At 39.2% G+C, this 72089-nt stretch overlaps 2 pseudogenes; both read left to right on the forward strand.

Moving 5' to 3' along the window:
- Window positions 1-18070: 18070 nt before the first annotated feature.
- LOC149191633 (E3 ubiquitin-protein ligase UPL7 pseudogene) lies at window positions 18071-20613 on the forward strand (annotated as a pseudogene).
- Window positions 20614-32208: 11595 nt separating this feature from the next.
- Window positions 32209-34752, forward strand: LOC149191634 (E3 ubiquitin-protein ligase UPL7 pseudogene; annotated as a pseudogene).
- The last annotated feature ends 37337 nt before the right edge of the window (window positions 34753-72089 follow it).

Below are 72089 nucleotides of genomic sequence, written 5' to 3' on the forward strand. Positions count from 1 at the left end.
TTTTCAAGTTAAATATTGAAAGTAAACCTTCATTTCATCCAGCCGGTTGAATGCAATGAAGCCTGGGGGGCATGTACCTCATTTCGCATCATTATGCTGGGGGCATGCGAACTTTTTGAGCATAGTTCCTTGTCTTGTGTCAAGCTCGTTAAAAAATGAAACAAGGGTAGGTTAAGTAGGTAGATTGTAGAGAGTAGTCATGAGCATAGTTCCTTGTCTTGTGTCAAGCTCGTTAAAAAATGAAACAAGGATTTTAGAGCATAGTTCCTTGTCTTGTGTCAAGCTCATTAAAAAATGAATCAAGGTTTTTAGAGCATAGTTCCTTGTCTTGTGTCAAGCTCGTTAAAAAATGAATCAAGGTTTTTAGAGTAAAGTTTTTGTTAGGTAGATTGTAGAGAGTAGTTATGAGCAAAGTTCCTTGTCTTGTGTCAAGCTCGTTAAAAAATGAAACAACTCCCACAAGTCTTTCCAATATCTTGAAAGTAAAGCTTCATTCCATCCACCTCATTGAATGCAATGAAGCTTGGGGGGCATGTACCTTGATTTGCATCATTATGCCGAGGGCATGTGAACTTGTAACAAGCATAGTTTTTCGTTTCAAGCTTGTGTAAACATGAAACCGAATCCGAGCATAGTTCTTTTCCTGTGTCAAGCTCGTTAAAAAATGAAACAAATCCTCCTCTACTTGAGTCGAGAGATTGACTAGATCTCGTAAATGTTAAGTTGTATATTTAGGTTAGTTGTTTCGGTGTTTTGCATAATTTTCTTACAGTTTTAGGTCAAAGTCTTTTAAATGATCTCGTCACTAAACCTTCATTTCATCCAAATGGTTGAATGAAATGAAGCTAGGGGGGCATGCACTCTAGCAGTTATGCTTAGGGGGCATCAAGCACAGTTTTATCTCTGTTTCAAGCTTGTGTAAAAATGAAACTACGCTGAACCATAGTTTTTCTCTGTTTCAAGCTTTTGTAAAAATGAAACCTATCTCGAGTCAATTTCAGTTATTTTCAAGACTCGTTAAACTCATGAAAATACCGAGATTATTTTTCTATCTTTCATTCTCGTAAAACAAATGAAAATGCCGAGATCTTTCCGTCTTTTCCTACTCGTAAATTAAATTGAAAGTCGGCCATATGAGTACATTTTTATCATTTTTTCGAACTCATTAAAACTTACGAAAAAGTGAAAACCATGAGTACATTTTTATCATTTTTTCGAACTCGTTAAAACTTACGAAAAAGTGAAACCTTGGAGTTCTCTTTTAAGCCTTTTTCAGACTCCTAAAACATGAAAAGATTGCCGAGCGTTTCTTTTACACTCGTTAAAACGGAATTAAAAGACGGTCCCCTTATAGCTCTTTTCTGACCGTAAAATCAGGAAAAGATTGCCGGGTTTTTGTCGTTTCAAACTCGATACTGGAAATAAAACGACGTGTCCTTGATCGCTTTTTACTTTTCAGGTCAGTGGCACTAATTATGAAAGTACTCCTTGGTCGCAAGATCAAGCGGTTCCCCCAGGTATTATTTTATACTTTTTCGGGCTTGAGGGACACAAATCTACGAAAAAGTTCAACTTGGAGTCTTCTTAAGTTTTTCAGACTCTCTAAAATTGAAAAACACCGAGTTTCTCCTATACTGGGCTCGTTAAACATTTCACAGTAAAGGACCTGTTCAATTACAAACAGGAACGAACCACTCCTTCCTAGGGTTCGAATTTAAACTAGGTTGGACTCGTCCGAAGGATGAGCTTATAATCAAGCATATGTTATCCTCCTCAAGCTTGTTAAAAATAAAGAGGTACTTGCCAGAAATGGTGGGGGAAAAGAGAGAAGAATGAACCTGTTTGTTACCTTTTGTCTCAAAAGAAACTTTATTACCACTCTTGAACACGACACTTTTCATTCACCTGGGTTGGGAAATCTTTTACCTCACAGTTGATCAAACCACTTTGAAAGTCTTTAACCGGGTTCCGGGGATTAACTTTGAGTTATTCGTCACCAAGCCATCTGTCGTGTCGTTATGTGTTCAAGAGGTCTGCAAGTAAAACTTTCATCTGCAAAATACTTGTCATCCATTTGACCATCCCTGAGTCAGTCCTTACAGCAACATTTCTTCAACTTGAACAATGATTTCGTGTTACGGCCTTGCCTGCAACGGGTCGCTTTCTATCGACATCAGCACATTATCTAGAAAGATGACTTAGGAATCGACAGTACCTTGAAGTCTGCATGCATCAATGGCAGGTTTCTCGCCTTTGACGTCAGTTTACATCATTGACTTTCGATCAAAGGATTCCGTGAAGTGTTCGACATCAAAACATCTATTCACATTTCACGGGTTGTGCTTGGTACTTTGAGAACCATTGACATTACTGGTGGTCTCTCTCACGCTTGTTAACAGTTTACATCATCGACTGGTAATCAAGTGGTTTCTACCATGTTCGACATCAAATCATTTAATCACATGGCTAGAATCGTACCAATTCGGGAAGTAGAAGTGAAGACCCTGGATCTAGTTTCTACCATCCAGGCTGCAAGGAGTTTTGTATTCATTATCTATGTAGACTAATCATAAACAGATGGCTGCGTCCATACTGTGTCTACGAAAGTCTATAAAATGATGTACTGCAAGATCATTCCTGTATCAGAGTAGTTAGTCCTTTAGTTAAAGTTTTGAATCTGAGTATGGGAATGCCTACCTCAGTGATGATATAATCTTATACATGTATTTTGTGTTGAAAATTGCAGGTTCCAACCAGGTCATCCACAAGACAATCCTTGAAATGATAAAGCGCTTCACCCTTCCTAGAATTACAAACCCTAATCTATTCCAGGCTTCGCACTTTAGGGGGCAATCTGTTACACTAAAAAATGTCACCATGACTATTTACAGTTAGTATGGCTCAATCAACAGTCATGCTACCCTCTTAGGCAAGTCTTATGCCTCTGCTATCCATCTCAAACTCAAAAAAGAGAGAAAGTCTTGTAAAAAATGTGTTTATCTCTGGGGACGCAGGTTCTCTCTAGCCTTACCTGAGGGGACGCTCACAATGTTCACAAAAGCTGCGTCCTTGGACGCTCTGTATGTTAAGGGACAGGTGCGTCCTTCTGTAAAAGGCAAAATGCGCAAGTTTCATCTTAAAAAAGTTACTAGTGGTTACTTCTAGAACTTTCTAGAGGTCGGTTTGATGAAATGGATGCGCCTCCAGTTGGTTCATGTATCCCTATTAAGGAGGAACTTATCCCATCAATAAGGGAGCTATCCCACCCAAAGAGGGGGATTATCCCATTGATGGTGGACCTGAATAACCTCTTTACAGCACTATAAATAAAGACATTGAGCCAGAGGGAGGGGAGGTTGAAGCTATACATTTTCTTTGGGTAAATGCTACAGGAATTAGGACTCCCATTTAGGACCTTGTGAGGAGAGATTGTCTTTGCTTGATTCTACTTGGAAGTGGGTGAGCTTTGTCAAAGTAGAGGAAAACCCTTGATGGACCCTGGGAGGAACTTGCACAACACCAAGGCCAGGTTGTAAGAGTTTCTTTGTTTCGTTATTAATACAAACTGGTTTATTTTTCTCAATAGCTTGTGTTAATGAGTTATTTCATGTGTTCCTTGGTCTGCATGTTGAATATATGTTTTATTATATGAAATGCAAGTGCTTGGTAATTGTTTGATTGTTTGTGGTTGCAGGAATTGATGTGAAGGAGGAGCTCATCCGGATCGGCAAGGACGGACTACAACAACAGCGTTTTGGAATAAGGTAAGCCTAAACACTTGTAGTTTTCATGTTTTAAAAGGTATATTTAGAGAAATATCACTCCATTTTGTCTTGTTTGTCGCTAGAGAGTTTAGACTCCTAGGGAGGTCAGTTGTGTCCGCACAAACGACTTTTTCCGCCACGACAGTGGGTGGCCACCAACATCCACCTGAATCATTCCTCCCCCTTAGGAAGCAATGGTCCCCATTGTGTTGAGCGCCTCCATGAGATGGGGAAACTTTTGCTGAACTTGGTCCCTGGTGAGTTGTTCTGCAATCTCTAATATGTCCATTAATGGTGGGAAGCATGGCCGAAAGTGATCCACATTGAAAATTGGCTACAAGCCAAGGAATGGGGAAATTTTACGCTCCAAAGCATTGTCTCCCACATCCTTGGTAATGGTGTAAGGACCATATCGGAGTGGTATGAGCTTCCGATGGGCTTTGATAAGGCGTTCTTTCTGCAAATGCAACCAAACTTTGTCACCCACCTTAAACTTGTGTGGCACCCGATGTTTTTCATGCTAATGCTTGTACTTGGCATTTTTCATGATGGAGTGGTGATATATCGGCATGTTGGGTAGAGGTGCTCCAGGAGTTAGATCGAACAAATGTTTGACCTAACAATGTAACGATACCCTTGCGGGTGAGGAGAAGATGTCCCTATATTCTTTCATGACCGTATCCACCCACTTCTGTTGCATGGAGGAACCCTTCCTAGGGGCTGTGGATGTGGCTACAATCTTCCCCTTACTTTGAGAGTGAACCAGAAAGAAAATAAATTTCCTAGTCTAGGAGATGATCTTACTGCATTTCTTCGCAGAGATCAAAGAGGTGATAGGTGGTGCTACCTCGGGTATCCTATATAACATATTATCCAAATAAATAATTACAGAGCGAGGTCTAGAATCATATACAACATGTCACTTCCAAGAGTATGGGTGTCCTAATAATACATCACAAACGTCAAGAGGAGCAACACCACACAATGCCTCATCTATGAACGGCTTGATGTTGTAGGGAAGGCGACACTACTGGCTAACTTGGAGATCTCGTCCTTGTTGAAGCCACCCGACGTACAGATGTGGGTGTGGTGTGGTCGGTAGGCCCAGCAGCTTCATGACCTCTGCAGAAATGAGGTTCTTTTGGCTCCCACTGTCGACAATTAATTTCAGTGGCGAACCCTTCGCCCACATCTATGATTGGAAGAGACACTCCCCCTCCTCTGGATATTCGGGCTCATTTTTCTGGATTTTGGTGATGGCAATAGTGGCACTAGGCTTTGCATCAATAATCTGCTTCCCTTTAGCATTCCTCTTTTCAGGTTCTGACTCAGGGTTGGAACATGCATTTTATTCGGAAGCCTTCAACTCAGCCACCAGCTACTGCTTGGCCCGACACTCACTTGTGTCATGAGTTGGGCTCTTATGGAACTCACACCACTTTCCTTTGTCCTTCTTTGACTTTGTTGTGTTGTTATTTTCTTGTGGCTTTGGAGGGTTATCCTGGGTCGCCATGCCTTAGCTCTGCACTTTGCCCTACAGTTTAGGGGCGCCTTTCCCTTGCTTCAGATTCGCAGATCCAAATTATCGCTTATTTTATTTAAACTCCTTCTCAATCTTGACAGCGTATCGGTACCCCGTGCCGAGCGAGAATATGTCCAAGAACTCCATCTCGTCTTGGATGTACCTGTGTAGGAAGCTGCAATAGTGTACCAAATTTCGCTAAGAATCCTTGATACCCAACTTCGTGCGAAGGGTATGAAAAATATTGGTAAACTCTGGCACGTCTTGGTCCCTTCCCTGCGGCAACGTAGTCCACTTTATGTATTTATCCTCATAGCTCCCGATAGGGTAGTACTACTCCTTGATGGCATCCCGAAATGAAGTCCAAGTGGGTGTGGATGAAAATAGTGAGTGTTTACTTTCATGCTTCTGCTCACAGTATGTTTCCACCAGTCCTTGACCTGGGGGGTGGCTTTGAGAAGAGAGAAAGTAATCTTTTACCAGCTGGAAAATTCATGAACAGAAACATATCCTTCTAGCATATTCAACCATTTATTTGTGGCATATGGATCTATCTGACCCTCAAATATGGGGATGTAAAAGTTAACTTGTACCTTAATGGGTGTGGCACTTCTAGAGTAGTTGTTGGATGTAGATGCGTCACCCTAGATAGTTGTTTAAGGATCTGGGCAAAGTTTTCCATCATCGCGTTCCTTTGTCACTCAAGGGCTTCTTCGAGCAAGATTTTGATAGGATCTCCTGTCCCCTTGTCTTTATTTTCTTCCACCATGGGAGGTCATTGGGATTTACGAAATTGGTCATGCAAAGGTTCGACCAGTTCAAGCCTAACTCCTTATATCCTTACCTCATTGGGGACATGCAAAGAAAAATAGAGAAAGAGAAAACTGCTCTGATACCACTGATCCAGATTTAAACAGGAATGCAACAAATTACAGATATAACCATAAATAGAGATATGTAGCATAAATAACACTTCATTTCATTAATATCAAATAATGAAACATGCTTACTAACAGAATGGAAATAAGACTAGCTCAGGCGTTGGTAGCTTATCTCTGAGAAGAGATGTGGCAGCTGTTAGTGTCAGTCAGTTCAGCCTATCATTAGTGATCAAATATGCCCTTACAAGGAGTTGTTAGGGTGTCAAGTCAAATTTTTGTCATTTTAGTTCATCTTCAAATAAAAATTAGGTCGTTGGATGTTGATGTCTAGGTCATTGCTGCTCCCTTCACTTACTCATGGTCTTCATCACTCATCATGTTCATTGTGTTCTTCAAGGCATCATATCTTCATTTAAGTGTCTTGGGTCATGAAATGGTTAAATTCCTCATTGTAGGTCATGGTCTAGGGTTTCACTCCATGTGTCATTATGATACCATATGTTAAAACAAAAACATGTCCATCATGTTATTCAGCGGGTAAATGGAGTTAGCAGCTTGGGGAAAGCAAAATAAAGGTAAAGGTAATGTTTTATTTCAAATAAGACAATGTTGCAGTACACTACCTCGCCTCATCATTTCTCATAGGGACATGTTTGCTTCAAAATATGTTTCTTACCAAATGGAGAATAATTTTACAAAAGTGAAAGAGATTTTGTCCATTATAGTCTAAGGAACCAAAACCTCCTTCAATTTATGTACAAGTATTATGATTTGATAGAAATTCCCAAACTACACTTGCAACAAGAGAGTTGTTACAGTTCTGGACAACTTGACTTCAAGAAAGTTTTTCAAGGATTTGGAGCAGGTTTTGGTAGTGCTTAAGGACTCTATTGTGTATCAAACATCCTAAGCTTTTCAATGGTACCTTAAGATCGTGATTTGGATTAGTGGAAGGCATCCAAAAGTGTTATGCAAGTTGGCACTGCGCTTTTGTCAAAGACACCATGGGTTTTTGGAGTGACCTTGTGAAAATTAATTTTTCTCCCAGTTGGAGTGTTCAAATTACATGCTTGAGGTGTCCATTTTTTAGAAGACTTCAAGATATTTCTAACGAGCTATCAAGTTCATAATTTGGAGCAGTTTAAGGCCTCCAAAAGTGGTTTTAAATTTGACGTTGCGCTTCTGTGAGCTGTGTTGCGCTTCTAGAGGTGTCGCTGCACTTCTGTGAACTGCGCTACACTTCTGGAGAGGGGCCTACACTTCTATGAACTGCGCTACGCTTGTGCCAAAGTAGCACAAAACTCATCCAAACTCACCCAAATTTTGATTTTGAAGATTTCAAACCTATTTCTTGCTATTCTAAGCTTGTTCACAAGTAAGTATAAGTCTTTTTCTCACCTTTTTCCTTTGGCAAGATGAATGCAAATGCAAGTTCTCTTCATCTAGGGTTTAGGTGAAATTTTCATGTTGCAAGCACTAGTGTAATTGATGGTTTGGTTAGTTTTGATATTGAAAAAATGTAAATCTTCCACATCACACCTCGTTTAAAACACAGTTTGATTCGCTAAATAACTTATCAATCATCATATTGGCTCACCCTTACCTAAACCCTAGCTCATACCTAGCATTTTGAGCAGATTTCCTAGCATCTTTGTTTTTCAATTTCTCCTAATCATTTATTTCCCTCATTTCAATCCATTTAAGCTTCCTAAGTTTTCTACCACCCCTATCCATCTCCCAAAATTCCCCTATCATCATCTCCCTTCCCTAACTCCCTCATTTCATCATTTCCTTCCTTGAGCAAGAAAATAGTCAGCTTAAGACTAAACAGCTGATCATGGAGAAAGAGCAGTCCAAGATGCTACATCAAGGAGGCAAAGGTAAAGTAGTGTTGGAGCCTAGTGAACATGATGAATAGGAAAAGTAGGTTGAAAAGAAAAAGCCAAGGACAAAGGGTCTCAAAAGGCATTGAAGAAAGAAAAAGAACAAAACCTACTGAATGTAGACTTGGACATTGAAGACAGAATTGCTTTGGAAATCAGTGAAGACAAGGAGTATTGGTTAGACAAGGTGAATGACCACTTGGAGAAGCTTCTAGACAATTCCAATAGAGACAACCAGCTACTAAGGCATATCTCACATCACTACCAGGCCAAGAATATGATTTGCAATGTCAAGGTCAAACAGTTGGAAAACAAGCTCAAAGAAGCCCTAAATGACCAAAATGAGAAGGGTAACTTAGACATGCTTGCTAAAGCATCAATGAGGGCTTAATATACTTCATTTTATAGCTTGTGACCAATTTTGAAGAAATTCTTAACATTTTTTGTTTTTTGGATATTTTGGTGCCTTATGTAGAAATTTGGCCAGTGCGCTGCACTTTTTCCTCAGGCACTCAAATCAGGAATGGCTTGCATTTTTGGAAAGCCCTTCACATCCTATCAAAACTTATTTATTTATATTTTCTAGAGGGGCCCAAATTTTGAGGAAAAAAAGGGGAAAAGTGGTCAAAAATCAGCTTTATGGACCTCTTTTTGACAGGCATTGTGCTTCTAGAGCGACCTTGGGAAATTGGAATTTTTGAAGGCCTTCCCATGCGTCATTTTCAAAAATTCAAGGTGTTATGGAAAATGTACTTGAAAATATAGTTGACCGTTCTTTTAGATATTCATTTGGACCTCCGGAAGGCACCTTAAAGTGGTCTCAAAGTCGGTGCTATGCTTCTGTAATTTCATGTGTTTTTTATTTTAAATTTCACTATGTAAATTTCCTAGTTTTTAGTTTGACTTGGTCAAAGTAAAAAATATTGATGTAATTGAACTTGGTGCGAGGTTATATGATGTAGGCATGAATAAATTCACATGATAGGTTGTTTTTGATGTTTAATAGGCCTCATTAAGGAAGTATAATGCAAATCAAAGTCTACAAGAAGTGTTTGTATTTGACCTTCTCACTCTCACCTGTTGGTTGAGAGAATCTTGCAATCAATTCCACCACCTAGGAATTCAACTCCTGAAGGTGGAGAAGTGGTTCAATTGAGTCTATATGTATCATTTATCATTCAGAGAGAAGGGTTGGACTCTTGTTGAGGAGGCTTATAAGTTATGATCTTTTCAGCTAATACAGGAGCAATTGCAGCTATTTTTCAGGAACTCTAGTTCTGTGAGTCTATGGTGTATGTTTAATCTTTCTATTAGTTTCTAATGGATAAATCATCTTTCTTCGCATGATTTTCCTTCTTTCTATGAATTACCTTGCATTTAAATAGACAGGATCCTTGATTTCAATCTCTGTTTATGTGGTGTTCATAGTTGTGTTTATTTCTTCTAAAGCTAATGAACTCATACTTACATATGCTCATTAGTCTCTTCAAAACTTTATAATCTATACTAAATTTAAAAAAATTCAAGTATACCATAGCCTACTGATACACATCTCCTTTCTATACTTGTCTCTGCATTCCTAAAACCTAGACCTAATCACTTGCTCTAAAGCCCATTCCAACAAACCTTAAAATCTCAAATACACAAACAAACTTGCATATCTAGCCTAAAAACTTTATTCTTTAAAGCTATTCATTGATAAAAAACTTTGAGAGATCCCTCTCTGGCTCAGTAGGGCTAGCTACTGAGCTGAAAGTGATTCGAGGTTACCTCTTTCGATCTCCTCCTCAGCCTAGGAAATTGTAGAGGATAACATTTTTGGCGTCGTTGCTGGGGAAACAAGTGTTATATCTTCCTTGGGAAAGAACAACAAAGATCAAATCTGATTGCTTATGGGGAACAGTGATCAGACACATATGAAAGGCTGAACCATTCATCTGGAGACTCCCACTTGATCTGAAGACTCCACTGGTAGCAGGATCTAGAAATCGAAATGAGTTCTTAATCTAGAAGGTATGCCCCTATGCATCGAGATCATGTTCCAGGCTTTCCAAATTGTATGCCTCAGGAAGATTGGCAAACATACTTGCCAAAATTCAGCGATGGAAAAGGTGATGATGCTACACTTCATTTAATAAGATTTCATATGCATGTGCATAAGCTGAGGATTAATTTTCATGAAGATTGTTTAATGAAGATTTTCATGGTCACATTAGAAGAAAGAGCACGATCTTGGTATGAAATCTTGCCTCCTACTTGTATCTATTCTCTCAAGGATTTTCACTCAGTATTTTTTGAGAAGTATAAAGAAGCCTATCCTTCTTTGCTTTTGATTGAGGATTGCTGTGATAATTTTGAAAATTTTATTCAAGAGCTAGAAAGTGCTTATGGCAATGAAGAGTTTATGGATGATGAACTCTTGGATGCTTTGAATGAAAACCCTTTTCACCACCATGTTAAGATCATGGAGTCTGCCCTAGATGATAGTGAAATTGAGCAGAATTCTCCAATAGATGACAGTGATCTTCTATCATCTAAAATATGTGCTAATTTGCAGCAATCATGCCTTTCTTTTAGTACACAAGATACATATGATAATGTCCTTTTTAATTACCCTCCACTCCTTGATGAAGATTCTAATTCTGAGTTGGTTTGTATTAAGATTCCTGAGAGTCATCATTCATCCATTGAGTTTGAAATTAATGAGCAGCAGGTTTGTTTCCTAGAACTTAACGATCAACATGTTTAGAAGATTTTAAACAAGCAAGGAAAAGAAGAAATAGATAGTCAAATGCTTTATGTTTCTTCTGAGGAACTAATGGATAAAATGCAGATTTTAGATCCTTTTAATCAATCTTATTCTCAAGAGCATGAGAATTCAGCTCAAGACGATGGAATTAAAAGGGTATGTGATATAGAATTACATCTTGTTGTGCCAGTTGTGGAAGAATATTTTGAAAGTAATATTTTCCAAATATTTGATGCACCTGTTGCTCTAGAAACTTTCAATCCAGATTTACATGAAGATACATTCATACATGTAGCTTCAAATTTTGAGGATGTTAGATTTCAAATTGATGATCATGAGTTTTAGAGCCATTTGCACATGATGATCTTCCTCCAGATTCAGAAAATGAAGAGTGTGCTTGTATTTCTTCTGACTTTCAAGATATGGTAATGTTCCAGATTATTATAGACCCTATTGCCAATTTGTTACAGCCATCTAGGAAGATGAATTTTTTTGTATTTATGGATCATGAGCACATGTTCAGTGGATACTTGGAGTGGCCTAGCTTTTGTTTTTTCTGCCTGCTCAAGGAAAGTGTGAGTAGGATTCAAGTAAGTAGCCATTTGTTGGATTGGTTACACTGGAGGGATCATTACACATGATTGTATATACATCTTCAGTAGGTTGGCAATTATGATCAGAATTTTGAAGCCTAAGGAGAAGGCCATAAGGATTCTATGATCAGATGTTGTTTTCTTTTTGTTAAAAAAGTTGTAAACTTCGTTTTTCAATCAATATGTTTTTTATAGTCAAGTCAGTTCAGTTAGTCAGTCAGTTTTCAGTTTGATTTCAGTCTTAGCTTTTCGACTCCATACCCAATGGACAAGGATACTTGGTCTACGATGTTCTTGACACCTCCAAGGAGCTTCCATCCCCAGTTGGAGCCAATGTTAGTGTCAGCCAGTTCACCCTGTCACCAGTGATCAAATATGCTCTTACAAGGTGTTGTTAGGGTGTCAAGTCAATTCTTTTTCATTTCAATGAATCTTCAAATAAAAAATTGGTCACTGGATATTGATGTCTAGGTCATTTTTGCTCCCTTCACTTACTCATGGTCTTCATCACTCATCATGGTCATTGTCTTCTTCGAGGTATCATATCTTCATTTAAGTGTCTTGGGTCATGAAATGGTTAAATTCCTCATTTTAGGTCATGGTCTAGGGTTTCACTCCATGTGTCATCATGATACCATATGTCAAAACAAAAACATGTCCATCATGTGATTCAGTGGGTAAAGGGATTTAGCAGCTTAGGGAAAGAAAAATAAAGGTAAAGGTAATGTTTTATTTCAAATAAGACAATGTTGCAGTACACTACCTCGCCTCATCATTTCTCATAGGGACATGTTTGCTTCAAAATATGTTTCTGACCAAATGGAGAAGAATTTTACAAAAGTGAAAGAGGTTTTTGTCCATTATAGTCCAAGGAAAAAAACCTCCTTCAGTTTATGCACATGTATTATGATTTGAGATAAATTCCCAAAATACACTTGCAACAGGAGAGTTGTTACAATTCTAGACAGCTTGACTTCAAGATAGTTTTTCAAGGATTTGGAGCAGGTTTTGGTAGTTCTTAAGGACTCTATTGTGTAGCAGACATTATAAGATTTACAATGGTACCTTTAGATCATAATTTGGATTAGTGGAAGGCATCCAAAAGTTCTTTGCAAGTTGGCGATGCGCTTTGTCAGAGACACCCTGGGTTTTTGCAGTGGCCTTGGGAAAATAAAATTTTCTCCCTGATGGAGTGTCCAAATTACATGCTTGAGGTGTCTATTGTGTAGCATACTTCAAGATCTTTCCCGTGTGCTATCAAGTTCGTAATTTGGAGTAGTTTAAGGCCTTCAAAAGTTGTTTTCAAGTTGGCGATGTGCTTCTGTGAACTACATTGCACTTCTGGAGGTGGCACTGCACTTCTATGAACTGCATTGTGCTTGTGCCATAGCAACGCAAAACTAATGCAAACTCACCTAAATTTTGATTGTGAAGTTTGAAAACATATTTATTGCTATTCTAATCTTGTTCAAAAGTAATTATAAGTCTTTTTCTCACCTTTTTCCTTTGGCAAGATGAATGCAAATGCAAGTTCTCTTCATCTAAGGTTTAGGTGAAATGTTCATGCTGCAAGCACTGGTGTAAGTGATGGTTTGGTTAGTTTTGATGTTGAAAACATGTAAATTTTACACCTCATACCTCTGTACATGTTTAAAACACCCTTTGATTCGCTAAATAACTTATCAATCATCAGATTGCCGCACCCTTACCTAAACCCTAGCTTATACCTAGCATTTTGAGCAAATTTCCTAGCAGCTTTGTTTTTCAATTTCTCCTAATCATTTATTTCCCTCATTTCACTCCATTTAAGCTTCATAAGTTTTCTACCACCCCTATCCATCTCCCAAAATTCCCCTATCATCATCTCCCTTCCCTAACTCCCTCATTTCATCATTTCCTTCCTTGAGCAAGAAAATAGTCAGCTTAAGACTAAACAGTTGATCATGGAGAAAGATAAATCCAAGATGTTACATGAAGGAGGCAAAGGTAAAGTAGTGTTGGAACCTGGTGAACATGATGAACAAGAAAAGTAGGTTGAAAATAAAAAGCCGAGGACAAAGGGTCTCAAAAGGCATTGAAGAAAGAAAAAGAACAAAACCTACTGAATGCAGACCATGGGATTTTCATTGGGGGAGCAATACCATACCACGTGCGTTCATATTGGGGGATATATATTGAGGAAAAAATGACATAATGTATGGAGCATATAAGAAGGGGTAAAGGGTTTTTTATTGGCAGGTATAGAACATGGAGCTGAAAGTTACTTAAAAAATATAAAGGGGTATAAAAAATGTTAATGAAAAAATGGATACTTACAATATCTAGTGAAAGTAGGGATTTTTAAAATTGGGAAGGTGTATTGGGTTCATATTTGTAGGGGGTTAAATAATGCGATTTTTAAAGGTTTTTTCCAATATGTAGTCAAATTAAGGGTATTGTTTAGTATGCCATGAATGCAAGTGACATGTCAGAGGTTCATTGAGTGAAGCCCCCGTGATGCAGACTTGGACATTGATGAGAGAATTGCTTTGGAAATCAGTGAAGACAGGGAGTATTGGTTAGACAAGGTGAATGACCACTTCGAGAAGCTTCTGGATTATGCCAATAGATACAACCAACTACTAAGGCATATGGCACATCACTACCAGGCCAAGAATATCATTTGCAATGTCAAGATCAAACAACAGAAAACAAGCTCAAAGAAGCCCTAAAGGACAAAAATGAGAAGGGTAACTTAGAGATGCTTGATGAAGCATCAATGAGGACTTAATATACTTCATTTACAGCTTGTGACCAATTTTGAAGAAATTCTAAACATTTTTGGTTTTTTGGATATTTTGGTGCCTTGTGCAGAAATTTGGCCAGTCACAGAGGCGTTGCGCTTTTTCCTCAGGAACTCAAATCAAGAATGGCTTATATTTTTGGAAAGCCCTTGGCATCCTCTAAAAGCCCATTGCTTCATATTTTCCAGAGGGAGCCCAAATTTTGAGAAAAAAAGGGGAAAAAGTGGTCAAAATCAGCTTTCTGGACCTCTTTTTGACAGGCACTGCGCTTCTAGAGAGACCTTGGGATATTAGATTGTTAAAGGCCTTCCCATGGGTAATTTTCAAAAATTCAAGGTGTTCTGGAAACTAGCCTTGAAATTATAGTTTACCGTTCTTTTAGATCTTAATTTCCACCTCTCGAAGGCACCTTAAAGTGGGCTCAAAATCAGCACTGCGCTTTTGCAATTTCCTGTGTTTTTTATTTTAAATTTCACTATGTAAATTTCCTAGTTTTCAGTTTGACTTGGTCAAAGTCAAAACTCTTAATGTAATTGAACTTGGTTTGAGGTTAGATGATGTAGGAATGAATAAATGCACATGATAGTTTGTTTTTTATGTTTAATAGGCCTCATTAAGGAAGTACAATCCAAATCAAAGTCTACAAGAAGTGTTTCTAGTTGACCTTCTCACTCTCACCTGTTGGTTGAGAGAATCTTGTAATCAGTTCCACCACCTAGGAATTCGAATCCTAAAGGTGGGGAAGTGTTTCAATTGAGTCTATATGTACTATTTATCATTTAGAGAGAAGGATTGGACTTTTGTTGAGGAGGCTTGTATGTTATGATCTTTTCAGCTAATACAGGAGCAGTTGCAGCTATTTTTCAGGAACTCTAGTTTTGTGAGTCTATGGTGTTTGTTTAATCTTTCTATCAGTTTCTAATGGATAAATCATATTTCTTCACATGCTTTGTATTCTTTCTATGAATTACCTTGCAGTTAAATAGACAGGATCCTTTATTTCAAGCTCTGTTTATGTGGTGTTCATAGTTGTGTTTATTTTTTCTAAAGCTAATGAACTCATACTTACATATGCTCATTATTCTTTTCAAAACTTTTTAATCTATGCTACATTGACAAAATTTCAATTATACCATAGCCTACTGATACCTAGCTCCTTTCTATACTTGTCTCTGCATTCCTAAAGCCTAGACCTAATCACTTGCTCTAAAGCCTAGTCCAGCAAACCTTACACAAATACACAAACAAACTTGCATATCTAGCCTAAAAGTTTTATTATTTAAAGCTATTCATTGATAATAAAAAAATTGAGAGATCCCTCTCTGGCTCAGTAGGGTTGGCTACTGAGCTGAAACTGGTTCGAGGTTACCTCTTTTGATCTCCTCCTTAGCCTAGGAAATTATAGAGGATAACAGTGGCTACATGCCTCTGAGCTATGTTATAATAAGGCCAGAAGGCCTATTTATTATTGAGAAACAAGGGAAAACCCTAAAAATCCAAAAACCTAACCCTAGGAGATCAAAGCGCCAAACTATGGGCCCCATTTGGGTAAATTGGTACATCAACTTCCCGGGGTCATAACTTGGCATACAATCTTCATTTGACTCTCCCAATACCTTGTTAGAAAGATCTATATGAGGACTAGGCCTTGGTTTTCCCAAAAAAGCGTTGTTTAGGGCCTCAAAACGGCTTCGAAATTTCACGACCCAAAAAACTACAAAAAATAGTAAATTATGCTACAATTAAGGAAACTGAAAAACTGAAAGAGACAGTGGTGGGGATCCAAGTGGGATAGGACCCTGCCACCAACATCCACTTGGATCACTTGTCTCGAATATATATATGTGTGTGTGTGTGTGTGTGTGTGTGTGTGTGTGTGTGTGTGTGTGTGTGTGTGAACCAAATACAAATTCTTTTTCAATATAGCATGAAGAAAATGTTATTATGAATATTGAACCTAGTTACATTTTCTAACATTTCCAACTTGGATTCCTTGTATTTGGCATCTTCTATTTCTTCGTGAATCATGGATGAGATTTCAAGAGGTATAAATGGTGAAGTAACTTTCGAAGAATCCTTAGGAGCTATGTGTGTAAATAATAATGCTCTTTTTTCCCCTTTATCACAAATTTTGAATCGTCGAAATAGATCTTCCAATCAAAATTTAGGCCAATTGTAAGTTACATACCTTTAAAAACCCTAATTTGTAGACTATTTAGATGGTTTAACTTTGCCCTGGTATCTCTTTGAAATGTGAGACCTTATGAATCTGAAATTTCATCCCATAGTACTTTAATATATCTTCTCTACAATTCCATAGGTCTAACAAAAATTTGACGTGCTAAGTAAAAGTTATGCTAACTTTACCAAAACTTGTTGATTTTTTGCCTCTTCACAAGAGTGAAGATGTGTATTGTGCCACACATCCAATTTTTTCAATATGATTATGAACTTTTTACATAAGGTACCTAAGTATGTCTCTCCCACCAGTCATCAACAACCCATGAAACATACCACCACGTTGATGTCATGCTACCCTGATTAAAGTGGAGATGCCACTACATCATAGCTCTAAATCCTATTTTTGCATCCTGATATACTTGGTATCTTACTCAAACATCTTGCAAGCTTTTATCCATGCTTCCTCGTACCACCCATCCGTTGTATTCTCTTTATTTGGGTTGAGAAATAGTGTGTAAGGTGAACTCAATGTGTTGTAAGCCTTGCTTATGCAGTTTTGAAGTGGCCTGTTTTACATCTCACCCTTTTCTCTTGCTAAAAGCTACTCAAGGGCATGCTTCTGTTGTTTCACTCTCAGGTGTTTTAACTACTCCTTAATACTAAAAAAATTTATATTTGACCTTGCATTCATGATACTCTACTCTTCAATCTCACTATCCTTCTTCAATATTGTGCCTTTTAACCCCTTGAGTTTTTCCTTTATTTTTAAGAGGCCTCCTACAAGCTTCTACAAATCCATATCTTCTTTGTATTTGTTCAAATAAGCTATCTGATCTTTGTTTCGACTACTTTTGTCATCCTACTATGTGGATGATGATAATTGTGCTTCACCAAATCTTTCTTCTTATGTTGATTCTTCATCAAGTGACATGTTTTCTTCTTAGGGTATGACACTGAATCCACACACCATGTTTCACATACAATTTTTCCCTTAACACCCTGTTAGTTCTAGTCTTTGTAGCCTGTCACCAAGGATCAACATGGGCTCTTACTATGTATAGTTTTGTTAGATGTTTTCAACATGATTTTCAGCACAAAACATGTCATAAGTGTGTACATCAGAAGTAGATCGGAAAGAGCTTTCCAATGGTATATCAAACTCCAAAAACTGGCTCCTGGATCAAAAGATATGATGAAATGAATGATTAACTCAAAGATCTCCCCGTGCAGCGGTTTATGTGTTTAATGATCCATAGGAAACTAGGAGATGTTAGTTGTCGGACTGTGATAAAGAAGGAGAGAACATAGCATTTGAATGCCTATTAGTGTGCTGCTAATCCTCATCTCAACATATGGTGAGCTCGTTCTGCGTTGATTGAAAGAGATATCCATGAATCTGTGCATAAGACATTGTACATTATTGACAGTGATATTGCGGGTGAAAGGTCTCACTAAGGGGAGTAAGTGTGAAGGAGATAACTAGAGATGCTTTATTAGAGAAAGTTACACATGAAAGGGAAATTTGTAATCATGCCAAAAAGGCTACTGCTGCAACATTATTCATTCAGAGGGTCTAGATAGGACACTGTGCGACTAGAAATATTGCAGAATAGTTTCGTTATCAGTGGGATGCACATTTAACTCAGTCAGAAGATATTTCTTTCAATGCAAAACAGATATCAGAAGATATTGTAAGACCCTTTCTTTTCTTCATATGTCAGCCAGCCAAACGGTTTCTTTAGTTTTTCAATACATTATGACATGCAACAGTGCAATGAATAGGAAAAACAAGGCTATTGTACAGATAGATGAATATTTTATCATTACTACAAGTGCTCTAACCATCGTCCTTTGTCCTTCCATTCTATGCCATCAAAATTATGTGAAAGTGTCTTTTCTATATCAAATCAAACAAATTGTCTCGAAGGTTATGATGTTGGAGTTAAAAGTGCAGCAGAACAATTTTGTGTATATAGACTTACAATTCCTTATCTCACACAGAGGCTTCCTGCTGCATTGTTACCTGCTTCAACATTCATTGACTTTCTCTCCATGTTTGAGAACAATGGTGGTAATGGCATATTTCAAAGGAAGTTATCTTGTTAATTTTGAATTAGGTTCTATCGACAACCCTGAACATTCTGGACAGCTTATGGAGGGCTTATGTTGTATAGAATATGTGTTTTCTTTTTCCTGTATTTTAGAGAATTTGATGCTATGGATTGAGAAAAAATGGCGATCAAAGCGGAAAGTAGATGAGGATGAGGAAGAATATGATGACCATAGTTCTAGTGTTCCCAAGCACCATTTTTTGAGTGGTACAGAAAATGGGGATGGATTTACTGAATTGACTTCATCACTCATCGAGTATTTGAGGCCAGTCCATCAGCAGTGGCATCTGCACCAGCTTCTAGCTACAGTGAAAAAGGAGGGTTCTTCTATGCATGAAGTATATCTAGGTCATGGCGGCTTAAAGACAAAATTGGAACTGCAAGATGTTGCCCAATTGTATTCATACCTGCTCGCTACCTTTTCTTCCTTGAATTCCTTTGGTGGACCTTTGCCTATTCTTAATTTATTAGCTTTCACTCAGGGATTTTTGTCACAGTTATGGGAATGGTTAGAGAGATTTCTTATTTTCAAGAAAGATGGATTTACAAGAGTTAAGAAGCAATTCCAGACCAGTCTAAGTATTGGTGAGAACCAAATTCATGATATAGTTGGCAGAAAGGAAGAAAGTTTGATAAAAAATGTAAGCAATAAATGGGCCTCTACCTTTCTAAGAACGAAAGGGAAGTCTTCAAATGGAGATAGCAGTACTGATATGTGTAAAGATAACTCTCTTCAGCAATATACTGATAAAGATGATAGATGCACAGTATGGGACTTGGAACCTATGAAGAAGGGTCCTCAGGGCATTCCAAAAGATACTTCAACAATGTTACTTCTATTTTGTGCAACTTATGCCCACTTGCTTATGGTTCTTGATGATGAAGAATTCTATGAAAAACAGGCTCTTTTTACAGTGGAACAACAAAGAAAAATTGTGGCAATGCTTAATACAATGGTCTACAATGGCTTTTTGAATAATTTTGAGCATCATAACAATCGTTTGATGGATGCAGCTGTTAGGTGTTTGTACTTTTTATATGAAAGATATTGTAGACGTAGTTACTGCCCCCCATCTCTATGGCTTGCTCCTGCTGTCAAATATCATCCTCCAATTGCTGCAGTAGCTAGAGCACATGAAGTTGTGTCAACTTGCTTGAAGTTGGGAGACTCATTCGTGCCTTCAACGATGGGTTCTTTGGTCACAACTACTCCACATGTGTTTCCTTTTGAAGAAAGGGTACAGATGTTCCGTGAGTTTGTCAAAGCTGATAAATTGGCCTGAAGAATGACAGGGGAGGTTGTTGGACCTAGGCCAGGATCAATTGAGATAGCAGTGTGTTGTGACCATATAGTGGAGGATGGATTTGCACAATTGGATTCCCCTCGGTCAAAATTGAAGTCATGTGTTAATGTTTCATTTGTTAATGAGTGTGGCCTTCCAGAGGCAGGGTTAGATTACGGAGGTAGCTTTAAGTAATTTCTCATGGATTTAGCGAAGTCTGCTTTTGACCCTCGGTGTGGACTTTTCCTGCAAACTTCAACAGATGAGAGACTGCTATTTCCACACCCATCAGCAAGAATCCTTGCAAATGGGGTGCAGATGATTAAGTTCCTCGACAGAATTGTTGGTAAAGCTTTGTATGAGGGAATTTTACTAGATTATTGCTTCTCTCATGTTTTTGTCCAGAAACTGCTAGGCGGATATAGCTTCCTTGATGAGCTTTCTGGCTTTGATCTAGAATTGCATCGAAATCTTATGTATCTAAAGCATTATGAAGGGGATTTTAGTTACCTTGCTTTTGATTTCGCAATAAAAGAGGAGGTTTTTGGAAATCTAGTGGTTATTGAGCTTAGACCGGGTGGTGCTAATATGACTGTTACAAATGAAAATAGGTTACATTATGTACATGTAATGGAAGACTATAAACTTAATCCGCAGATCCAGCCACTAATAAATGCATTCAATAGAGGATTATCAAATTTGATTTCACCATCGTGGCTGAGCTTATTTAATGCAAGGGATTTCAATCAATTGCTTTCAGGGGAGAGCATGACTTTGATGTTGATGACCTGAGAAACAACACTCAGAATACAGGTGGTTACTCTGAGAGTAGTCGAACTATTAAATTATTTTGGGGAGGATAAGTTGCGGCCTAGTTTTGAAAGAAACCTTATTGGTTCCAAGGATTCTTGTTTGTTTTGTCATGCTTACGATGAGATTCAAAGGCCCAGCTCAGCACCCCTGCGTCCACAACACATACAAGGTCAAGAAATAAAATCCAAGCCAATCAAGTTGTGGCGCTGCACTTCTGGAGTGTGGCCCTACGCGCAGTGCTTACACTTGGGAAACAAACAGAACAACAGGTCGATCAAACAAATCCAAAATTCGTGCAAGCAGGTGCAAGGTGGCAGTCAAAAGGAAGATTTTGTGGAATATGGTTCCACACCTGAGGAAGTAGATATAGTGATATTAATCCACTTGGCAAGCCTTCACATAATTTGGTTTTTCAAAAACTATTTCTCATGGTTCTCAAGATAGTTTGGGATTTTAGTTGCAAATTAGTTTATAATAGAGTTTTATGATAGGGTTTTATTTTTAATTTTTTTTCCTATGTTGAGGAAATAAAAATAGATTTGTAATTTACTATATATAGGATTATTTTTAAAAGATAGAGATTCGATTTGCAACAGGAAGAGGCATTTAGACTGTGTAAAGTTTTATTGAATATCATTTTAATAAAGTAGTTTTTTCCCTTTAGGCCTGGGATCCATCACGGTGCTTAAATGTCCAGTATGTTTTTCTCATAAATTCATTTACACATTATATTTTTTCTGCTATTTTGTGTTGTAGCATTCTCTAAGTGAAATGTTTAGAATTCATCAATGCCATGATGCTCCTTTCATAATGATTATGTTGTGTCATGTGCGGTTATCTTTTCAGAACCCATCCCCTGATAGATGCTCTGTTGAGTAACCGTGTGCTTCTCTTTCGTCTAAAGTTATTGTTGCAGATCCATCCCTTGTTTGTTGCCTGCAGGGCAGCGGGCTTTCTCCCATATTCTTCTCACATTCACAATCTTTATCTGGATGAACATTGCACTTACTTTGCCCCAAGTTTGCCGGCAGAAACTAGCTTCGACTCCATAGCTCAATGGTCCTTTCTCTTGTTGTTTTCGACCCAAAAAAACCTTTCAAAAAAATCCATGCACTCCATAGATAGCCTAAAATTTCATTTATTGCAGCCACATCTTGTTGGCAAAGAGAGAGCCCTCTCTGGTCTGGCAGGGCTAGATGCCAGATTGAAAGCTTGGTCTATGGTTACCTCGCAATTACCTCTTCTCAGCCTTGAGGTTCATTCTTAGTGCTAACATATTGGCACCATTGTCGGGGACGAGGTGACAGATCTTCTCCGGGAAAGATCGTTCAAGTTGCAGATATGGTTGTTGATGGTGGACAGAAGTCAGACACATATGAAGGCTGAAATCATCTACCTGGCGACTTCATTGTTCAAGATCCCAAGCTTCAAATTTTCAAAGTGACTTCACTGCCAATGAATCCAGAATCCAGATTTCAAAACGTTGATGGCAATCACCGATGACAGGGTATGTGGCAAACCCTGTGTGTTGTGAAGCTTTTAAAGAAGTTAGAGATCAATTAGTGGATATTGAAATAGATGAAGTATTTTTCATTACTATGCTTCAATGTTAGAGATCTCTGAAGTTTCCTCCTAAAGCCAAAATTGGTTTCTTTGAGTTAGTTGTTGAAAAAATTGAGAAGGAGATTTAGTATTTAAATGATCAGATCCAATCATATGAATTCCGAGATCCCACAACATTCTTGGAAACTCTCCCTCCTTCAAAACAATAAACAATAGGGCTGCCCGTGGATGTTTGCATTGACAGTTTGCAGCTGGAGGTTTGTGTTGAGGAGTTAGGGCAGCGAATAAAGTCTATTGTCTTTGATCCTATTGTCGCATATATGGAGTATTTTTTCAGTTTGAATGATAAGTCATATTGTCTTTCACACAGCCAAACTCAGTTTATGCATGTATGGCTGTCAGCATTTCCAATTGTGTCCTGGTTCAAGCACTTTCTAGCAGCATCCTTGTCACAGTTACGTGATTGGCTGATCTGGCATTGCAATATCACTTGATCTATTGATTTTGCTGCAAAGTAGGGTATATTTGTAAATAAATAAGCTGCCCAAGGTAGCATTTCAGTTTCTGGTATTTATCTATGTACAGGTTGCAGTATGTGTATGTTTTATGGATTGGTATAAGTTGTTTATGTTTGTAGTTGTTTGACCGTATTGTCGAATGGATGAGGCACTAATCTACATGTTCCTAGAGATCTACAGTTATTGGCACCTCCAAGGAGTTTCCATCCCCAATAAGGTCGATGTTAGTTCCAGTCTTCGCAGCCGGTCACCAGGGATCAACATGGGCTCTTACTGTGTCTGGTTTTGTTAGATGTTTTGCACGTGATTTTTAGCACAAAACATTTCATAATTGTTTCCATCATAAGTAGCTTGGAAAGAGCTTTCCAACGGTATATCACACTCCAAAAACTGGCTCCCGGATCAGAAGATATGATCAAATGAATCATTAACTCAAAGATCTCCCCGTGCAGCTATTTATGTGTTTAATGATCCAGAGGAAACTAGGAGATGTCAGTGGCGGGGCTGTGATAGAGAAGGAGATAACATAGCATTTGAAGGCCTATTACCGTGTTGCTAATCCTCATCTCAACATATGGCAACTCTCATTCTACTTTGATTGAAAGAGATATCCATGAATCTATGCAGATGACATTGTACATTGCTCACAGTGATATTGCGGGTGAAAGGTCTCACTAAGGGGAGCAAGTGTGAAGGAGATAACTAGAGATTTTTTATTGGAGAAAGTTACACATGAAAGGGAAATTCGTAATCATGCCAAAAAGCTACTGCTGCAACATTATTCATTTAGAGGGTCTGGAGAGGACATTATGTGACTGGAAATATTGCAGAACAGTTTCGTTATCAATGGGATGCACATTTAACTCTGTTGACACCTAATCATCAGTATTGGGTGAATAACTGAAATTTATGTAAATAAATAATAGAGAATATGAATAGTCACCGGGAGATGAAATGAACAGTCTCTCCCTCATGTATATAATAAAGACCAACCTAAATGAATATCAACGAATTGTTTTTGAGGAGTTACTGCCTGGTCTGACATGGTATCAGAGCCAGTGCCATTTTTGGCTTCCCTCTACTTTGTAACTCCCTATTCTACCTATGTTCTGCCTTGCATACAAAACACTGCTCTCTGTCTTTTATTCATATTCATATTCACCTGCATATAAAAGCGTTGCTCCTCTACTCTGCTCTGACATATAATACGTTGCTCATTTCCCATATAATACGCTTCCCATGGTAAACGTTGTGGTATGCTGCTGATGGTGTCAGTTTCCTTACGCTTGCTCCATGCACAGTATACATTTTATTCTTGCAGTGAATAGTCCGCCCTCCAAACCGTTTTGTTGGGTGTCAGTATATGTTTTATTCTTGCAGTGTCTACCTTTTCATAGACCTTTTCTTCTAGATTTCTCAATCGTTCCTAGTGCCACATTGCAATGGTGTCTGTAACATTTCTATGTTATGTCGAATCAGCGTAGTTTGTGAAATCTGTGGTTAGGAAAATGTCGAGAAATCATGAGAGGTGCTATCAGTCTCGCCAGAGAGGTTACTTGTTAACCCCCTATACTACTAGTGTAACCCCTTATTATTATTAGTACAACCCACTTATTATATTGTTGTACCCATGTAGTGCCCATATTGTTACTATTGTGCCCCATAGAAGCCCACTATTGTTATTATTGTGCCCTTACATTATTATTTTTATGTCGGCTCTGATTATGTTATGACCCCTTAGACTCTTATATATAGGAAGGAGGTCTTTTCATTTGTATCATCCAAGAATTGTTCATTTATGTATTGTAAAGGAGGTTGCCCCCTCGAAGAGGCTGAATTCTAAGGCGTTGATCTATCTTTTCTATCTTTTCTTGAGCTAGTTTCATAACATTTGGTATCAGAGCTTTGGATTCTAGGGTTTCGCTGCTCCAAACAGGTCATCGTGGAATTTTCACTATAACTTTTTTTCTGCGACGTTTCAAAAGTTACAAAAAAAACCCATTTGAGAATAAATCGTGATGAATCTCGGGTCCGAATTTCAGAGCTTTTCATGCTATATTTGCGGAGATATGATCTTAGGGAGTTGGTCTTTTTGTAGACTCCTGAATTACATTCCAAACAGGTGACCTGGGGAAAATCGTCATAACTTTCTCTTTGAGAATTGGATTGAAATTTCATCAAAAGGTACAGAAAGAGGACGGACTTTAGTTTATTGTTTATCTTTTTCAGATCCAAAGGTTGAAACAATGACTCATGGCACGTCATACAAGTTCGCTCTACTGAACTAGTCTATAATCAGGTCATCTTGGGAGATTGTGCATAACTCTTCCTTGGAGAACCCAAATTAGATCAGACTAGTGGCATTGGAAAGAGGACACAGAGGGCTACTACAAGTCGCAATTTTAGAACTTAAAGATCTGAAAGTACAGAGTTACAGTTGTTTCAAGATCAAGCTCCTAAAATCAAGAAAAAGCAGGATGAGGAAGTTTGATGGAAAGGATCCGGTAAATTGGATACTTCAGATGGAGCAATATTTTGATCTACATGGTGTACCACTATTACAAAAGGTATGTATTGCATCTTCATATTTAGAACCGGATCAATTTTTATGGTATGAAGGGCTTTGTTCTCGTAAACAACTTGTTACGTGGTCAATTTTCACGGAGGAAATGATAGCACATTATGAGGATACAAAGAGCAACACCTTCTTTAGAGCAACACCACAACAATTGGAAAGAGTAAAAGCACTTTGTGACATATTGGAAAGCAAAATTATGGAAACCAAGAAGCATAACCCTCACAACTATAAAGATGAAAGTGTTGTTTCTCCTAGCCTTCCACAACCTACAAGGGTTACACCACAACAATTGGAAGAAATAAGAGAAAAAGGGCTTTGTTACAATTGTGATAGCAAATGCACTAGAGGTCATAAGTGTGCTGAGAAGAAATTATTTTACATAGAATATGAAGAGGAGGAAGAAAAGGATCATGAAACATCAAAGGAAGAAGATATATGCCAGGACCCCACCCCAGAGAAAGAAGAAATGAATCAGACGATATCTTGTAAAGCATTGGCAGGAATTACCACTCCTCAAACTCTCAAGATAGAAGGACATATCAAGAAGAAAAAGGTGCAAGAAGTGAAAGATCACATCGAGAAAGAATAAATGAATCCAACCATATCTTTTAATTCATTGGTCGAAATTACCACTCCTCAAACTATCAAGATAGAAGGACATATCAAGAAGAAAAATGTTCAAGAAGTGAAAGATCACATCGAGCATCAAGAAATGAATCCGACCATATCATGTAAAGGATTGGAAGAAATTACCACTCCTCAAACTCTAGAGATATAAGGACATATCAAAAGGAAAAAGGTTCAAGCAATGAAAGATCACATCAAGCATCAACAACAAGTTCTCCAACTTTTAAAGGATAACACCACTTCAGTGAAAAATCAAACGAAACAACAGGTAGATCAACATTGTAGTGAAAAAATGTTTTGATGTAGGTGATTGGGTATTTTTACTACTACATCTCAAGCAAGCTATTTATGAGAAGGAAATTTTGGCGACACTACATGAACTTAAAAAATGGCGACCTTACCGAATGGGAAGACTCTTCAAGGATGAGGATGTGGAAGCATTGTTTTGTGTTATTTCTATTATCCAACCAGATTGGATAAACAAAGCAAGGGATGAATGGAAGAAGGACGAAGAAGTATGGCCACTTATTCAAAAGTTGCAAAAGATCCTAATTCAAAAAATATTGCCAGAAATTGAAGAGGAAGGAAAAATCATATTGGAACCTGGAGCAGTCACAGAAACAAGAACCCGACAACTACGAAATCAATCAATTTCAGAGTATCTCATCAAGTGGAAGAACTTACCCGTTGAAGATTCCACATGGGGAGGACAAGAATTTTATACAGAAGCATCAAGAACTACTCAAGCGTTGAGGACAACGCTTTTTGAAGGAGAGGGGCATGTTAGGCCCCTATACTACTAGTGTAACCCCTTATTGTTATTAGTACAACCCACTTATTATATTGATGTACCCATGTAGTGCCCATATTGTTACTATTGTGCCCCATAGAAGCCCACTATTGTTATTATTGTGCCCTTACATTATTATTTTTATGTCGGCTCTGATTATGTTATGACCCCTTAGACTCCTATATATAGAAAGGAGGTCTTTTCATTTGTATCATCCAAGAATTGTTCATTTATGTATTGTAAAGGAGGTTGCCCCCTCGAAGAGGTTGAATTCTAAGGTGTTGATCTATCTTCTCTATCTTTTCTTGAGCTGGTTTCATAACATTACTTCTAAATTTAGTCCTCTTAGCCCTGTCTTCAACACTTTAGGGTTGTGATTTGTATCATGGGGTAAGGGTTTTGTTCTTAGTGGCCACGGTCCAGGCGTGTTCTTTTCCTGAAAATTCTCTAATCCATTCTCTGTGCCTCCAGTCCGCATTGACCCCATTGCCCTCACTAAACCAGAAACTCCAAATGCAGCTTCAATTCATTACATGAAAATGCTCAAATGCATTTAATCACGCCATTATCTATATTTAGCCAGATTTCTCATATATAAGTGCGGTGAAGAACGTGATAATAGAGCGTGATCAGCGCACTTAACTATAACTGCATGCGGTGAAGAGCATGATAATATATATTGCCCAAGATGGTGCTGGTGGCGACGGCAACGGTGGTGGAGGCAGCTGTATCAGTGCGATGTCAAGGTGTAAATGGTATCAAAGCGTAAAGCATAGGATTTGAGCTTTCATGCATCTGACCACTCACTTATGAGAAAAGCATCCATCCAAGTTTTTTTTGGAAAATTCCAATTTACATCAGAATTCAAGTTATGATAGGTGTTCTTTCGCTTTTGAGTAGTTGATATTGTTTATCTTGAATTGCAACCATATTCTAATGCAAAAAATAAATGGTGATATTCTATATGGATAGAATACAGTTTTATTCTTTGTATATTAAATCAATTTCTTACCTAATCAAGAAGGAAGAATAAGGCTGTATTATTCTGAAGCACATTTTCTGCCAGCAGAAGTTTATTTTAACAGTACAAGATTTTACAATGCATTCAATCATATCCATTGTGGGAATAGTTCTCACTGGCAAGGAGAACTATCCTGAGTGGTCCTAGATGATAAAACACACCCTCATTTTCAATGAGCTGTGGAAAGGAGTGTGTGTTGGAGACAAAGACAAAGAGCCAGAACAACCTACCTCAGACAAAGAGTTTGCCATTTGGGAAAATAAGAACAGCAAAGCCTATGCATTAATTGCAGCATCTGTAAGTGAAGAGGTGAGTCACCATATTTCGCCATTTTCAACTGCTTTCGAAGCCTTACAAAATCTGAAATAACTCTATGACTCACATTTTGCACTTAAAGTTGTTCAACTCATGATTAAACTCTGCACTCTTGAATTACAAAATAATGATCCTCTTGCTCTTGCATCCGAAGTAAAATCTATAATGCATGATATCAAAGCCACTAAGGTTGAATTGGATATTCCTCTTATCGCTTTTCTCAAGGCACTTTATCCTACTTACTCCAATTATCTTGAGTCATTGCAAGCAAATGGAAATCTCAAAGATATTACCTTTGACTATCTTGTGAAAAAATTTGCTGAAAGAGAGAAAGCTTTTGGAAAGAAGACAGTCCCTGAATCTTCTGAAAAGGCTGTGTGCCTTGCTCATAAAGAAAAGAATCTTGCCCAAGATCCTTCCAGATGAAGAGGTGGTCGAAGAGGAAGAGGAAGATATTTCAGAGGCAGGGGGCACAGACATTCTCAAGGAGAAAAGTCAGATTTGCACTGCATACATGCAAAAGAAATGGATCACATGATGCCTCCACATGCAAGTTACCTTGGGACAAAATTGAGCACCAAAGAAACCAACAAAAAGGTAAAACTAATGACACAGACAAAGGTAAAGCACCTGAATCCACTCATTATGTTGTGACACAATGTAATATCGAAGTAAATGAAGATTTATTTAATGCTTCACTTGCTTCTTGGAAAAATGATTGGTTGCTTGATTCAGGAGCAACTTTCCACATGACTCATAGAAAATATTTTTTTGAAGAATTTACTGACAATGTTGATGGAGCAATATACTTTGCATACCAATAAAAAATCAAGCCATCATGGCTTGGCACAATCAAGCTCAAATTTCCTGGTCTTCCAGACTTTCTTCTACATAATGTTTTATATCTCCCATAGATGAAGAGAAACTTTTTGTCCTTGGTCCACATCCATCAGTAAGGTCACTCCATTCATATGTTTGATGGCAAGCTTGAGGTGAGAAAATCATCTGACCACTCACTTGTCATGAGGGGAATAGAAGAAGAAAGGCTTCTCAAGTTGCAAGGTACCTCTGCTCATGCACAACATTTCTCATACAATTCTCATTATGAAGAAGGTACACTTCCATCAAGTTTACTATGGCATGCTAGATTTGGACATTTTAACTATGACAGCCTCCGCTTGTTGAAGAAAAATGGTGTTGCTAGTTTGCCTACAATTCCTAGGAAACTTAAGCAATGTGATGCTTGCATTCTACGAAAGCATGGCAAACAGTCTTTTCATGATTCACATTCAAGAGCACATAGAGAACTTGAACTCATTCATTCATATTTATGTGGTCCAATGCCTATTCCTTTTGCAAATGGAAATAAATATATGATGACATTTATTGATGACTACACCAGAATGTGTTGGGTTTATTTATTGAAGAACAAATATGATGCTTTTCAAACATTCAAGAACTTTCATACATGGATTGAAAATGATGCACAATCTCATATTGGCTCTATTCCCACTGATAATGGAAAAGAATACACTTCAAATAAATTTGAAAACTATCTTCGCCAACATGGGATCAAACATCAAACAACTGTGCCTTATAATCCCCAACAGAATGGTGTAGCTAAAAGAATGAATAGGACAATCTTAAATATGGTGTGCTCGACGATGTTTTTCAATAATGTAAAGTTGGTGTTTTGGGCTAATGCAATTCTATGTGTTGTATATATAAAGAATAGATGTCCATCTAATGCTATTAGAAACAAGACTCCATATGAAATGTGGTATGGGCACATTCCTTCAGTAAAGCATCTCAGGGTCTTTGGTTCCACCTTTTATGCCTTGATACCAAAGATACATAGAAACAAACTTGGTGCAAGAAGTTGTAAGTGTATCTTCCTGGGGTATTCAAACACATCCAAAGCATGCCGTCTCTATGATGAAATCAATAAAAGGTTTGTTGTATCTAGAGATGTAATCTTTCTTGAACCATCCAAAACTAACAATGTTGTTGAGCGGCAACTTGATCGCTTAGATAGATTCAAATGCAAAATCATTTCAAGAATTTGATAATCAGATTGCACATCTTGAAGGGGGGGTTCCTATACTAGATCAACATGTGGAATCTTCTTCTGAAGAACTCTCTCCCCCACATGAAACTCCAACAACGGATGATACTTTAAGTGATGTGATTGATAGAATTGGGAGACTCAATCTTGATTCAGTCCCATATCAATCAACGGAGTAGTCTGGACCATTTGAGAAAGGTCCCCCAAAATGGCTGACAAAGACACTTGAAAGTTTTCATCCTGATGAGGTTGGAAAGACAGGAACTAGAAATTCAAACTGGCAAAATGGAGGTGATCTAGATGACTCTAATTCACTTGTTGATACGATGTTTCTTATGATTGTGAATTGAATTTGTCTATAGATTTTGAACCAACTTCCTTCAAAGAAGCTGCTTCTGATGATGAATGGAAAGAAGCGATGCAAAAGGAGTATGATGCCCTAATAAAGAATGGCACTTGGAAGCTGGTTGATCCTCCATTAGGAACCAAACCAATTGGCTGCAAGTGGGTCTACAAGAAAAAGTATAAATCAGATGGCTCACTTGACAAGCACAAAGCCAGGCTTGTGGCAAAAGGTTTTGCATAGAAGGAAGGGGTCGATTATGAGGAGACTTTTGCCCCCACATCAAAATGGGATACCATCCGAACACTCTTTGCCCTAGCAGCTCAGAACGATTGGAAAGTCCATGAAATGGATGTAAAAACTTCTTTCTTGAATGGAGATCTAAAAGAGAATGTTTTTATGTCCCAGCCTGAAGGATTTGCTGTGAAAGAACATGAACATAAAGTATGCAAACTTGTGAAATCCTTGTATGGCCTCAAACAAGCACCGCGAGCCTGGTATGAAAAACTAATTGAGCATCTTCCGAAACTCAATGTCAAACATTATGATCTTGATGATGCGACTTTATTTGTTAAGAAAGTTGGCAAAATAGTTGTATATCTTGTGGTATATGTAGATGATCTTTTGATGACAGGGAACAATGAAAGCTACATTGCATCCATAAAGAAGGAATTGGGGAAAGGTTTTGAAATGACTGATTCGGGCTATGTTCATTACTATCTTGGTATTGAAGTAACTCAACATCTGAAGTCCATATTTCTTTCTCAAAAGAAGTACATTGGAGATCTGTTGAACAGGTTTGGCATGACAAAATGCAATCCTCTTACTACTCCAATGGAACAAAACTTAAAGCTCACATCCATTGAAGGAAAATAATTTGAGGATGCAACAAAGTATAGAAAGATTGTAGGAAGTCTCAACTACCTAACTACTACCAGACCAGAAATTTCATTTGTTGTTGGAATCCTTTCCAGGTTTATGCAAAAGCCTTGTGAGGGACATTGGTCTGTTGCAAAAAGAGTTCTAAGGTACTTGAAGGGAACTCAATACTTTGGAATCAAGTATACACAGGTGGACGACTTCAACTTGATTGGATACTCTGATTCAGACTTCGATGGAGATAAAGAAACTGAGGTATCTACTTATGGTTATGATATGAGTCTTGGATCAGGAGTTGTCTCCTGGAGATCACACAAACAATCAGTTCCAGCAGATTCCACAACAGAAGCAGAATATGTGGCAGCAGCTGAGGCAACAAAAGAAATTGTGCGGCTCAGGAAAATTCTTGAAGATTTGCAGGTAAAATAAGTATAATTGACTCCACTCATAATTGACAATACCTCAGAAATAAAGTTGGCCAAGAACCCAAAGTTCCATGATCGAATGAAGCACATCAATACTAAATATCATCTGATTCGACATCATGTTGAGGCCAAAACAATCCATCTCTGCCATTGTTCCACTAATGAGCAAATTGTAGACATCTTCACCAAAGCGCTTGGAAGAGAAAAGCTTCAAAGATTTAGAATGATGCTTGGACTCACCAACATCCCTTCAGATTAGGGGGAGAATGTTGACACCTAATCATCAGGATTGGGTGTATATCTGAAATTGATGTAAATAAATAATAGAGAATATGAATAGTCATCGGGAAATGAAATGAACAGTCTCTCCCTCATGTATATAATAAATACCAACCTAAATGAATATCAGCAAATTATTTTTTGAGGAGTTACTGCCTGGTCTGACAAACTCAATCAGAAGATATTTCTTTGAATGCAAAACAGATATCAAAAGATATTGTAAGACCCTTTCATTTCTTCATATGTCGGCCATCCAAACAGTTTCGTCAGTTCGTCAATACATTATGACATGCAATAGTGCAATGAATAGGAAAAACAAGGTCGTTGTACAGACAAATGAAACTTTTATCATTACTGCAAGTGCTATAACCATGGTCCTTCGTCCTTTCCATTCTATGCAATCGGATTTATGTGAAAGTGTCTTTTCTATATCAAATCAAACAAATTGTCTCGAAGGTTATGATGCTGGAGTTAAAATTGCAGTAGAACAGTTTTGTGTATATAGACTTACAATTCCTGATCTCACACAGAGGCTTCCTGCTGCATTGTTACCTGCTCTTCAACATTCATCGACTTTCTCTCCGTGTTTGAGAACAATGGTGGTAATGGCATATTTGAAAGGAACTTATCTTGTTAATTTGGCATTAGGTTCTATCGAAAGCCCTGAACATTCTGGACAGCTTGTGGAGGGCTTATGTTGTAGAGAATATGTGTTTCCCTTTCCTATATTTTAGAGAATTTGATGCCATGGATTGAGAAAAAATGGCGATCAAAGCGGAAAGTAGATGAGGATGAGGAAGAATATGATGACCATAGTTCTAGTGTTCACAAGCACCATTTTTTGAATGGTACAGAAAATGGGGATGGATTTATTGAATTGACTTCATCACTCATCGAGTATTTGAGGCCATTCCATCAGCAGTGGCATCTGCACCAGCTTCTAGCTACAATGAAAAATGAGGGTTCTTCTGTGCATGAAGTATATCTGAGTCATGGGGGCTTAAAGACAAAATTGGAACTACAAGATGTTTCCCAATTGTATTCATACCTGCTCGCTACGTTTTCTTCCTTGAATTCATTTGGTGGACCTTTGCCTATTCTTAATTTATTAGCTTTCACTCAAGGATTTTTGTCACTATTCTGGGAATGGTTAGAGAGATTTCTTATTTTCAAGAAATATGGATTTACAAGAGTTCAGAAGCAATTCCAGACCAGTCTAAGTATTGATCAAAACCAAATTCATGATATAGTTGGCAGCAAGGAGGAAAGTGATCAGAAACGTAAGCAATAAATGGGCCTCTGCCTATCTAAGAACGAAAGGGAAGTCTTCAAATGGAGATAGCAGTACTAATATGTGTAAAGATAACTCTCTTCAACAATATACTAATAAAGACAATGCATGCATAGTATGGGACTTGGAACCTATGAAGAATGGTCCTCAGGGCATTCCAAAATATACTTCAACAATGTTACTTCTATTTTGTGCAACTTATGCCCACTTGCTTATGGTTCTTGATGATGAAGAATTCTATGAAAAATAGGCTTTTTTTACACTGGAACAACAAAGAACAATTGTGGCAATGCTTAATACAATGGTCTACAATGGATTTTTGAATAATTTTGGGCATCATAACAATCCTCTGATGGATGCAGCTTTTAGGTGTTTTTACTTTTTATATGAAAGAGATTGTAGACGCAGTTTCTGCCCCCCATCTTTATGGCTTGCTCCTGCTGTCAAATATCGTCCTCCAATTGCTGCAATAGCTAGAGCACATGAAGTTGTGTCAACTTGCTTGAAATTGGGAGCCTCATCCATGCCTTCAACGATGGGTTCTTTGGTCACAACTACTCCACATGTGTTTCCTTTTGAAGAAAGGCTACAGATGTTCCGTGAGTTTGTCAAAGCTGATAAATTGGCCTGAAGAATGACAGGGGAGGTTGTTGGACTTGGGTCAGGATCAATTGAGATAGCAGTGCATCGTGACCATATAGTGGAGGATGGATTTGCACAATTGGATTCCCCTAGGTCAAAATTGAAGTCTTGTGTTAATGTTTCATTTGTTAATGAGTGTGACCTTCCAGAGGCAAGGTTGGATTACAAAGGTATCTTTAAGGAATTTCTCACGGATTTGGCGAAGTTTACTTTTGACCCTCGGTATGGACTTTTCCTGCAAACTTCAACAGATGAGAGACTGCTATTTCCACACCCATCAGCAAGAAACCTTGCAAATGGGTTGCAGATGATTGAGTTCCTTGGCAGAATTGTTGGCAAAGCTTTTTATGAGGGAATTTTATTAGATTACTGTTTCTCGCATGTTTTTGTCCGGAAACTACTAGGCAGATATAGCTTCCTTGATGAGCTTTCAGGCCTTGATCCAGAATTGCATCGAAACCTTGTGTACCTAAATCATTATGAAGGGGATGTTAGAGACCTTGCTTTGGATTTCACAGTAACAAAGGAGGTTTTTGGGAATCTAGTGGTTATTGAGCTTAGACCGGGTGGTGCTAATATGACTGTTACAAATGAAAATAGGTTACAATATGTACATGCAATGGCAGACTATAAACTTAATCTGCAGATCCAACCACTAATAAATGCATTCAATAGAGGATTATCAAATTTGATTTCACCATCGTGGCTGAGCTTATTTAATGCAAGGGAGTTTAATCAACTACTTTCTGGGGGAGAGCATGACTTTGATGTTGATGACTTGAGAAACAAGACTCGGTATACAGGTGGTTACTCTAAGAGCAGTGGAACTGTTAAATTATTTTGGGGAGGATAAGTTGCGGCCTACTTTTGAAAGAAACCTTACGTATTGGTTCCAAGGATGTTAGAAAATTATATATTACGGAGCAATGGAACACATAAAATATTGCAGAAATATAAACAGAGAAAACGCATAAAACAAGAGAGACACATATATACATGGTTCACCCAGTTTGGGCTACATCCACGAAGAAACAACCAGACCTTCTTTTATTATATTATCCAGCAAACTGAAGAGATACAACCTACAATAGATCCGCTATAACACCCTCTTTGCTCTCAATCTCCTCTCTCTTTCTCACTCAGAATCCATATATCCATAGACACAATACAGTTCCCTCATATATAGTGAGGGGTTGCCTTCTAGGGAAAAAAACCCTAAATTAAACATAAATTCTACCGTCAGATCATCCGCCTAATGAACGGCCCAGATTGACTAAAAATTACTAGACTTTTACAAGGCAATTTTACATCTATTTTTAGCTTTGGGGGTGCTGCCCCCGGACCCCTGCCGGGGGACCACTGGCCCCTAGACCCCCCAGCTACGGGGGATTTACCTCCCCACGTGGAGGGGTGTATAGTCTTCTTGGGGTATACATCCGGCTGAAACCTTTGAATACAAAAGATAATCAGGCTCCACACCCAACAATCTCCCACTTGGAGACTGATTATAGCAACTCCACTACTGCTTCATTTGTTACATAATGACTTCACTTTGGACCTGGCTATTTTTCATCTTCTTCATCATACTTGAATACCAATTGAAACTGCGCAGATTCTCAGTTTCTCCCTGGTTACAACTTTTCTTAACATATCTACAGGATTCTGGCTAGTGTGTATCTTTTCCAGCTTCAACTGTCCATATTCCAATGCTGACCGTATGAAATGGTACTTGAGTTGTATATGCTTAGTCTTGGAATGAAATGCAGAGTTCTTTACAAGATGTATGGCACTCTGGTTGTCACTATATAACCTGGCCAACTCCTGCTTCTTACCCAATTCATCCAGGAGCCTTTGTAACCAAATCATTTCTTTACTAGCCTCTGTAACAGCAACATACTCTGCTTCTGTTGTTGAAATTGCAACAACACTTTGGATTTTCGAAACCCAAATGACAGTTGTTCCACCTACAGTAAATACATATCCTGTAGTGCTCCTCCTGTTATCTCTATCACCTGCCATATCTGCATCAACATATCCCTGTAGAGCAATGTTTGAACCACCAAAGCATAATGCTTGGTTTGTGGTACCTCTCAAATACTTGAGAATCCATGTCACTGCCATCCAATGTTCTTTTCCTGGATTTTTCATGTACCTTCTTACAACTCCCACTGCATGTGCAATCAGGCCTTGTGCAGACCATTGCATACATTAAGCTTCCAACTACTGATGCATATGGAACTTTAGACATATGAGCCATTTCTTCCTGAGTCTTGGGACACGCCTCCTTACTTAATTTGAAATGGCTAGCCAAAGGTATACCAACTGGTTTTGCATTCTGCATATTAAACCTTTTCAACACCTTTTCAATGTACTCACTTTGAGACAATGTTAATTTGTGATTCTTCCTGTCTCTAGTTATTCTCATACCAAGGATTTGTTTCGCAACACCCAAATCCTTCATTGCAAATGAGTTTGCCAATTTCCTTTTGAGCACATTTATTTCCTGCATGTTAGAACCTGCAACAAGCATATCATCTACATATAATAACAATATAATATAGCTGCCATCATTTTTCCTTTTGAGATGAACACAATGGTCAGAGTGACATCTAGTGTAACCTTGTTCAGACATAAATCTGTCAAACTTTAGATACCACTGCCTTGGAGCCTCTTTTAAGCCATACAAGCTCTTCTTCAACCTGCACACTAGTTTCTCCTTCTCTTTTACCTCATATCCTTGTGGTCGTTGCATATATATCTCTTCCTCCAAATCCCCATGGAGAAAGGTTTTCTTTACATCTAACTGCTCAAGATGCAAATCTTCAGCTGCTACTAGACTTAAAATATTTCTGATTGAAGTCATTTTAACAACAAGAGAAAATATTTCATCAAAATCAATACCTTTCTTCTGTGCAAACCCCTTCACCACAAGTCTAGCTTTGTACCTCTATTTTCCTCCATCTTCTTCCTTCAACCTGTAAACCCATTTATTCTGCAATGTTGTTTTACCTGCAGGCAACTTGACTAAGTCCCAAGTTTGGTTATGTGCTAAGGATTCCATCTCTTCTTTCATGGTTTTCTCCCACTTCTTCTTAGTTTCTACCTGCATTGCTTCTTCATAACATTCTGGTTCACCAGAATCAGTTAACAATACATAATATAATGAAGGAGAGTATCGTTCAGGGGGTCTACTTATCCTGGTAGATCTTCGAACACCACTTTTAGGTGTTTGAAGTGCTTGTTGTTGTTGTGGTTGTTGTTCTGGCTATTGATCATTATGATTTTCAGGCACCATCACTTTTCTTGTGATATCGTCAAGCACTATGTATTCTCTGTTTTCTTTTTCTTGTATCTTTTCCTGCAACTGATTCTTATACAAGACCTTTTCATTGAATATTGCATCTCTGCTCCTAATGATTTTGTGATTTTCATAATCATATAAGCGATAAACAAAATCATTAACACCATATCCAATAAAGGTACATTTCTTTGATTTTGCCTCAAGCTTTGTTCTATTTTCTTTATTAATGTGGACAAAGGCTTCACAACCAAAAGTCTTTAAAAATGAGTAGTTTACCTTTTTACTTGTCCATGATTCCTCTGGAATACCACCATCCAAGGAACTTGAAGGTCCTCTGTTTATTAGATAAACAGTAGTATCTACAGCATCTGCCCAAAATTGTAAAGGCAATCCTGCATGCAATCTCATGCACCTTGCACGCTCCATGATTGTCCTGTTCATCCTTTCTAACACACCATTTTCTTGTGGTGTTCCTGGAACTGTCTTCTCTCCGCAAATTCCATTCTCTGAACAGTACCTATCAAATTCTTTGCTGCAATATTCACCTCCATTATCTGATCTGAGACACTTCAACCTTTTCCCTGTCTCATTTTCAACCAAAGCTTTCCATTTCTTGAAAGTATCAAATACATCAGATTTATTTTGAATACAATAAATCCAGGTTTTTCTGGTTGCATCATCAATAAAAGTAACATAGCAACGAGAGCCACCAAGAGATGATACCTTAGCAAGTCCCCATACATATGTATGCACAAGCTCTAATTTTCGTTCTTCTTTTCTTTCCCAACTCTAAGGAATCTGACTCTCTTCTATTTTCCATAAACACAATGTTCATAAAATTTTAAATCAACATGCTTCAAACCTGGCAACAAATTATCTGCATCCCCTTCTCACTCATGTGCCCGAGCCTATGATGCCACAATGCCGTATCTTCTCCTGTAGAGGTTGAAGCATTAACAGAATTACAAATACCATTGCATAAATACAATGTACCAACCTTGGCTCCTTTGGTGACCTTCCAGGTTTTATCTGTGAAAGTAGTTACGCAACCTTTACCTCCCAAATACCCTGTTGAAATAAATTTTTTCTTCAGATCTGGAACATGCCTTACCTCCTTCAATAGCCACTGATTTCCATTTTGCTATTTTATGAACATTGTACCCATTCCAACGATTTTACAGGGTTTATCATCACCCAAATGAACTTGTCCAAAATCTAGTTGAACATAGTCATGAAAATATTTCTTATCAGGTGTGGCATGGAATGAGGCCCCTGAATCTACCACCCAGGAATCAGTGATATTTTCGAAAGAAAGAATCAAAGCATCTTGTAACACCTCACCTGTCATATTTGCTTCATGATTGTTTTCTTGCTGCGCATCTCCTTCTTTTCCCTTCTGAGATCTACAGTCTTTCTTCAAGTGTCCTTTCTTCCCGCATTTCCAACACACTATCCCTGATCTGAACTTGGATTTGCCTTTTCTTGACTTACTGCGATATCCTGGGTTCTTTCCTCTTTCGATTTTTCTTCCCCTAGTCTCTGCAGTCAAAGCATTACCTGATGTCTCACCGGAGATTTTCCGTCGCATTTCCTTGCTAAGGATTGCACCGACAACATCATCAAACTTTAAAGTACTAGATCAAGACACAGAGTTACTAATGGCCATAACTAAACCATTCCAACTTTTTGGCAAAGAGCATAGAAATAACAGAGCCCTAACTTCATCATCAAAATTTACCCCTACAGAAATTAACTAACTTGTCATTGTATTAAAATCGTTTAAATGGTCTGCAACAGATCCACCTTCTGAAATCTTCATATTAAATAAACGCTTCATAGAAATACCTTATTTGAGGCAGAGGGTTTGTCATATAGTTTGGCCAATGCCGACATTAAACCCTGTGTTTTCGTTGCCTTTAAAATATTAAACGCTGCCGACGCCACCAGGCACAGCCGTATTGTTCCGAGTGCCTTTCTATCGAGAAGATTCCATTCTTCATCTGTCATACCTGTCGGCTTCTTTGTTTTTCCGCCCAATGGTAGGTACAGATCTTTCTGATACAAATAATTTTCCATTTGCATCTTCCATAGCGAGAAGTTTTGGCCATTGAATTTTTCGACCCTAAACCTACCATCTTCCACCATTGCTCTCGCTCAAACCAGGAACCCTTCCCTCCTGCGAGTTTATCAGCCAAATAGACCTTCGGCTCTGATACCAGTTGTTAGAAAATTATATATATTTTTTTTTTGACTTTAACGGTTAGATTTTTATTTACAAGGCGGCAAAACAGCTACCGCTTGCTTTTACATTGGATTGAGTTCCTCAGTTTCATTTCTCTCTGAGTTCATGAAATCCACGGATCCATGATCAATCTTTGACTCAGGGTCGCCTTTTGGAGAAGAAACGTTGTGTCTCTGCCGAAGGGTTCTTTACCTTGATGTTACCTGCTGTCTCTGAAAACCTGAGTTTGCCTTTCTGGAGCCGTCCTCTAACTCTGTTGCCAGAGGAGCGAATCGGATCTGAGCTATTTCCACTTGGGGGTATGAATATCGTTTTCCATCTCTAGTCTTCAATCTAACCTTCCAGCGCCTTGATTTTTCGATTATGGTTTCAACTGTAATCCACAGGTTGATCCCTTGGATAACCACTTGCTGTCGTTTACAAAATCGATGCACTAACAGTTTCAATGTAATGATCAGCTTGCGCTAATGCTGAATTCATAGATCCCTTTGTAGGAGGCGAGTCGAAGGCACCGGTGGATATGGAGTAGCCTGACACTGGAACAACTTTCTGTAGAAACGAAGAGCCTAAAATTTATGCTGCTGCCATTCTCCACAAGCTTGAGAGATAAAGGACAGAAGAGATCCAGTCTTTTGCTGTCATTCTTGGTTTACTTCAGAAATGAGGTTGTGGAACCTGTGATAACACTTTTATTTCTTCCTTAAACACACCTGCAAAAAGCAATCTGCCTAACTCACAACGCTCAAGCCGGATCCTGCTTGGAACAGAGAATATAGGGCCAGCCAGAGACAGAGAATCCAATGCATCTGACATTTCTTAGTTGCCTGTCCTTGGTGCTTGGTGTAACTGATTCCTGTAGCTGGAACAGCGAAAGCCTGAAGGAGCTTGAAGGGTTTCCGAAACATCTGGATCAGTAGCTGAGCCCCACAACCTCATGAAGAACAGAATTCCTGGTTAATCCGATTATGGGATGATGCAGAGAGAATCTTCCAAGTTGACTGATAGGGTTCTTTGGCTTCTGGCAGCTCCAAGGTTGGCTTCAGAATCAGCTTGAGTATTAAGCTGCCTCATAATGTGGAAGAAGGAGATTTTCCGAAACTTAGCCAGCATGGGTCTTATTTTCTTGAGAATTCGGCCTAAATGGATCTGCAACTGATTCGAAGGAGAATTCATTGCTTGAATGATGAGCCGAGAGTCTCCGAAGACCGTCAATGTTTGAATGTTCCGTTTTAGAGCCAGAGTCAGCCCCTGCCACAAAGCTAGAGCCTCAGCTCTATTATTTGATTCGATTCCCAGACCCCAATGGTACTTGAGTAAAGTAGACCCATCGGGTTTCAGCAGCACTCCACCTCCACCCGCAGCTCCTGGATTGCCTTTAGAGGCCCCGTCGAAGAAAAGACAATGGTCATCTAGTGCCGATCTCCACTTTAGAAATTCCTGTTCTTCCAGACGAATTTCCCACTTAGCATGGCAAGTGGTTGGAATAGTAGGGATGGGTTGATTATTCGGAGTGATTTCTTTTAGCCACAACTCCTCCTCATTGTCCAGCTTTACTTCATTCCTTAGGGCTGGCTTAGCTTCCAAAGTCTCTCCCAATAAAGCTTTAATTTTGGATATAACGTTGTTTACAGTGCAGATTTCTCCTCTGAAGATTCTGTTGTTCCTTTCCAGCCATAATTTCCAACAGATGTATTTAGGGGTCCACATCCAAGCAGTCTTAAGGAGGTTTTTATTCTTGGAGCAGATTGGAGGTAGCTTGGCCCACTCGTAGAACAGGGATGGCACATTTCTTGGTAGCTCAATCTTGTCCGCCCTTGAACTCAGGACCCCTTTCCAGACTGCCTTGGAAAAGGGGCACAGCAGCAACAGGTGATCAGTTGTTTCTTCCTCTGATATACATAATGGGCATCTGGAAGGCCCTTCCATTCCCCGTTTTCTCAGGTTGTCTCCTGTGAGAATACTATTATGAGCAAGTGTCCAGCAGAAAAAGTCTATTTTAGGGAGAGAAGGAAAGCTCCATATGAATTTCCATTGCGTTGGGTCTGGAGGGACATTCGGGACAGCAATTAAACTTTTGTATCCTTCAGCTACCGAGAAGGAGCCAGTATGGGAGCCCCACCCTCTTTTATCCTTGGCTGTTGCTAATAATGGTGATTTCCCTTGCAGATTGTCTAACAGTAAAGAAGCTTCAGATTGCAAATGGTGTGGTACCTCCCCGAGATTCCAGCTGTCCCATCTTCTTTCAGCATCCTCCGTCCAGTTGGTTATGTCCCACAGAGTTTCCTTGTTGTTGGAATGCAGCCATAGCTTAATATTTTCCAGGCCTTTTATATGAAGAAGAGGCTGGTCTCCAAGAATCTGATCATTCCAAATTCTTATTTTTTTCCCATTACCTGGGATCCAATAGAGGTTGGGGCTGAAGTTGTCCAGAGCAGCGATACAAAGTTTGGATATTGGGGAGCCTTTGGAATTTTTTGGAGGAAGATCCAAACATCTCAATCGTTGACCTTGAAAGTATTTCTTCCACAGCACTTTCTTGCTCCAGCTTATTTTCCCTGCCACAATATTCCACAACATTTTTGAGCCAAGAGCGAGATTTTGGGCAGCCAAGTCTCTCATTTGCAGACCTCCTTCTATGAAAGGTTTCTTAATGGTATCCCAATTTACTAAATGAAGCCTTCTTTCATTGTTTTTCCCCCCTTCCCACAGAAATCTTCTCAGCATACCATCCATTTTACTGAGAAAGGTTTTGGGAGCGAGGAGAATGGAATGCTGAAACAGAGGCATGCTTGTTAAGACAGATTTTATAAGGATAATTTTCCCAGCAGTGTTAAGCCAGGAGGCTCCCCAGGCATTAATTCTGAGTTTGAGCTTGTCCAAAAGGGGCATCCAATGGGAAACTTTGGGGATGGATCTGAAAATTGGGATCCCAAGATATTTGAAAGAATCCCAGTCTTGACAGATTTTCATTTCAAGAAGCCTAGCTATGTCAGCAAGGTTTTTAGCTGAGCAATTCCAGCCATAGATTGTACTTTTTGAATAGTTAATCTTGCTGCCGGATGCTTCCTTATAGATGTCTAGTTCCTTTTTGAAATAATTGGCCGAAATAATGCTCGCTCCACCTAGTAGCAGAGTATCGTCGTCAAATTGAGCATGGTTTATTTCTTTGACATTTTGCACCATTCTGAGACCTGGCAGAATTTGGATTTGCTGACAGTAGTCGAGCTGGAAACTCAGCACTGAGGCTTGTATAGCATAGAGAAGCGGGGATAGCGGACAGCCTTGCCTTAATCCCCTGGAAGCTGTAAAAAATTCAGTTGATCTTCCATTTACCAGCGGAGCAATCCAAGGAGAGGCGATGCAGGCTTTCACCCAATTTGTGAATTTTGTTGAAAAGCCCATTTTTGTCATAACTGCAAACAGGAAGTCATGCCTCACCCTGTCAAAGGCATTAGCCAGATCTAGTTTTATTACCATTCCTTTCTCTTTTCTCTGGACACTTGAATGTACTGCCTCTTGAACCAGTACAATATTATCCAGTATCTTTCTCCCTTTGATGAAGCCTCCTTGGTTCTCCGGTATGATGTCCGGCAATATATTCTTGAGGCGCATGGATATTATTTTGGTAATAAGTTTATAGCTAGTATTACACAACGAAATGGGGCGAAATCTACTGAACTCGGAAGCTCCTTTTTCTTTCGGAAGCAAAGCCAGGAAGGCTGAATTGGTGCTGCCTCCTATCTTAGTACACAATTGGGACTTCCTTACCATTCTCAGAAGGTCTTTGTTGATAATTGACCAGCAAGACTGAAAGAACCTGGCAGTGAACCCATCAGGCCCTGGCGCTTTATCCGGATCCATGCAATCCAAAGCTTTCTTGAGCTCATCCATGCTGATCGGGGCAGACAGCATATTATTGACGGGGTCTTGCACACAGAAGGGGATCAGATTGTACGGATATGCTTGGGGATCTATAGGCTGGTCATCAGGAGCTGAATAGAGATCTTTAAAAAAGGAGAATGCTGCTCTCTTTATGCCCTCAAAATCATTAACCACTGTGTCTTGGAATCGGATTTCTGAAACATTTTTGTATTGCTTTCTGGCTTCGGCATGCTTGTGGAAGAAACTAGTATTTTTGTCGCCGGCTTGTAACCATAAATTTCTAGATTTTTGTCTCCAATACTCCTCTTCGTCCCTACTGGCTTTATGAAAGGCTTTTTGTAACTCAACTTCTTTTTGGAGCAGACTTTGGGTAATAACTGAATTCTCCATTGAGGATTGGAGGGCAGTAAGATTTTCTATAGACTCTTTTCGCTTGGCAGCAGGTGTTTTCAAAGCTTTAGCCCACTCCTTGAGCTTTCTCTTAAGAGCCCGCAACTTTTCTTCCCACACGAAGAAAGGGGATCCCTGAATTTTCCGGTTCCAGACTTCAGCAACCACCTCATTGAACCCCTCTTGCTGAATCCATAAAGGGCTAAATCTAAATGGAATGGGTCCAAGGAAACTATCCATGGAAAGCTCCAGACTTATGGGTTTGTGGTCAGAGGTGCAGTTGGGCAGAATTTTGGATGAGGTCATTAGTCCACTAGTGAGGAAGGAGGTTTGGACAAGGAATCTGTCCAAGCGAGCTGCTATATGGCTGGGACCTAGTCTTTTATTAGACCAAGTGTATTTCCCAGCTGAAGGTTTTATGTCCTCCAAATCCCAATCGATCATGATGTCTTCTACCCATTCTCTGGCAGGGTCCCTTACAGGTGAACCACCTTTTTTCTCTTCAGCAGCTAGAGTAACGTTCAGATCCCCTGCAATAATGATATTTCCTGGATTGTGCAAAACAAGAAAGGACTGGAGCGAGTCCCAGCAAATTTTTTTCTCCGATGGCAAGACTGGAGCGTAAAGGTTAAATAAACTTACTTGTTGACCAGAGTCTTTGTGAAGGAGCTGAGTGAAAATCCAGTGCTGGCCACTTTCTTCTTGAATCAAGTCGTATTTGGAGCTGTCCCAGAAGGAGGCGATCCCACCAGAAGCACCTCTAGCACTGACAGCTCTACCAGGGCCTTTGCGCCAGAATGTTTTGCAGGATTGGAGGAGAAGAGTGTCCTCCATATTTGTCTCCTGGATGAGAAGGATTTCAGGCATATGCAACCTTACAATGTCTTTCAGGGCCTCTTCTTTCAGCCTGCTACCTAATCCTCTGCAATTCCAGGAGACGTATTTCATTATTTACTGGAGGGGGGGGAGTGGCTCCTTTTGGAGCCTTGTTGTTCTTGCGCCCAGATCTGGTATTCATCATTTCCTTGACGGTTTTCTGGGAACCTTGGAGAACATCCATGTAGGTTTTCTCCTCTCTTTGTTTCTTCTTGGATTTTCGGCCCCTGGTTGATTTGATAGGGGAGATTTGAGAGCTGTCTGATTCAGATTCTCTTTCTTCTGATTCTTCTCCTGATTCGGTGGCAAGACTAATATGCTCGTCATCGCCTGCTTTTCCCCCTTGATCTGCCTTGGTTAGTTGGGGATTTGATTCTTCTTCGGATTCTTTCCTTTCCTTCGGCTGACCTTCAGTTTCTTCATGTTTCTCTGAGGCCTCCCCCTTTTCAGCTGTGGATGGGCCTCCATTTGAGACTGTTTTGGTTTTGTCATTGGGCTGGGGGTTTCCCTTTGGTTCTGTCTGCTTCTTCTCGTTTGGCTTTGAGACTACCTTTCCTTTTTTTATTTCCTTCCATCCTTCTTCTTCCTCTTTGTCCCCTGATGGTGCTTTAGGGCAGTTTCGTTGAAAATGGCCGTGTTCATGGAAGATCCTGCATTTAAATGGAAGTTGTTCGTAGTTCAGCTTCTGGTAGTGGTGCCAATCTCCCACTGTCAGCTTGATAGCTTCTGGTAGCCCAGCTTCGAGATCCACTTCCACGCATATTCTGGCACAGGTGTATTGGCCCTTGTTATCAGCTTTGTCGATGAATCTTCCCAGTCCATTTCCTATCTTTTGCAGTGCTTGATAGCTCCAACAGTGTATTGGCAGATTGGGAAGCCGAACCCAAACAGGGACCTCCTTTGGGACATCGACTGAGGGGTCAAAGTCGGGTGTCCATTTATTCAGAAAGAGACCTTGGTTTCCCATGAAATATGGGCCATTTCTGAACACCAGATCTCGGTCTTCTTTGGTAGTGAATTCAAAGATGAAGAAGCCCCTTCCAACCGCGTAGCTGATCACATTGTTTGGAAGCAGGGGTCTCCAGTTTCTTTGCACCCATTCATCAGTCGATTTTGTTGTTGGCCATCGACCCATAAATTGCCCTACTAAACCTCTGTCAGCCAGGGCAAGGGCGATTTTGATTGTCTGGTCTTCTGGCAGAGCAATTTCTGGAATTTCTTCTAATTTTTTGATAAACTTCGGGGCTTCAGGCTGCATTCGTTTTTTCCCTCTCTGCGTAAGAATCCTCCTGAAGGCTTCTGCTGGCGAGATCGGAGGGGTGGGAGAGGTCTCCGCACCCCCTGGAGCAGCCATGGCGGCGGCAGCTGGTCGCAGACCTAGCAGGGAGCATTACCTATCGCGCGCGCTGTCAATTGTCAAGCTATTGTGTTGTTACGTTAGAAAATTATATATTACGGAGCAATGGAACAATAAAATATTTTAGAAATATAAACACGGAAAATGCATAAAACAAGAGAGACACATATATAAGTGGTTCACCCAGTTTGGGCTACATCCACGGAGAAACAACCAGTCCTTCTTTTATTATATTATCCAGCAAACTGAAGAGATACAACCTAGAGCAGATCTACTGTAACACCCTCTTCGCTCTCAATCTCTTCTCTCTTTCTCACTCAGAATCCAGATATCCATAGACACAATACAATTCCAATATATTGCCTTCTAGGGCAAAAAACCCTAAATTAAACATAACTTCTACCGTCAGATCATCCGCCTAATGAACGACCCATATTGATTAGAAATTACTAGACTTTTACAAGGCAATTTTACATCTATTTTTAGCTTCGGGGGTGCTGCCCCCATGTTAACGCTCGAAATTGCCCCAGGCTGAGGAAGGAAAAACTCAAGGCAACATCAAACCACGCTCAGCCTCGTAGCTAGCCCTACGAGGACAGGAGAGGGCTCTCTCCAGGTCAATCTCGGAAAAATATAATCAATGAGGCTCGAGATGACTGAAATTGTAACTAATCTTAGGCTAGGTATTAAGTGCAGAGGTTTAAAGGTGATTTTTTGGGGTTTTTGTTGAATCAAAGGGAAAGGCAATTTTGGGTGCGGGGATGAGACACAGTTTCTGCAGAGGTCTCATTGGAGCAAGGTAGGCAATTGTTTGATGCCTTAAAAGCTAATGAGGTGAGTAGATCAGACAGGTGAGGAGCTAAGGAGAGCAAGGAAACCTCAAGAATTCTCCTTAAACAGATGAAAACATAGGAGATCAAACAAACTTAAAGGCAAAGCATTACAGATTATGAATTCTACCTTAACACTTCATTTGTTCAATTGCAGAAGATGAGAGAAGGAAAATGATACACATAATAACTTACAAGTACTGAAAGAAGCACACCATCAAGACATAAAGCCACATGAATTCCAAACAGTACTGCAAAACCCTGGTCTTTCCTTTGCCAAAATGCTTAAGTAAAATGTACAATAGAGTCTCAAAACCTTTTCCCCAAGAGTCCAACCATGAAAATGACTAAGAAACATAATATAGGCAAGCCAACCCATTCTCTTGCCTCTAGGGGTCGAGCTCATCATCCTAGGAGCTGTTTCAACCAATTCTAAACAAAGCACTACAATCTAGGCAGTCAAAACAACTTGCCTCTATAAGGTAGGAAACTGATACATTCATTTAATTTTCACTTTTTAGTGAATGAATCTTCTAGAACAAGTAATAAAGTGCCAAAATTACATCATGTTTCATTAATTACATCAAGAGGAGTGAAAAAATCACATCACAAGTCAAAACTGGTCAAACTGGCTTCGTTTCCTGAGCTGAAGATGAAAATTGTGCCAAAAAACCCTATGCGTCGCGCGCCAGAGCCCTATGCGCCGTGCGCCTTTCCACCTGTTTTTGGGGCACTTCCCGGCATCCAAATTGAGCTCAGGTTGGCTTGCTAGAAAGCCCTAGATGTCTAATTTCCAACCCAAGTGGAATTTTCTAGTTTGGTGTCCATTTTCCCCTCCAAAAGTGCATTCTCCCGGAAGTACTTCCTGCTAGTGAAAAGGTGGCAGAAAGGTGATTTTCATGGTGTTTTTGAGCCTTTTGGTCACCCAGAACTTGATGAAATGCTTTGGCCATAGCTTAGCATGTATATTTCATCATGACAAATCCAACACTACAAGCCATTTGTGATTTGGACCTCCCAATCTTATGGGTCGCGCGCGGCGCTCTACGCGTTGAGCCAAAAAACCTGTTTTTAGGACAAAATTTTCAAAAATGACAAAAATTTCTTCGAATTTGCTCAAATTTAGAGTAAAGACCCTTTATCATGTATTGTGCCCCACCAATGAAGCCTCGGCCAAAATCTGGAGTGGATCGGGCTTTTTCCGCCATTTTAGTGCCTTGCTCAATCGCCTCTTAAGGATCTTCATTTTTGCTTTGCAAACATGCATGCGAGCCCAATAGTGAGTTTTCATATGACGAAGCATGTCCTTGTCTCTGTTTGCCTTTGCCAACAATTTCTCCAAATGATTATTCACCCGGATGAGCATAGACTCTCGATCAATCGGTGTCAAATCATTGGGTCTCTTTCGGGCCAATTCTCGGTCTTCCCGGATTTGTCGTAGCTCATAAAGTGTATGTTCATCTTCCAGTTGTTTGTTGCGCTGCTCCAAGTAGTTGATCATCCACTTAGCCATCTGCAATTTCTTTTGCAGCGAGTCATTTTCAGCCCTTTGTTGTCAGATGATCTCTTTTAGCTCCGAGCTAGGAGAGCTCGCATCAAGATCAATGATATCCGTGTCCTGACCTCCTGAAGGACCCTCATCAAACATGGGCCTCCTGCCCCTATCCTGGATCTGTACCTGTGATGAAGAAGAAGGCGAGACCCTTTCCACATGATGTGGAGATAATACTCGTTGTGCTGATGAAGTCAACGAGACCCCTTCCACCCCGGGTGGAGATAGTAATCGTCGTGTAGATGCAAATAAGGCTCTGTGGCCTCGCTGGTATGTCACATATGGAGGAGCACTTATATGCTCAGTCTCGGGAATGCCTGGCTGGTCTGAAGGCGCTCCCTCATTATGAACTATCTCGGGAGGCAACTGTAGCGCTGCGAAGTAATCACGGGAGATGAAATCCTCCCAAGTAATACCCTGTTGTGCCAACTGATGCATCACTATGATTTTGATCAACGCATAATGATATATGCTCTTATGTTGATGTGCTGGGCTCTTCCTTTGTACTAAAGGCACCATCCTCTCTATGTTGCGACACATGAAAAACGGAATGTTAATCATACGTACCCTCGTGAAATGCATCAACAAACGGACATGGTATGCATAGAGACGCGAGAATTTGCCCTCGCAACTGAAATATCGAATGATGAGTTTCATCAATGGTGCATACTCATCCCTCAGGAATCTGAAAGGAAAAACTGCGCTCAAGTGTCTCATATACCTGGGTTTGATATATGGCTCATAGTAGAATCTGTCTAACAGCTGGCGTTTACTCCATTCCTCCCCTACATTTGGTATCCTGGTGGCCTGAGCAATAGTCTCGGGTGACAAGGTGAAATTCACTCCGGCAAGGTTTACATGACCATCCTGTAAATGTAGAACAAATAAACGGACTAGTTCCCGATGATGCTAGATTTGTGAGATCATCTCACAGTATTGGAAACATGATTGACGCCGAAAACAATCCATTGCAAGTGGGCAAGCTTGCAATTGGGCCAAAGAAGTAGCCTCCTCCCTGACATGCTAACCACTTTTGCCACCTTTGTGATACCTCTGTGGCACATTTGGCACATTTACCTCCGGTGTAGAATCACTATCATACTCCTGCTCATAGATTGACTCGGTCTCTGACATGTCTTTGAAAACAAGATAGCTGGAATATATATGCTGATGTATAAACTGCGTGCACAATTGCCTGTAAACTGTTCTTTTGCTCTAAAAATGTTGTGACCAAGGGGACACAAATGCACAAGGGAATATTAGGAAAGGGGAAACATTAGGGAATTATGGAATTTGGAAATAAAAACAAGGGACTTAGAGAAGGGAAGGGAAATGATAAGGATAATGTGTTTTGTAATAGAGGTGAGGGACTAGGATTTGAGGGATTATAGTGTAGGATGAAGGAGGGAATTAATGGGGAAAAATAAGGGTGAATTTGGGAATGGGAAACAAAGGGAAATGGAGAAATAATGACAACCTTGGTTACACTCTGTTTTTGAAACCCTTAAAGAAATTTTTTGCATTCAAACCCTACAGCAATTTCATTGACAAGGAGGGCTTTCCACTTGGATTTCTAAGGCAAACATATCATGAACCCATTACATTTATCTTTCAAAAACCAAGCACAAGTGGTGGATGTGAGCCTACCTGCAATTTTGTGCGGAGAGGTGGCGAGTTCATGCGTTTCCAAGCAAATTTTGGGCTTAAACCCCAGTGCGCCGCGCGCCTCACCCAAAGCGTCGTGCGCCTCTAATGCGCCGCGCACATGTATTTTTACACTGTGATTTTTTGCCTGATGCGCCGCGCGCCTAGTCCAATGCATCGCGCACCCCTGAAACTGCTCCAACTTCCTCACAATTTCGCTTTGGAATGATGTTCTTCACTCTTGGCATGCAAAATGAGTTGAAAATGTCATGAAATATCTTTATAAAGACTCCCTTTTGGTTTTTGCTTGGTCCATGACCCATTTTGTAATGTTTTGTCGTTGACACTTTTTCAGGATTAATAGACTTCTGACCTTTTTGGTTTCCTCCTTAAATTTGGTTGAAATAATGATTTTCTTTGCAATTCTTTGCAGGGATAGCTATGATATGATCTGGCAAAGGAGACCAAGGCTGCGCTTGGACGATTCAAGAACTGAAATTTTTGAAGATTTTTACAAAAATGAGATGACGACTTATCTTCAAAATAGAGTTTTGAAGAGAAGTCCTAATTTATCTGTATAATGATGAAAATTATTGAAGTAACCACCTATCGAGGACATCCCTCTGGCCTACTAGTCTTCTTAGACTTTGTAAAACAAGACTGACTCAACCCAAGACCTAATGACCAAGAATCATTGTTATGACGCAAAAATTTGAAACGGGACTGTACATGACCTTTTGAAGACTTGTTTTTATGAATAGACCTGAACCAGCAGTGCCAAGCATGAGGGGAATGAGTAACACAAACCATTCCGTCAGAGTTATGGCATGCCTAACGAAATGCAACTAATAGAAACTGATGGGACACCTAAACATGAAATGCAAAAAAGAGCTTTGATCTCTGACGGAGGGATAACTAGACCGACTCTAACATTGGCTCCAATGGGGATGGTAGCTCCTTGGAGATGCCAAGAACCGCAGATCTCTGCAAGAGCTAGACAGTGCCTTCATCCATTGGGCGATGGAGTCATTATTCCAACACAAAATTTTGACAATTGGACGGAAAAATCAAAAACCAGTTTGACCAAAACAGACTCAAAACTAAAAAGACTGATACAACTGACTTGACAAACTTAAACCAACTAACCTCTATTTTCAGAATTATAGCCTTCACTGCGGGCCCCAGACTGAAGATGAGAAGTTAGTATACATGTGCAATAAAACAGAAGTAAAACGATATGTACAATGATGATGATATGAGCAGAAAATACTCAGAAGTAGTATCTCTTTAACAGATGACCATTAATTGGCCCTCCAGGACATTCATCTCCATTCATTTCTTTGAGAAGGAAAGCGTTTTGGCCACGATATGCTGCAATCTTATAAGGACCCTTCCATAAGTTTTCAAATTTTTCGTGTTTTCCTTTGTCTTCATTCCGGGCATCCCATCTCAGAACTACCTCATCTAGCTGAAAAGTGTATGTTTTTGCCTTCCTATCATAAATCTTTTTGATGCGCTCCTGCAATTTGAAAGTATTTTGCAATACCTCCTCCCATGTTTGCTGCAAATGAATCATCTGATTAATCCTCCTTTGCATGGGATCTTCTTCACTACCAGCTTCCTGAAGCAATTTGACTACTGGGACAGCAAGCGAAGTAGGAAAAACCGTGTCTGTGTCGTATACCAACTCGAAAGGAGACATGCCAATAGACTTTTTCTGACTCACCCTATCAGCCCACAAAGCATTCACCAATTTCTTGTGCCAGTTCTTTTTATTAATTTCCAGCAATTTCTTTATGATATTAACCAAAGATTTATTAGATGATTCGGCCAATCCATTGCCTTGAGGATGATATGCAGTTGAGTGTCCTAGGCTGATATTGTATTTATAGCAAAATTCCACCATTCTCTTTGATTTGAATGCTGCTGCATTATCTGTGATTAGCTTACTAGGACATCCAAAATGTGACAAAATATTGGTTTCAAGAAAAGAAATGATTACCGCATCCGTGGCCTGTCGAGTAGCAATAGCTTCAATCCATTTTGTGAAATAGTCAGTGGCAGTCAATATCCATCTATGCTGTCCTGATGATGCCAGATGAATTTCCCCGATGAAATCCAATCCCCACTGCTGAAAAGGTGCACTAACTTCAATAGGTTTGAGAGGCAAGGGCTGTAGTTTCTGCTTTCCTTCAAAAATTTGGCATTCATGACAATTCTTAACAGCCTTAAATACATCTGAAAACAGCGAAGGCCAGTAATATCATGCCCTTAGAATCTTATTTGTTGTGGTTTTCCAAAACAAATGGCCTCCGCAATCTCCTTTATGAAAGTCCTCCACAACTCTTTGAGCTTCCTCCTCTACCAAACAGTTCAATAACATTCCACCAGGGTCTTTCCAATATAATGCAGAATTTATTATGCAGAATTTGGAAGCTTTCAATTTCAATGTTCTACTCTTATTTCTAGGCATTCCGGGAGGTGAAGACAAATTCTGAAGTACATATAAAATATCAACATACCAAGGAGAAGAAAGAAACATATTAGATACCTGAACTGGCATACTCTTTTCATCTTCATCGGTCATGGCAGCAATCAAATTTATGTCTAGAACTTGCAGATTTGTTTCAGCCATTAGTTTTGCAAGTCCTTGTCCTTTGATCAGCTTGGTTGGTTTAATCTCCACATCATATTCTAACAATGCAGCAATCCACTTACCTCGTCTTCCCTCTGGGTCTGCCTGTACCAAAACGTCTTTAATTGCTGCACTAGGAACGTATGCTATTATGTGGGAATGCAGTATATATACACGGAAGTCTTTCAAAGCTTTTACAAGCGCAAGTGCTTGTTTCTCAATGATATTGTATTTCAATGCTCCGTCTCTTATAATCCGACTGAAAAAGGCAATGGGTCTTTCAACTCCTTCTCTTTTCTGCATTAATACGGCTGCCAAAGTGTGCTCAGAAGCAAATGAAAACAAAATGAAGTCCTGTGTGTAGTTCGGGCTAATCAAAGTAGGGGCTGAAGAAAGATCTAATTTCACCAAATTGAATGATTTCACCGCCTCCTCAGTCCACTTTATCTGACTGTCCTTTTTCAGCATATTTGTGATTTCTCTAAGATGCTCAACTAGATTTGGAATGAAGCGACACAGAAAATTAAGTTTACCATTGAATGATTGTATTTCTTTCTTGTTCCGGGGCTGTTCAAGCTGCTAAATGGCTTCAACACATGCGGGGTCCACACGGATGCCGTCTTTTGATATGATGTGGCCCAAGAGCTTGCCTTCACTCATGGCGAAAAGGCTCTTTTTTGGATTCAGCAAAATGCCATATTTTCTTCACTTTTGAAAAACAACTTTCAGATGATATAAATGTTCTTCATCAGTCTTTGAAAATACATTTAAATCATCAATGTAAACAACCAAAAATACATCTTTTTCGTTAGCGAAGGCCATGTCCATTGCGCGCTGAAAAGTAGCACCTGCATTCTTTAAACCAAAAGGCATTTTGGCATAATGGAAGGTTCCCCATGGAGTGGTGAAGGCTGTTTTGTCTTGATCATCTTCATGGACCAAAATTTGATTATATCTGGAATACCCGTCGAGTAATGACATCCTTGATGCTCCAACTACTCGTTGCAATATATGATCCATCTTTGGCAATGGATAATTATCTTTTAAGGACACCTTATTCAAATTTCTGAAGTCAATACATAAACGGATCTCACCTGTTTTCTTTCTTACAGGCACCAAATTTGATATCCAATCAGAAAATCTGATAGGCACAATGATTCCTGACTTATATAACCTGGTCACCTCTTTTTCAATCGATGGTAGCAGCTTAGGATTGATCCTCCTCAACTTTTGACGGAATGGCTTCTGATTTGGTTTGATTGGAATAGTATGCTGAATGATATTAGTATCATATGTTTTCAGATCGGAATAATCCCATGCAAAAACATTGGCAAATGAAGACAACAATCTGATATACTCTTCCTTTACCTTTGGTGTCAATGATTTGGATAACTTTACCATCTTAGGATCCTGAGTCGTTCCAATATTTACCTCTTCAACTCCTTTTTCTGTTGGCTGCAATGTTGGTTTGCGGGCTACATCATCATGATCAAAAAGCTCCTCTAAAGGTATCAAACCTTTAGGAATTACATTATCTTTGAGCTGCAATACTTCCATATGATTTATTTGCAACTCATTGCTACCATCATCATGTTCTGCATCCATTAAAACATTTTCGAACTCACCTTTATTTTGCAGAAAATCATTGATCTCCTCATCATTTTGGAAAACTTGCCAATGTCTTTGATTATCCGGGACAGCGGAACGGTGCTTCACATGGATTTCAAATTTATTACTTGAGTTCATAGGAATTTCAGATTGTTGGTTGCCTTAGCAAGTGCATCCGCAATGCTATTTTGAACACGAGGCACACACGTCAATGTATAATCTGAAAATACTTTCAATATATCTAAAACAACATTCCGGTATGCCCGCATACGAGGGTGTTTTGTTAGATATTTGCCTTTAACTTGCTTGATCACTAATTCAGAGTCACCGTACACGGCAATCCTCTTAGAATTTAGCTTTCTTAGAATTTTCAGGCCAGCAATCAAAGCTTCATATTCAGCTTCATTATTTGAACAATCAAAAGCAAGTTTGTAAGAACATACCCGGACATTACTAGGTACTTTGTCTGAGACAGAAAAAGGAGTACATACCCAAATACCAATCCCAGCACCATCATTACCTACTGCTCCATCAAAATCCATGGTCCATAAACCGTCTTCCTCTTCTGCCAAGTGCTTAAAGGTTGTCTGCTATGATTTTTCTGTTTGCTGTCCATTACTTTCAGCTGATTGCTCGGTGATGCTCTGCTGTTCCTGACGTTATTTCCTTAGGACTTCTCGGAAATTCTCTGCTATTTTTGGGATATCATTTATTACAACTAATTGACTATCAATATCATTTAAACTATCTGAATACAAAACGAAAGATTCAAGATCTGTATGTACATAACTGATCGGATGATTGATTGGTTTCTCCTTGCTGGTGATCATATATTTCATTTTCTGTTCCCGGTACAACTTTCTCATTTGGCCAAACACGGGAATCATTGCATAAGAGAAATCAAGCCAAATTGTTCCTTGCAATTTTGCCCCCCAAGATCGAGAAAGGAGCATACCAAATCGAGGAGGAATGTCAGCCACAACAACGTCCATCAAGACATTCTTTGTAGGGATCTAATCCAAACTTACAACCAAATCTTTAATTAACCCAATACATCTCACCCTGCTAGAATCAAAGGAGTAGAGATCATGATATTTCCTGGTGATATCCAAACCCAACTTTTCCATGATGGCCTTTGGCATAAGATTGTGGGAAGCGCCAGTGTCAAACATAGCATTATGCAACACAAACTCATGCAGCCTTAAACTTATATAAAAAGGAGGTACTTCCGACTCACCACTTAATGCTGGTCCAAATATCAATTCCGGCTGATCATCCTCAACACTGACCATATCAGACATTGGGTCAAAATTCAGAAGTTTGAAGACTTGTCCTCCATAGTTGTTGTTCTTCATGAGCTCAGTTAATGGAATAGACACCTTCAATTTAGAAATTTCATTCTCCAAATTAAAAGAAGAAGTCTTGTCCACTTCTTTGGCTGGAACATCTTTCTTTTCAGGTTTATCCTTTGGTATGCTGATCTGATTTACCTTTTCATTTGCTGGGATCTCATTTGCTGGAATAGGCTTGCTGGTCATAGGGTCAACACTCTCTCTACCTTTCTTTGATGCAGCTGATGTTTCCTCTTTAGATGTTGGAACTTCTTTTCTCTTTTGGATGGGATTTATAGGAACATTTCTACCTCTTAGTGATAATTGGTGCTGTTGAGCAGACAATGCATGCATATAACCTCTCTGATACTCATCTGACTCTTCCTCCAAAGATCTCATTTGCTAAGATAAAATTTGCATCATTTTGAACTGTTGATCTTGCTGTCTTTTCATCATCTTCAGTGATAAATGTGGGCATATCATCAGGAGTAAAAAAATGATTTTCTTCTCCAACTACCTGATCATCATCATCTGACTCAGGACCAACAAAATTCTGCTGGAGAGGTGTCTTCACTTGCTTCTGTTGTGATGGTGTGTCTTGTGTTCGATGCTCATGCTGTTTGATCCTAAATTGTGGCTGTTGCTGACCACGAAAATTAGGATTCCGAATCTGTGTTTCGGGCTTGTCAATAGCTAACCTTTCAATCATCTTTTCTACCTTGCGAAGAACTTGGTCTGATGTAGAATCTTCTTCCTTTATAGTAACCTTCCTTTCAGCTTTCATTCTAGCTCTCTTATCATTCAAATTTGCTTCGACACTGACTGCAATTTTCTGCATCTCTTCTAAGGTGGTCGGATCTCTCTCCCTTAGTTGATATGCCATGTCTGGATCAAAACCATCGGGGAACTTGAGCAGCGCTTATTTTCTGGTTGGTTTTAAATCATCTGGAATTGTGTTGTATACTGCATTGAATCTGATACAATAGTCTTGAACGGACTCTCCAGCATTCCTTTTAAGCTTAGTATATTCGGCATTGATTTGCAGCGGATCTTTCTTCACTTCCCAGTGTTCTAGAAATTGTCTTTTGAGATCATCTAATGTAGGAATACTTCTGGCTGGCATTTCTAAACCATTTCCTTACCTCTCCACCAAAAGTTTGCATGAATAACCTTATAGTCACATTTTCTTCATCGATTTCATGAAGATCAAAGAAATCTGCCATCTTATCCACATGCTGTTGAGCTGTGATATTCTGAGGTGTGCCATCAAACAAAGGAATTTTACTTTGATAATCTGCAGGCATGTCATTCAAAACTTGAGGCAAAGCGAGGGGTGCAAACCGAGCTGCCATTGCTTTTGGAGGATTTGGTCTAGGGGTAGTTGGAGGAGTGGGTGTAGCTGAAGTATGTGCGATATGTAGGGGTGTATGTGGAGGAGGAACCACGTGGGATGAAGAAGGGGAATTGACTGTAGATTCTAGATATGTAATTATGGGAGAAATGGAGATGAAAGGGGGTTCGGTCTGCTCGTTCGAGGCATAAGCCGTGATAGTAGATCCAATGTTGGCAGATGCAGCTTCTAGAAAATCAACCAGATTTGCAGCTTGAATATCTGTCTGAAGGTGTCGTACGATAAAATTTTCAACCACTTTATTGTTTCTCTCAATTTCAAGGGCAGCAGCAAAATCAGGATTGGGAACTAGAGAATCAAGTGCACTTTCAGATTTAGTTTTAAACAGCGATAGTTCAAACCTCTCGTCAAAATCAATTTCTTCAAAATACTTAAAGATAACCGGACATGAATGAGATTTAAATATGAGACTAGGATCTGAAGCCAGCTTGTTATTTTCAAAATATCAAGGAACAAAATAGCTAGTCAGCCTGTGAAAACTCTCAACTTATCATCCAAAAGCTCAGAGTTTGCAAATGTACTGGGGTGTTTCAAATGTCACGGTCAAAAGCTAAACCGGAGATTGACTGAAGTAGCTTTGATCTACTTGCGCTAATGCAAAGCAAAAGCGTTTCGAAGGCTACCTGGCTAATCTTCAGGCTCCGTCTGTAGCTTATGAGAGAAATGACATCAACAGGCAAACCATTCTAATCGTTCCCCAGTATGGTCGCCACTATGTTAACGCTCGAAATTGCCCCAGGCTGGGAAGGCAAAACTCAAGGCAACATCAAACCATGCTCAGCCTCGTAGCTAGCCCTACGAGGACAGGAGAGGGCTCTCTCCGGGTCAATCTCGGAAAAATATAATCAATGAGGCTCGAGATGACTGAAATTGTAACTAATCTTACGCTAGGTATTAAGTGCAGAGGTAAAGGTGACTTTTTGGGGTTTTTGTTGAATCAAAGGGAAAGGCAATTTTGGGTGCGGGGATGAGACACAGTTTCTGCAGAGGTCTCATTGGAGCAAGGTAGGCAATTGTTTGATGCCTTAAAAGCTAATGAGGTGAGTAGATCAGACAAGTGAGGAGCTAAGGAGAGCAAGGAAACCTCAAGAATTCTCCTTAAACAGATGAAAACATAGGAGATCAAACAAACTTAAAGGCAGAGCATTACAGATTATGAATTCTACCTTAACACTTCATTTGTTCAATTGCAGAAGATGAGAGAAGGAAAATGATACACATAACAACTTACAAGTACTGAAAGAAGCACACCATCAAGACATAAAGCCACATGAATTCCAAACAGTGCTGCAAAACCCTGGTCTTTCCTTTGCCAAAATGCTGAAGTAAAATGTACAATAGAGTCTCAAAACCTTTTCCCCAAGAGTCCAACCATGAAAATGACTAAGAAAATACATAAAATAGGCAAGCCAACCCATTCCCTTGCCTCTAGGGGTCGAGCTCATCATCCTAGGAGCTGTTTCAACCAATTTTAAACAAAGCACTACAATCTAGGCAGTCAAAACAACTTGCCTCTATAAGGTAGGAAACTGATCCATTCATTTAATTTTCACTTTTCAGTGAATGAATCTTCTAGAACAAGTAATAAAGTGCCAAAACTACATCATGTTTCATTAATTACATCAAGAGGAGTGAAAAAATCACATCACAAGTCAAAACTGGTCAAACTGGCTTCGTTTCCTGAGCTGAAGATGAAAATTGTGCCAAAAAACCCTGTACGCCGCGCGCCTGAGCCCTATGCACCGCATGCCTTTCCACCTGTTTTTGGGGCACTTCCCGGTATCCCAATTGAGCTCAGGTTGGCTTGATGGAAAGCCCTAGATGTCTACTTTCCAACCCAAGTGTAATTTTCCAATTTGGTGTCCATTTTCCCCTCCAAAAGTTCATTCTCCCGGAAGTACTTCCTGCTAGTGCAAAAGGTTGCAGAAAGGTGATTTTCATGGTGTTTTTGAGCCTTTTGGTCACCCAGAACTTGATGAAATGCTTTTTCCATAGCTTAGCATGTATATTTCATCATGACAAATCCAACACTACAAGCCATTTGTGATTTGGACCTCCCAATCTTATGCGTCGCACGCAGCGCGCTACGCGTTGAGCCAAAAAACCTGTTTTTAGGACAAAATTTTCAAAAATGACAAAAATTTCTCCGAATTTGCTCAAATTCGGAATAAAGACCCTCTATCATGTATTGTGCCCCGCCAATGAAGCCTCGGCCAAAATTTCGAGTGGATCGGGCTTTTTCCGCCGTTTTAGTGCCTTGCTCAATCGCCTCTTAAGGATCTTCACTTTTGCTTTGCAAACATGCATGCGAGCCCAATAGTGAGTTTTCATATGACGAAGCATGTCCTTGTCTCTGTTTGCCTTCGCCAACAATTTCTCCAAATGAGTGTTCACCCGGATGAGCATAGACTCTCGATCAATCGGTGTCAAATCATCGGGTCTCTTTCGGGCCAATTCTCGGTCTTCCCGGATTTGCCGTAGCTCATAAAGTGTATGTTCATCTTCCAGATGTTTGTTGCGCTGCTCCAAGTAGTTGATCGTCCACTTAGCCATCTGTAATTTCTTTTGCAGCGAGTCATTTTCAGCCCTTTGTTGTCGGATGATCTCTTTTAGCTCCGAGCTAGGAGAGCTCGCATCAAGATCAATGATATCCGTGTCCTGACCTCCTGAAGGACCCTCATCAAACATGGGCCCCTTGCCCCTATCATGGATCTGTACTTGTGCTGAAGAAGAAGGTGAGACTCTTTCCACATGATCTGGAGATAATACTCGTTGTGCTGATGAAGTCAACGAGACCCCTTCCACCTCGGGTGGACATAGTACTCGTCGTGTAGATGCAAATAAGGCCCTGTGGCCTCGCTGGTATGTCACATATGGAGGAGCACTTATATGCTCAGTCTCAGGAATGCCTGGCTGGTGTGAAGGCGCTCCCTCATCATGAACTATCTCGGGAGGCGGCTGTAGCACTGCGAAGTAGTCACGGGAGATGAAATCCTCCCAAGTAATGCTCTGTTGTGCCAACTGATGCATCACTATGATTTTGATCAACGCATAATGATATATGCTCTTATGTTGATGTGCTGGGCTCTTCCTTTGTACTAAAGGCACCATTCTCTCTATGTTTCGACACATGAAAAACGGAATTTTCATCATACGTACCCTCGTGAAATGCATCAACATACGGACATGGTACGCAGAGAGACGCGAGAATCTGCCCTCGCAACTGAAATATCGAATGATGAGTTTCATCAATGGTGCATACTCATCCTGTTAGTGCTTGAAATTTCACCTAGGCTGAGATAGACAAATCTCAAGGCTACATCAAACCATTCAGCCTCGTAGCTAGCCCTACGAGGCAGGAGAAGGCTCTCTCCAGTCAAACTCGGTGGATTTTTCAATAGGATGAGCTGACCAATTAGTAACACTGATATTAGGCTAGTAAACTGATAAGGAGGGTTGATTTAATTTTTTTGGGGTTTTTGGTGGCAATTGGAGGGAGTGCAATTCAGGGTGCGGGGATTGAGCTCAGGTTTTGCAGGTGGGTCTTTGGGGCAAGGTAGGAGTTTGTGCTGATGCCTTTAGCTGAGATGGATGATCAAGGAGGAAAGAAGAGAAGCTAAAGAGGGCAAAAAATGACTTTGAATCCTCTTTAGACAGTGGAAAACATAAACATTAAACAAATTTGAAAGCTGAGCATGACATGCATGAATTCAAAATTTATCACTTCATTTGTTTAATTAGCAGCAGTAAAGAAAGGGATGGAACACATAAACACACTTACAATTACAATAAGAGAACACACCAACAACACAAGAGTCCACAAGAATCCCAATGATGTCTGCAAAAACCCTGGTCTTCCTTTTCCTCAAATTGCAGAGATACAAGTAAAATATACAATAGGAGCTTCTCCCTCAAGAGTCCAACCATGAAAATGAGCAAGAGAAGGCATAATATAGATGATCTAACTCCTTTCCCCACCTCTAGGGGTCGTGCTCAGCTTCCTAGGAGCTGTTTCAACTAATTCTAAACTGAGCACTAGATAATAGGCAGTCAAAACAACTTGCCTTTAAAACTTAGGAAACCTATCCATGCATTAAATATTTACCATTTACATCAAATAATCTTCTAGAAGTGATGAAGGAGAGTAAAAGTATCTAAGTGCCATGAAAATTACACAAAAATCCATCATTTACATGCCTCAAAAGTCAACCAAGATGAAAACAGTGTTTCGCTGGCCGAACTGGTCAAAACAGGCAAATTTCCCTGACAGGTCGCGCACATCACTTTGACAGGTCACGCACATTCACAGCTCTGTTTGAGGGCCTTCCCGGTGTCCAAATCAGGTGCAAGATAGCTCGTTGGAAAGGTCTGCGAGTCTACTTTCCAACCCCACCGGAATTTTGGAATTTTAAGTTGATTTGACACCTCAAAAGTCATTTCTCCCAAGACAGCTTTCTGCAACTCAAAATAGGGGCAGAAAGTCAAAATTTGCATGTATTTTGAGCTTTTGGAAGCCCAAATCTCCATAAAATCTGAAACCCATCCATATGCAAGTGTATTTTTGCATGAAAATTCCAAAAATGCAAAGTTTTCCCCGTTCTGAGTTGCCCCCATGTAGGGTCGCGCGCGGGGTGAGACCCGTCAAATGGCCAAAACCTGTAAAATTCCCAAAAATGCCAAAAATGCTTCAAAACTCTCAAAATTTCTTGGGTTTTCTGGTAGGAGGATGCTAATGAGTATCATGGTGAGTGAGAGAAGCCTCGGCCAAGATACGGAGAGGATTGGTCTTCTTTTTCTGTTTTTGTGCCTTGGCCAAACTCCTTGGATCTGGCGACTGTAATTTTGGTATTTCTCTAAAACCATGACACCTGTGCAAAAAGTGAAGGAGGTTTTTCTTCTTTGGAATGTTATGGAAAAAAACCTCTCTCAGTTTTCCAAAATTCTTCTTTTATTGCTCTGAAAAATCATTTGAGTGCAACTTGTCCCGATGTGTGAAACAAGGGATTTTGTCGAAATGGAGCGAAATGAAGGGGATAGGGGGCTTCTAAATTATTGGGGAAATTTTTGGGAGTGGGGAGGGATGATAGGAAGTAGGGGAAAGTGGAATCTCAGAGATTGAGTGAGGGGAAGGGGTCGAAAAGGGCAAAACACAGGCCAAACCTAGAAAATTGCCAGGTTGTAGCTAGAAACTAGGGTTTGTGCAAAAATGAGGAATTTGGAGGATCTAAGGGATGGGAAGTGTTTGATAAGGTACTTTAAGGATAGGGGAAGGTGTATGAACATCAGGAAACAAGTTTTGCCGATGATTTGACCGTCCAAGAGAAATTGGCTTCAAAACCCTAGGAGAGGGAAATGACCTTGCCAAAGCACAACTGAAGCATGAACAAGGTGTGAAATGACTCATTAGACACTGACATGATAATGACAACCCTATGAATGATGATAGACTCAGCTGAATGGTGACATGGACTGACATTTGGACAACTTTGAAAAGTGTGAAAGCAAACCCTAGACCTAATGCCTAGTGACCAAATTTTGCTTGAAGACTCACTGAAATGACAAAATTTGACCTTGACACTTCAAAATCACTTTGTAAGAGCATATTTGATCACTGGAGGAAGGCTGGAAAGACTGACACTAACACATCCCTCAGGAATCTGAAAGGAAAAACTGCACTCAAGTGTCTCATATACCCGGGTTTGATATATGGCTCATAGTAGAATCTGTCTAACAGCTGGCGTTTACTCCATTCCTCCCCTACATTTGGTATCCTGGTGGCCTAAGCAATAGTCTCGGGTGACAAGGTGAAATTCACTCCGGCAAGGTTTACATGACCATCCTGTAAATGTAGAACAAATAAACGGACTAGTTCCTGATGATGCTGGATTTGTGAGATCATCTCACAGTATTGGAAACATGATTGACGCCGAAAATAATCCATTGCAAGTGGGCAATCTTGCAATTGGGCCAAAGAAGTAGGCTCCTCCCTGACATGTTGACCAATTTAGCCACCTTTGTGATACCTCCGTGGCACATTTGGCACATTTACCTCCGGTGTAGAATCACTATCATACTCCTGCTCATAGACTGACTGGGTCTCTGACATGTCTTTGAAAACAAGATAGCTGGAATATATATGCTGATGTATAAACTGCGTGCACAATTGCCTATAAACTATTCTTTTGCTCTAAAAATGTTGTGACCAAGGGGACACAAATGCACAAGGGAATATTAGGAAAGGGGAAACATTAGGGAATTAGGGAATTTGGAAATAAAAACAAGGGACTTAGAGAAGGGAAGGGAAATGATAAGGATAATGTGTTTTGTAATAGAGGTGAGGGACTAGGATTTGAGGGATTATAGTGTAGGATGAAGGAGGGAATTAATGGGGAAAAATAAGGGTGAATTTGGGAATGGGAAACAAAGGGAAATGGAGAAATAATGACAACCTTGGTTACACTCTGTTTTTGAAACCCTTACAGCAATTTTTTGCATTCAAACCCTACAGCAATTTCATTGACAAGGAGGGCTTTCCACTTGGATTTCTAAGGCAAACATATCATGAACCCATTACATTTATCTTTCAAAAACCAAGCACAAGTGGTGGATGTGAGCCTACCTGCAATTTTGTGCGGAGAGGAGGCGAGTTCATGCGTTTCCAAGAAAATTTTGGGCTTAAACCCCAGTGCGTCGCGCGCCTCACCCAAAGCACCGCGCGCCTCTGATGCGCCGCGCGCGTGTATTTTTACACTGCGATTTTTTTCCTGATGCGTCGTGCGCCTAGTCCAATGCGTCGCACACCCCTAAAACTGCTCCAACTTCCTCACAAACTCACAATTTCGCTTTGGAATGATGTTCTTCACTCTTGGCATGCAAAATGAGTTGAAAATGTCATGAAATATCTTTATAAAGACTCCCTTTTGATTTTTGCTTGGTCCATGACCCATTTTGTAATGTTTTATCGTTGACACTTTTTCAGGATTAATAGACTTCTGACCTTTTTGGTTTCCTCCTTAAATTTGGTTGAAATAATGATTTTCTTTGCAATTCTTTGCAGGGATAGCTGTGATATGATCTCGCAAAGGAGACCAAGGCTGCGCTTGGACGATTCAAGAACTGAAATTTTTGAAGATTTTTACAAAAATGAGATGACGACTTATCTTCAAAATAGAGTTTTGAAGAGAAGTCCTAATTTATCTGTATAATGATGAAAATTATTGAAGTAACCACCTATCGAGGACATCCCTCTGGCCTGCTAGTCTTCTTAGACTTTGCAAAACAAGACTGACTCAACCCAAGACCTAATGACCAAGAACCATTGTTATGACCCAAAAATTTGAAACAGGATTGTACATGACCTTTTGAAGACTTGTTTTATGAATAGACCTGAACCAGCAGTTCCAAGCACGAGGGGAATGAGTAACACAAACCATTCCGTCAGAGTTATGGCATGCCTAACGAAATGCAACTAATCAAAACTGATGGGACAAAACATGAAATGCAAAAAAGAGCTTTGATCTCTGACGGAGGGATAACTAGACCGACTCTAACACCCCGAACCCCCGTCGGGGGACCGCTGGCCCCCGCACCCCCCCGCGTGGAAGGGTGTATAGTCTTCCTGGGGTATACATCTAGCTGAAACCTTTGAATACAAAAGATAATCAGGCTCCACACCCAACAAAGGATTCTTGTTTGTTTTGTCATGCTTACGATGAGAGCCAAAGGTCTAGCTCAGCGCCCCTGCGTCTAAAACACATACAAGGTCAAGAAATCAATAGCCAAGCCAATCTAGCTGTGGCGCTGCATTCTGGAGTGTGGCCCTACGTGCAACGCTTACACTTGGGAAACAAACAGAACAGCAGGTCGATCAAACAACTCCAAAATTCGTGTAGGCAGGTGCAATGTGGTAGTCAAAAGGAAGATTTTGTGGAATATGGTTCCACATTTGAAGGAGAAAATATAGTAACATTAATCCACTTGGAAAGCCTTCACATAATTTGGGTTTTCAAAAACTATTTCTCATGGTTCTCGAGATATTTTGGGATTTTAGTTGCAAATTAGTTTGTAATAGAGTTTTATGATAGGGTTTTATTTTTATTTTTTATTTTTATTTTTTTTCCTATGTTAAGGAAATAAAAATAGATTTGTAATTTAGTATATATAGGATTATTTTCAAAATATAGAGGTTCGATTTTTGCAAAGGAAGAGGCATTTGGACTATATAAAGTTTTATTGAATATCATTTTAATAAAGCAGTTTTTGCCCTTTAGGCCTGGGATCCATCACGGTGCTTAAATGTCTAGTATGTTTTTCTCATAAATTCATTTACACATTATGTTTTTTCTGCTATTTTATGTTGCAGCATTCTCTAAGTGAAATGTTTGGAATCCATCAATGCCATGATGCTCCTTTCATAATGATTATGTTGTTTAATGTGCGGTTATATTTTCAGAATCCATCCCCTGATAGATGCTCTGTTGAGTAACCCTGTGCTTCTCTTTTGTCTAAAGTTGCTGCTACATATCCATCCCTTGTTTTATGTCTACAAGGCAGCGATCTTTCTCCCCTATTCTTCTCACATTCGCAATCTTTATCTGGCTAAACATTGCACTTACTTTGCCCCAAGTTTGCCGGCAGAAACTAGCATCGACTCCATAGCCCAATGGTCCTTTCTCTTGCCATTTTCGACCCAAAAAACCTTTCAAACAAATCCTGCACTCCATAGCTAGCCTAAAATTTCATTTATCGCAGCCACATCTTTTTGGCAAAGAGAGAGCCCTCTCTGGTCTGGTAGGGCTAGATGCCAGATCGAAAGCTTGGTTTGTGGTTACCTCGAAATTTCCTCTTCTCACCCTTGAGGTTCATTATGAGTGCTAACACACCCTTTAACTACAAGAAACTTTTTCCTTTACACAACTTTCTCTTTCATCCAAATATCCAACACCTTTCAAATTCAAGCTTCCGTGATCCATATTCTGATTTGAAAATAAATTCCGAAGAAATCACATTGGTATATTTAGGCCGATGCGTTTCGAACCAACCAGTGTGGTTCATCATCAGGACAAGATAAAAAATCAGATTTTAGTGGTAGGATAAATAGGGAGTCAAGACCTTCCAACAGCTATGGGAAAAGATGGCTAGAAAATGGCTAATTTTGATTGGATGGGAAAAATGGACGAAATAATAATTTATATAATATTATTTATTATTATTAATATTAGTATATATACTTATTTATTTATTTATTTATTTTATTTTATTTTAATCACTAATAAATATAATAATACCTAACTAACTTGACCCATGAAATGATAAGAAAAAGGAAAATAATCAAATAAATCCAACACCTTTGATTACAACTTCTTTCAAATGGAATCATCATCACCTAAAATAAAAGACAAAATACTTTGCATGTTGGTTTTTATAATTCTTAGATGATATCCCCTGATGTTAGTGAGGAAACAATGGAATATATGAAAAATCAAACCACTACAATCTAGATTGATCATAGTGGCACACATTTCAATTATGGCCAACATATCCAAAATCTTGAGGCTCTTACTAAAGGTAAGGTCCTCGATATCATGCAATATTGGGAATGTCTCCATGATTAGTTGTAACACCCTTCTTAGAATGTCATCGTTATAGAGGGGAACAAGAGAAATTATTCTCATGATCTCACATAGACAAGAAGAAAACGCAAGTCTTACCTCCTTATGAGGATGTTCCATAAACCCGTGTTGGATTAAGGAATGCATTGATGGCTTCACTTCCAAATGTAATATCCTCCAATCAAATTGGGCTACTTTGTACAAGCATGTGTCTAACTCCTCCAATTTAGAGAGGGCATCCCATGTCTTCATAAACTTCAAATGTGATCAAAGTATAAAGAGCCAATTTCTCATGTCATTTTATTTATGTAGATCCATCGGCTGCTTTTGTTGAAGAGTAATATGGACTCCTTTGGAGAAGGCTTTGCTTATTTGTCTTGTTCTTTGCTCCATAAGAGCATCATTCTCCAAATAACCAATTGATGTACTATTGAATTGTTGATACCTTCTTGTCAAGTTATTTATGGAATTTGTTATGCCTTCTAAGGCATGCTTCCATTTTTAATCCATGAGCAAATTTTCAAATTCTACATTTACAAGCAATCAATGCCAAACCCTTTAATTAAATTAGCAACTTAATTTTCTATCAAATTTCACAACAAAATACCTAGATGTATTTTTTTTTTCGAAAATCCAACAAAAATTAGACAATTGGTAAATCAAAATTCTTTGATTGAAAAATGCCACAAAAGAAAACCCAACTAATTTTATTAATAATATTAATAAAAAATAGATCATTTTTTTATCTGGCAATTTAATTAGCTATTGCAATAACACGACCTATACGCAAATAAACTTAGTTGTTGCAATAACTCAACCTCTCCACCAATAAATTCAGTTGTTGGAATAACTCAACCTCTCCACTAATAAATTCAACTATCGCAATAACTCGACCTCTCCACAAATAAATTCAATTGTTGCAATACTGACCTATCCACCAACAAATTCAACCACTGTAATAATTCAGCCTCTCCACAAATAAATTCACCCCAACAAGAGAAATTTAACATCATAAGATAAAGTTAGCCTACAAAAATATTTTGGCCCAACAAGAGAAATTTGGCATATCAATAAAAAAATTGGCTCCCATGAAATAAAATAGGTCTTGCATAAGAAATTTGGATAAAACAAACACTTACGAACCCAAGTACTCATGAAATTACCTTTTAAACCCTCGTGCTAGAGGAAAACCAACTCTTATACCACTATAATATTCCTTTTAATTATTTTCTAATTTTTTGTTTAATCTTCTCTTTAGAATTCTTCAAAAAAATTTACACAGATAATTTTTCGGAAATTTAAATAACACCATGGCACATTTGCAAAAACTTAGCAAGAAAAATAAATTATATTTATCAAAAACTCAACCTTATTTAATTAACTAGAATATGATATTAAATTCTAAATCTGGATCAAAACTTGGTAAAGCACAAGCAAGCTATCTGAATGGCTGATAATAACTCCTACAAAGTTATGCCCTGAGAGAGATCTAATTGACCTCTCCTTGTGATCTCCACATTAAGCCTAATGAGTGGATCAGATTTGATCCCTCCTCTTTGAGTGGTTAAGATATATCTCTCAATACTGAAACCCCTCCTAACTAGATCAACCAGGGTGGACCACTAACCATCAAAACTAACCCTCTACATAATGTGGGCTCTAACCTAGACAAACTCCAAGAGCTCAAATCAACGACAACAAAAAATTCCCAAATGAATGGTTGAGGAGAGAGCTCTCATCTCCTTTAGTTGTCGTGGGCTATCAAAATACCATGGGTAAAGACCATGGGTCATCCGAACACCATGGGTTTTTGTTGGGAAAAATACTAAGAGGGAGGGGGGGAAGGGTGAATTAGTATTCACAAATCAATAACTTTTTACATTTCATATTCATATTTCTATACGTGATTTTACTTAATGGAGCATGTGTGTGTACACGACTTTTCTTGAGCTAATTAACGTATATCCAATGAACTTATGATTAAGTTAATCCATCATATGTTTGTCTTCAGGTAGTGCATCAATACTTTACTAAACATTGGATAAACAATAACCATGTGTTGTGATAACAAAATAAACCATCACACATAAGCAACACACATGAACACCAGGATTTAAGGTGGAAACCTAATGTGGGAGAAAACCACCTATTGATGTCGTCTCTGTCTTCTTTTTAATATAAAGAAAAAGTTGTTTACAATCTTGTACTGGTGCAGACTCATACCAGTACGCAGGCACACACCAACAGAAGGTTACAACCTTCTCTCGTTCTCTAGCTTCTACTAGAAGGGAGCTCCAACCCCCTAGCTCTTGTATTGGTTGATATGTTTACCAGTACGTAGGCACTGGCCTATAGAAAGATACAACCTTCACTCATTCTCCAGCTGATACTGGAAGGGAGCTACAACCCCCTAGCTCTTGTACTGGCTGATATGTTTACTAGTACGTAGGTGCAGGCCAATAGAAGGCTACCACCTTCACTCTTTCTCCAGGGACCATGTTTCATAAATTGTCAGACTAGATACTCTTGGTACACATCAACACAATATGTAGGCCATGTTTCATCAAATTTTCATATTGGACCCTTCAGTAACATTGAAGCTCCAAATCAATCACCACAACTGTAATACAACAATCAAATACAACTACATCAATCAATCACTGAAACCCATCAACTCTGAAGTACAACACAATCAATCAATTTGAACAGTCAGATCACTATCATCAGAACACAGAGTTGAACCCAAAACACTGGATCAACAACCAGAACCAACAAAAACCTCAAAAATCATATGTAAGAATGTATACGCTACTTCAATGAGGACAATCTGTGTGTATACGCTACTTTCTGTAACCCAACCTACGTATACCTCTAAAGATATTGAATCATAAAACTTCTGAACCAAAACTGTACTACCCAAAGATATTCTAAAAATCCACTGTCATATTACAGAGTTCTGAACAGATAGAAGCAAGGATCACCCTTCTTACTTAATCAATCAGTCAGCCACACTCAATCTCCTTATATAATTAGTTTTACTTCAGATCTAATGAAGACATCATTGACAAACAGCAGTAAAATAGCAGCACTGATCAGATAGATCAGTCATTTCTGAACAACAAGCCCTTCCTCTGCATACGCTACTTGGAAGTGTCGAACCCGCATGTATACGCGCCTTCACCAAGGCGAACCTGCATATAGATCTACAAATAATGACTTATAACTTCGTAGCTTTTCAAGACTTCAGATATACCCAGATCATAGCATTTAAATTATAAAACATGCATTAGCACTTAGATATAGCCTATCCATTATCATATCATTCAATGATAAGTCATTTTAGGTCTCATGATCGTGATCCATCATTAGATCTCATACATCGTCAAACACTCAGGTGCATACTTAGTTCAGATCAAGCAAAGCATCAATAACAAATAACATTCATATTTGCTTTTGATCTAACTCTTCATAATATTTGCATCACTTTCCCACCCTCACACTTTAATATTCACTTCCTTATATAGTTTTAGCCTTTTTTAATACCTTGGTTCAAAACCATAGTTATGTCGATGGTATTCTTTGACGGGATCAATATTCTTTGTCGCACTCATTACTATTGTCCAATACCATGGTAGGAACCCCTGATATTCTTTAACCTTAATTTTACTTCCCATACACACTTTTCCTTTTGTGAAACTGTGTGCATATGTATACGCTCTTGTTATTCTGTGTACCCCCGTGTATATGCTACTTGGACTAGGGTAAACATAGTATACAACTTAAACCGTTCTCTTTCCTTAATTTCTTGATTCTGATATGTAATCCTTTGTCCCATCATCATGTTCTTTTGTGCCATTACTCTGTTACCTCTTAATAGACATGTTACAATGTGAGTTTACCATCATACATCACTTCTGAACTGATTCCTCTAAACTACCTTGCATTTTATCACATCTGTAAACACAACTGCCATGCATTCTGTCACATTCTGTTTATACCTTTATTAAGTAGTCCATTCATCAAATAGGTTGTCATGAAGGACAACTCATCAGGTAGATTGCTATCAAGGACAACTCCTAATTCATAATACCAACAATTTCCCGTATCAAGCTATCAAGCTTTTGATTTTTATCCGTAAACCTTTGACCCATTATTCTGTTCCATCGTTCTATTCTTCTCTTATATCTCTTTTCCATCATTATGTCACCTTTGATCTGACCCGTAAATTCATCTAGCTACCATATACTTCTTTTGTTTCAAGTGAGTTTCCATCAAGGACAACACATGCATCATAATACCAACAATATCCCCCTTTGGACTTGATGGAAACCATATTGGTGTTGATCACTTCAAGTTGTAGAACATGTTAGATATATTAAGCAAAACCAAGATACTCTCCCCCTTTGACATCACGGGCAAAGCGCGGACCAAGATATTCTCTCCCTTAGTACATGTTGAGATGCACTATATTGTCCATGCTCCACCTGAGCACATGCAAAGTCTCCATAAATATTTTAAAATAATAACATGACTCTATAACTCAACTATGTGAGTATGACCTTCCTATCAGCAATGACTTATACATACATCAATCTCCCAACCAAGTGGGATTACGTATTTGAAATGATCTTAAAAGTCCATACATGACTTAATATGACAATTATTACATCACAAGTATTTACATGACCTTTACATCAAATGATATACATGACATTTATAACAAAGACCAAAGACCTAAACAAGATCATGATAATTATCATCAACTATCATACACCATATATGATATGCACCATAAACATATGTCAGTAGCATCAAGAGTAACAACCAGTATATATCCATCATCAATTTGCAAGATAAGACAATGTAACTTTAATATCATCAACCTGTAACAAAGTATGCCACATATAGATATCAACTCATCCTCTTGATCTTATCAAGATCAACTTGCTCCGTTTCCTTAGTAGAAAAAATCCTTAACATAGCCTTCCATGAATCAACTAAGCATATGTCATATCTCCAAGCAGTAATACAAAACCATTCACATCATTATCTCCAAGCAGTAATACAAAACCATTCACATCATTATCTCCAAGCATTAATACAAAACCATTCACATCATATCATATATATGTGAAATCACCATAGTCATCATCCATGACCACAAAATCATCATCGTAGCAAGAACTGCATGATATTTCCACGAGAACCCTCAATATATCAACCATGTATCATCACTAAGGAACATCCCACATCTGATAAGAATCAACCATGATAATCAACATATGTGAGTATCAAACCTATCATCATAAAATAAGAAGTCATCATCATTATGTGACTAAGTAAACCATGTCTCCAAATAGCCATGTCTTCATGAAACCTGCAATAACATCATTCTCTTGGCCAATTTTATTCATACAAGAGGATCTTTTATACCAACATCACAACTTAAATAATCATCCATGTATCCAACATAGCGATAGAAACATGTATCTATATTTTCATTAATGTGAAAGGAAACCC

This window comes from Pinus tabuliformis, chromosome 2_2 (assembly GCF_031772625.1).
Source record: "Pinus tabuliformis cultivar Carrire ecotype Pingquan chromosome 2_2, CPIR1, whole genome shotgun sequence".
NCBI lineage: Eukaryota > Viridiplantae > Streptophyta > Pinopsida > Pinales > Pinaceae > Pinus > Pinus tabuliformis.